The sequence below is a fragment of the Choloepus didactylus genome, chromosome 5 (assembly GCF_015220235.1).
Source record: "Choloepus didactylus isolate mChoDid1 chromosome 5, mChoDid1.pri, whole genome shotgun sequence".
Lineage (NCBI taxonomy): Eukaryota > Metazoa > Chordata > Mammalia > Pilosa > Megalonychidae > Choloepus > Choloepus didactylus.
In genome coordinates, this window is record NC_051311.1 from 25,465,899 (window position 1) to 25,537,987 (window position 72,089).

Here is a 72,089-nt window from a genome sequence, read left to right on the forward strand (position 1 = left end):
CTCCTCAGGAAATGAACCAGTAACTTCGACAAACTCCTCAGGAAACGCTTCACTGGGCAGCCAAAGAAGTAAAGGTCCTCTGTCTGTCTCGCTTATAAGTCTTCAACTGATTAACTGGATTAAATCCAGCCAATTGCATTCTCTCATTGTGGAAGACATGCCCTTTGGTGAGTCATCAGTCACAGCTGCAGTCAATTGACTGATGATTTAATAAACCAGCCTGTTGGTTTATTAACCAGCCTCAAACGTCCTCACAGCAATTGTTAGGCCAGTGTTTGCTTGACCAGACAGCTGGGTACTATCACCTGGCCAAGTTGACACATGAACCTAACCATCACATATCCTTTGGTTTTTATTTGTCAGATATATTTTTTCCCTCTCTATATATATTTCCTTTAATATACCCTTACTACAACCCTTTAGTTCTAAGCCTTTCTTATACCTCTCTCTCCTTTCTTCTTTTCTCTGCCAGTAGGGCTCCCTTTAGTATCTCTTGTAGGACAGGTCTCTTGTTAGCAAATTCTCTCAGCATTTGCTTGTCTGTGAAGATTTTAAACTCTCCCTCAAATTTGAAGGAGAGCTTTGCTGGATTAAAGAATTCTTTGTTGGCAATTTTTCCCTTTCAGCATTTTAAATATGTCAAAACACTGCCTTCTCGCCTCCATGGTGGCTGCTGAGTATCACTACTTAGTCTTATGTTGTTTCCTTTGTATGTGGTGAATTGCTTCTCTCTTGCTGCTTTCAGAACTTGCTCATTCTCTTCAGTATTTGACAATCTGATCAGAATATGTCTCAGACTGGGTTTATTTGGATTTATTCTGTTTGGAGTTCACTGGGCATCTATGATTTGTGTATTCACGTCATTCAGAAGGGTTGGGAAGTTTTCCCCAACAATTTCTTTGAATATTCTTTCTAGACCTTTACCCTTCTCTTCCCCTTCTGGAACACCAATGATTCTTATATTTGCGTGCTTCATGTTGTCCATCATATCCCTGAGATCCATTTAAAATTTTCCAATTTTTTTCTCCATTCGTTCTTTTGTACATTCACTCTCCAGAACATTTTCTTTCATTTCCTATACTCGTTCTTTGAGTTCATCTAATCTGCTGCTATGTGTTTCCAGGATCTTCTTAATTTGATCAACAGTTTCTTTTATTTACATAACCTCATCTATTTTTTTATTTACTCTTGAAAATTCTTCTTTATGCTCTTCTAGGGTCTTCTTGATGTCCTTTATATCCTGAACCATGATCTTGTTGTTTGTGATTACTTCTTTGATTAACTGCTCCAAGTTCTGTGTCTCCTCTGGTTTTTTGATTTGGGCGTTTTGGTTATCCATATCTTCTGGTTTCTTCATATACTTTAAAAGTTTCTGTTGTTTTCAGCCTCTTGGGATTTACTTATCTTGATAGGGTTCTTTTAGGATGGGCAGACTTATTTGAACAATTATCTATAATTTGACAGAGCTACAGCTTGGTGGAGTGTACTTTCCCTGATCTACCAGCAGATGGCGCCCCCTGGCCACCTATTACCCTCAAGCCAGTTCTCCCCAACTTCATCTGTGCAGCCAGTGGTGGTCCAAACCTTTTGGAGTTCCAATCAGTGCACTGATTTTCCGTGTGCTGTTGGAACCATCGGCCCTGAGGGTGGGGGGTGGGGGGTGTACCCTGTGCACTTGAACAGGAAAGATGGCTTTAAAACCCAGAACTCCTAGCTGTTCCCAGGGCTGCAACTGTAATACCCTAGGGCTGTTTCACAAGTCCAACCCTTCAGCTCAGATTCCCCACAGTCCCTCTCTGCCGTGGGCCAAGTCTCTGGGATTGGTGTAGGGCTCTTTGCACTTCCAGACAGGACCCCACCTCTCAGCTGTGCACTCTGTGGGCCTCCACAGAAGTAGACTGTGCAATGTTACTGGCAAGTAGAATCCCGAAGGGGAGCTCTTGGCTGCGGCCCTGTGAAAGGGTGTCTTCCAGCTCACTGAAAAGATGGCTGTGCAGGGCATGGTAACTTCCTACTTCTGCGGTCCTCCACCTGCTGCAGCATCCCATTCCTGTCTCTGGGACAATTAGCTGTGGGTGTGCAAAAGGCTATCACCCATGCCAGATACTGAGGTAGGCACCTGGGGCATGGAAGGCACTATCCACCGTGCTTGACTGCACAGCTCTCACTATTGGATCCACAGCCACTTTCCAAGTTTTTAAACTAACTCACCTCCAAATGCCTACCCCAGGTTTCTCCCCACCATGGCCACCAAGCGCCGTTTCCCCAGCAGCTCAAACACTCACTCAATTCTGAATGCAGTTTCTCAGTTTTACCAAGAGCACAGTCACTGTGGGTGTAGTGGATCTGTGCTGCCAACAGAACCCTGGAACTGCTCTTCTAGAGCACTTTCTGTCATTTATTTGGTGTTTTTCATGGAGTACAATTTTGCTGTCTCTCTTAATCCGCCATCTTGGATCCTTGTGCCTGTGGTTTTAACCTTCAGGGGGTCATAGGAGATTAAGAGCAATGGGGTATTCAAACACTTCAAGTTGGCTTGAGTCAGGTTCCCCTCTCCCCTCCTCACTGCAGCTCACTTCTGGGTAGGCTACCAAATTGAAAAGTGCTCTGCACATTCAGGAATAGAAGGCGTGAGAGAATAAAGAGCTGATATTTCTTCTCTTTCTTCAATTCAGCATTTGCAGGGTCTTTCTCCAGTCTATATCCTCCTCCAGAGTTTCAAACCATTCAGAATTATCCTTTTTTTTCCATTGAATCTCTGGAGAGAAGATTTCAGTAGCTGTTTAGGTCACCATGTTGATGATATTCCTATACCACCTGCATAGGAATAGTAATTTTCTTTGTTATATGGTAGTATTTAAAAGATTCCCAGTGTTTTAGGATGCACCCCAATGGGCTCTCCTCCAGTGTCGAGGTTGATTTCTGGAAAGTAGGAGTTCTTTATCTAAGACCAACTACCAAGTGGCAGTTTATGGGGAACACAAACTCTGCAGGACTTGCCTAGTTGGACCCACAACCAGGCCTCTATAGGATGGATTAGATGGTCATCTCCTAGTGGGTTCTGAGGTACCAGATCTCCGAGGAAGGTCTCAAATGCCTCCGCCCTCCTTCCAGGGAGAGATAATCCTTCCTTTCCCAAAGAATCCTCCAACACCAAAGAAGGGAAAAGGCCTGGGTTATTTTCTTTTAACCACAGGAGCTCCTGAACAGTAAGGCTGGATACCCCTCTAAGGAGTTGGAGAAGTGAGGAGATGGGCTGGCTTTCCCTGTGAGGTTTCCCAGGATGTTGGGGAGTCCGGACAAACCCCCCACAGTAGAGATCGTAAATGATAAGGGGCTCCCAGGGAATACACACAATTTCCTTTGACACTCAGCCGGCACTGGTAAGAGGGTTTCAAGAGTGTCAATGGGAGCGGGTGGGCCCCAGAAGTATCAGGGTCAGGCAAACCCAAGCTGTGGCTTGTGTTTATCAGAACACTAAAAGACCAGAGTGGCAGAGGGTAAGAGGGAAAGAAGACACTGATAGGACATAAGGAAAAAGAGAGACAGAAAAACGACCATCAGCAGTAACAACAGCAGATACAGCAGACAGGAGGGGGGAGTTAGACTTACCCCCATCCTTTCCAGGGGGTCAGCCGTCCCTGCAACTAGTCCACACCCGAGCACTCTCAGGTGCCCTTGCCTTAGAGGTCTGTGATTCCAAATCAGACTTTGCTAAACTGAAATTAATCAGGTGCTCCTTTCCTGTCTGCCTGTGTCCGCAAAGTGGCTGACACTCAGAAAGACTGAGTGTGGCCACTATCCGTTTGCAGCTGCAATAGTCAGGAAGGGACACTCTAGTGGCTGGACAGCACATAGAACAGTCTTGGTACCTCCTCTGTCTTCTGGGGAGAGAGTTGATAATGTCCCAGCGGAGTCGCCAAAATTTGTTAACCACGCTCTTTGGGTCGGACCCCCAAAACAGGTTTCCTGTCCGGTGTTGCTCACACCAAGATACAGTAAAACAAAGCAGCACTTCATTCTTCTGCCAAAGAATGGAGAAGGGTGGACTCATGTCCTTAAGGTACTTTCTCCAGGAAGGGAGGTGAGGGAGATTCTTTATGGGAGATAAACGGGTATAACTTGTGTGTGTGTAAGCGGTCTCAGCACTTTGGCACTTTCCATCTGCAGTCAGCATTTCTGCACTTTTCATCTGCACACGATGTTCAGTGGAGGTCTGAGCTGTTCTTGTGATTACAGGCTTCCTGAGCTTAGTTCCTGAAAGCAGTTTCTGAGAGCAAGCACGGTTCAGACAAAGGCTGGATAGAAATTTTTATAAGTGCTAATCTAAGGGAGACAATCCTGGTAACATTTTGGCTTTACCTCATACCACAAGTAAACCCGTCTACCCTCTATAATTTTCCTAACTGACCAGCAGTCACCACCTCATACTTCCTGGCTTCCTGCCGTATTTCTAATGTGTAACAAGGTACAATCAAATTCAGGAAGCCAGCTATGACGGTTCCCTAAGGCGTCTATCTAGAGACGTCCTGACGTCAGCACGCACCCTCCGCAGAGCTTCAGACCCGCCCTGAGACCCTGCCTCTAAAGGATTGGCTAAGGCCCACCAGGCAGAGAGGGCAATTGGCTGGCCGTTAGGTTGGCCGCTAGCTCCACCTATCCAGTCTCTTCTGTTTCCCTTCCCTTCCTCAGTCTTCTCCCAGCTAAAGGACTTCACTTCACCCGAGTAGGAAGGGCCTCTCTCTCGCGAATGTGAGGACCCCGGCGCAGGCGCCTGAGGCTAGCACCGTTAACCCCCCCGCCGCCCCCTCGGGCTCCAGAGTGGTCTGAGGCAAGTCGGTGCAGCCGAGCACAAGCAGTGGCGGAGAAGAAGAAGCCCCGCCCGCGTCAGGCGTGGAGCCATCGGGCGATCTGACGACGTCAGGCGCGGGCAGGCAGACGATTGGCCACAGGCAAGATGTGGTGCTTGTGCCGGGTGGCGCTGCTTCGGACGGTTGGCCGTGTGGCTGGCGGCGCCTCCTGGGGGCGGGGCCTGCAGACGCCTGAAGGGGCCCAAAGGAGGCGCGCGGCGCATCCCGCAGCGCTTGGCGTTCTCGTCGCCCGGCTCAGCGACCCGGCTGCCTCCTGTGGCAGAACCGCGAGGTAAGACGCGGTCGTTGGCGTCCGGTAGTCGGCTCTTTTCCCGGGAGAAGGGGGATGGCGGGACTGCCGGGGCGCTGCGAGACGACCCCGAGGTATGTGACCTTGCGTCGGGAAGTGGGGCAGCTGCACGCCGGGGCCGGGACAGCTGGGGCGCGGTGCTCACCACCGCCTCCTGGGCTGAGCGCCGAGGCTGCGGAGAAGCATCGAATCCGGGAGGAGTCTGCATTCTGCGCGGAAGCCTGTGGAGTTTCTGCGTCTCTGCCGCTCAGTGTCTCGGTTGCAAATTGAGGGATATGGGATGATCCCAAAGGATCCCGTCAGTCCTAGTAATACAAGATGCTTAGTGGAAATGCAGGCCTTTTTTTTTTTTTTTTTTTTTTTAAGTCATCAATGCCGTGTATACAGGATTAAACGCATTTGGAAAAAACATATCTATTTAACTTTTTGGGGGGGAAATCCTGAAACTTATGTTTCAGAAAATCTCCCTTGTTACTTAGGTAAAAACAGTCTTTGTTTAAACATTATATGCAGTTATAAATATATGCAAGGCCGAAAAGGGCGTTAGAGTTAGAAATTAGCAGAGTTAAGCCAAGCACTAGTTAAACCAAATTTTGCGATAATGACGTTCCCAGATGAGGAACAGTGGGTGTTTGGGGGTTTCTAGACGTTGGAAAGCGGTTGTGTTTGCTGTGAACTAGGAACACTGCTTAAAGGAGAGTGAACGATTGGTAGCACTTGAAATTAATCATCAGAAGTTTTTATTTCATTTGGACTTTACAGTCCACTCAGGTTTTCTAATGAATGAAGGAGTTTTATCGGAAAAATGCTTGATGATTGTTAATATTTGGGGGGTTTCCCTTTTAGGAAGGGAAGGGAACGGACTTGAAAGTCTGGTTTCCCCTTTATTGTGGGAGGCAATTTACTTATCTTCCTTTGGTAATCAGTTTCTCAACTATGCTTTCAGCTAGGGTAAGAGATGAATTGCAAGTTTTCTGGTTTATACATGTCTGCATGTCTTTTAAAAAGGTTTTTTAATGTATCTGTAGAAATTATGAAATCAGTTCTTTTTGCATAAGGCATTTTAAATCTTGTAATTCGTCAACAGTATATTATTTAGACATACATGTATATGTGGTAAAAGCTCTCCCTTTTTTCTCTTTCTGTCTACACACACGCGTACATACAAGGGAATAATGAAACAATTCAGAAGAGATGGGGAACATCATGGGAATAGATGGAGCAATCTATTTCTTGGATTGGGCGATGTGCTCCTGTATTTTCTACATATTATCTTTAAATTAATAAATACGTAAAAGTAATCATTTTATCTTCTGATTGTTTATGAAGTTCAGTCTTATCTAAATTCTGAAAATGCTGAAAGAGCAGTGTGACTTAAAGCATTGTCATTTCGAAGTCAGCATTCTGTGGTAATAAAATGTACTTACAAAAGTTGTAAATACATCTTTTTAAGAGTGTAGATAACTTTGCGGTAGACTTTTAGTATTTATCTTCCTTTCCACAGTATTTTCCTCTTGATTTCTGGTTTTTTAATCACTAGACTTCTTTCCACGTTTTGGTATAAATATTATTTTCATTCTCCTGCGGACATAGACTCCCAACACCCTGCCGCCAGCACCGTATAACCCACCCCAGACCCTATAGGGTAAGAACTTAAAATGGCGCATACGAAGTAGAGCACATAGAATCCTCAAGGAACTACTATGGATAAGCTGCTCTGAATGATCCAAAAATCAGAGAGCTTAGAAACTACTTGATATAGATGAGCAAAAAGTATGAGGCAGGCTCTAGAAAATGCTTTTAGTGCTATAAATTTAAGTCACATAGAAGGGGATTAATCAAGGTTCAGAGAGAGATTCAAGCCTCAAGGCACTAAGGTAGTGATAGGCTAACCGTGGCCTGTGGGCCAAATCTAGTCCCGCCACCTGCTTATACATGTTTTGCAAGCTAAGAATTTTTTTATTTTTGAGTGGAAAAATATCAAAAGAAGAAAGTATTTTGTGATGTGAAAATTATATGAAATTCGCAGTTCAATGTCCATAAGTAAAGTTTTATTGGAACATAGCCATGCTGAGTTTATTCCTTGCCTGTGGCTGCTTTCCTGCTAAAAAGGCCGAGTTGACACCATTCGTCCCTTTATAGAAAGTTGTCAAGTGCTAATATATAAGGCATCCCCACTGACTATAATGAATGAAGTTCTCTCCTGTGCTTGTAGAATGGTATTAGCTATGTGTTTACTGCTCTTGAGAGAACTGAGAAAAAACAGGCACCCAAATCGTTTTCAGGATTAGGAACCCTAGTTGAGAAAGGCTGGATTAAATTTTATTGGGATATCGGAGAAAGGGTTGTTGAATGTGTGGCACATGAACTGGACCTGGAAGAATGAATTCAACAGAGATTGGTGTGGCATTTTTGAGCAACAATACAGAGGCAGGGAATGGCAACACGTATTTGGAGTAACTAAGGGAATACATAAGAGACCATAGAAGCTGCTGTGGAAAAACAGAATGTTGGTTGGGGCTAGATCATAGACTACTAAGGAAGAAAATTGTACAAAAGGAGAGCAATTGACCATATCAAATTCTTTAGAATGTCATAAAGGACAATATTGGCTTTAGTAATAAAGACAGCAACTACAGTAAAAGGCTAGCTGTGGTTGCCTGTGAGAAGAGATGGCCAAGATGGGGCTGCATGATGGGCCAGTAGCATTTTTGGGGACCCACTCATGGGAATAAAAAGCAATGATAGTACAAATAGACACAACAGGGATAATTCATACCCTTTGAAATGACTGAATTGCTTACTAGGTTCAGAAATATATACTTGGTTCCCTACCATGTTTATGTGGCAATCAGAGAAATGTGGCATAATGGCATTTCTTTCTCTTTCCTCTTCTTAATAGTATTTTAGGACAGATCAGACATATTGTAACAATGCCTGAAATAAACACTGACAATCTCGATGAGCAACAGGTTCAACTTCTGGCAGAGATGTGTATTATTATTGATGAAAATGACAATAAAATTGGAGCTGAGACCAAAAAGAATTGTCACTTGAATGAAAACATTGACAAAGGTACTATTTTAAACTATCTTTCTTTTTTTTTTTTTTTAAATTCAGTTTTATTGAAATACATTCACACACCATACAATCATCCATGATATACAATCCACTGTCCACAGTATAACATAGTTATGCGTTCATCACCACAGTCTATCTCTGAACATTTGCCTTACATCAGAAAGAACCAGAACAAGAATAAAAAATAAAAGTGAAAAAAAACACCCACATCATACCCCCATCCCACCCCATTTGTCCTTTAGTTTTTATCCCCATTCCTCCACTCATCCATACACTAGATAAAGGGGGTGTGATCCACAAGGTCTTCACAATCACACTGTCACTCCTTGTAATCTACATTATTATATAATTGTCTTCAGGAGTCCAAACTGCTGGGTTGGAGTTTGGTAGTTTCAGGTATTTACTTCTAGCTATTCCAATACATTAAAGCCTAAGAGGTGTTATCTATATAGTGCATAAGAATGTCCACCAGAGTGACCTCTTGACTCCATTTGGAATCTCTCAGCCACTGAAACCATTTCGTCTCATTTTGCATCCCCCTTTTGGTCAAGAAGTTACTCTCAGTCCCACGATGCCAGGTTCACATTCATCCCCGGGAGTCATACTCTGCGTTGCCAGGGAGATTTACAACCCTGGGAGTTGGGTCCCACCTAGGGGGGAGGGCAGCGAGTTCACCTGTCGAGATGGCTCAGTTAGAGAGAGAGAGGGCCACATCTGAGCAACAAAGAGGTACTCGGGGAGACTCTTAGGCACCATTACATACAACTTTAGACTTTCCTTTGTGGTAATGAGCTTCATAAGGGCAAGTCCCATGCTTGAGGGCTCAGCACATCAAACTGCCAGTCCCAATGTTTGTGACAACATACGCTAGGGGATCAGCATCTTAAAGTTTAGAGATAGGCCTTACAATTCAGGGATAGAGTTAACTGCTGTAAGAGCTTACAATCTAGGGACTATTACAATTATTGTGTCCACGTTAGGCTATGTTCTAAGATTCAATTCTGAGTTTACACATTGTAGTTAATCCATATTAGTGAGGCATCATCCCTCTCACCATGTTTTCTCCAACACTTTTACTCCTATATATATATTTTCCTACAATTTTATAGAGTTATATTCACATACCATACATTTATCCACAGTGTACAATCAGTTGTTCATGGTATCATCATAAAGTTGTACATTTATCACCACAATCAGCATTTGAACATACTGATTACTACAAGAAAAATTGTGTTTGTTTTTTTTTTTTTTAGCAATAAGAAAAAATGATAAAAAGAAAAATAACATGTCATACAATACAATATACTACTAAGGACAGCAAATAACACCACTACCAAGAATCCCATATTCCTCCCCTATATCCGCCTACTATCTTATAAAGTGATTTGCCTGGGCATTTCAGGTTAGCAGAGAAAAGTACTCCGGTAAAAGAGATGATTCTTATCCTATGGTTCTAGTTTGGTACGTGGTGTAATAGTAAAATCTACCTTGTTATTTTCCTGGTTTAACAGATATTCCTCTCTACTTTGTCTGCCTTTACTTTGTTTAAAAAAGGAATAGACTAATACTAACATTAACATAATAGCAGTTGTCAAGCTTATAGTTCCCTTCTTTCTAATGAATAGAGAGAGGCAGGCATCTTAAAGGGAAGCATGTGTTTTCACAGCTTTTGCGGGAGTAGAGACTGCCTGGGTATAAGCTAAATACCCTGATAGGGAATTTGGCCAGGAGCAGAGCTGGCCTGCGGATTACCGTTTCTGCCTTTTGGTGGCAGACTTTTCTGGTACGCCAGAGCTCATCTCTTGCAGTCATGCAGAGGCTCAGCCAAGTAGAAGGCTATGGGAAAAAGCAAAAATTGGCAGTAAGTTACACTAATATTATTCTGAACCTCAAGTGGAGAATCAGGCAAATAACTGGCATTTTAAAACTAGATTAATAGGTTTTGTTTGTTTGTTTGTGTTTTGCTTTCAGGATTGTTGCATCGAGCTTTTAGTGTCTTCTTATTCAACACTGAAAATAAGCTCCTACTACAGCAGAGATCAGATGCTAAAATTACCTTTCCAGGTTAGTATAGTAAATGGACAATATTGTGGTAGAAACTGTATTTAATATATGACTTTGTTGTTAGGGAAAGGGAGTGAGATTGGTAACTAATCCCTGGGAATGGGAAAGGGCTCCTAAGAATGCTACTTAGAGGTAAGCTTTCTTAGTCAGCTAAGAACCTGGTACTTGTTATTTCCTATAGAGGAGTTTTCATAACAGTTGTCTTCCTTGGCCAAAAGGAATTATGTTTTAGGTGCCAAGGCAGAGTAGAAATATAAAAGCAAAGTTTGGCAAATAGATGAGAAAACATTTAAAGGAAAGGGGGTAAAAGTGTGCCAGGAACCTGCTAAGCAATAGTGTCATTGAGCACAGACTCACTCTGAACTTCCTGGTAGCCAGGGTCAGAAAGAGAAATTGTATGAATGGCGTAAATTCATGTTCTACACGTAAGAAGCTTATGTAATAAGTGCAACCTAATTAAACAGCAGGAAAGGATAAGAATTACTAAGGGATGGGAGAAGGGGTTGTGTATATGTATATGTAAAATTTTTTTATACATGTATATGTATCATCTACACATTTTGATCTTTTGATTTTGATCTTTTGGTTAAGTTGGCATTTGTAGATAAGAGCTTATCTACAAATCTACAAATGTCTGCTTTACAAAATAATTAGTGATAGCCCAATATAACTTATTTAAAATCCTAAAGAATCATTTTATTTACTTTTCCGTTACTTTTAAAACTTTTTAGGTTTCTTGATCTTTCAGACCTACCTTGGAAAATTAATCTGCATCTATATTAACATTTTTAGGTTGTTTTACCAATACTTGTTGCAGTCATCCATTAAGTAATCCAGGAGAACTTGAAGAAAATGATGCAATTGGAGTAAGACGAGCAGCACAGAGGCGTTTAAAAGCTGAATTAGGAATTCCCATGGAAGAGGTAACCAGTTTTATTGCAAAGTAAATCCATACTAGTGGAAATAAAAACATACCTTAAAAATTTTTTATATAAAATTTTCAAATTTAATTGTAGGTCTCTGCTTGTAACTTCTTGAATTAGCCCCAGAAAGTACTTGACTAAAGAAGATTATTGAAATTTTGATTTCTTAACATTATTGTCAGAATTTAGCTCAGTAATGAGAAGGATTGATCTGTTAACCAGTATATAAAGTTAAATATTTGTATAATTGATCAGCTCAAAGATGAGTATTTTCTTGTGGAAATCCTTAGGAATAAAATCTGATTGGGTAAATTGACATAATCTTTTTTTTTTTCCTGGTATTATCCCCTTTAAATAAGACCTGGGTAAATAAATTATCTCTCATCTAGTTAAATTGTAAATTGCTTTTCTCCAAAAAGTAATCTTAAAATTTGAAGGTGAATACTATAGTTTCTATAGTTTGAGTGACTCCTTTTTCTTTTTTTTAATAATTTTTTTTTAAATCAACTTACGTGTTTGCTATGTTTGGACCAATGGAAAAAGAATTAGACACTTAAAACCTAACAGTGTAATAATAAGTCTTTATATTATCAACATCAATAGGAGATTAATATTTTTAAAATTCTAATTCTAAAACTATACTGCTCTTGTTGAGGATGTTACTGAACAGCGGTGAGTTACTTTTAAACTACTTTTGTTGTTGATGCTTTTATTATTAAATATTTTTGTCATAGGTTCCTCCAGAAGAAATTAATTATGTAACACGAATTCACTACAAGGCTCAATCTGATGGTATTTGGGGTGAACATGAAATTGATTATATTTTGTTTGTGAGGAAGAATGTAACTTTGGATCCAGATCCTAATGAGATTAAGAGCTATTGTTATGTGTCAAAGGAAGAACTAGAAGAACTTCTGAAAAAAGCAGCCAATGGTAAAATTAAGATAACCCCATGGTTTAAAATTATTGCAGAGACTTTCCTCTTTAAATGGTGGGATAATTTAAATCATTTGAATCAGTTTGTTGAACATGAGAAAATATATAGAATGTGAAAGTGGGGATGAATAATTAGTAAAGTACTGAAAATTTCTATACAGTAAACTTGGAATGATTTTTTTTTTGGTTCTCTATTCTGAAAACTCATTGGATACTGATACTTTTACAACTAGAATTTGGGTGGAAAAGGCTACTGACCTTGATTTTATTTCATATGTCCCAGATATCTATATACACTGTTATTTGTAAAAGAGGACATTTATGAGACATTACTATAAAATAGGGTACTAATAAATTTAACCTGTTAAAACATGCTCATGACAAATTTGAACAAATAAGTGAAGCTCTTCATTTTAAATATTTTTGTGGCAGGCATTTTCAGAACACTTATAGAGCACTTTGCTATTTGTCAGATGCTTTATATATCGCTGATTTCTTTTTTAAAATCATAGTCCAGGAAAATGTGCAAAAAAAGCTAATTGTATGGCTACCTCAAATTAGTGCTAATTAACTTTCATTATTAACAGATTAAACTAGTAGAGCAGATTCAAGGGATAGTAAATGGTATATATCCTAATCTCTCTCATTGTAAGTTGACATTATGGTTTAATCATTCTGGAATATCATTTAAAATTTAAAATTAATCATTGCTTTTGGCAGTGAGCAGGCATTTATTTTGATTAGGTTAAATCTCTTAGTAGTCTTGGCAGTTACCAAAGTATATGTTTTCAAAAATCACAGCGGACAGAGGAACTATTCATAAAATGGAAACTGGTTATACTCTATAGCAGGGTTTCTTAACCTTGGCACTGTTGACATTTGGAGCCAGATAATTCTTTGTTTGGAAGACCTCTGCTCTTCAAAGTCAGGCCATATAATAGGAGAAAAACAAAAACAACAGAGAAAAGGCTAATGTTCAAGTTAATAAATAGATTCAAGTTATAGAATATGTGTATATTAATATTTAAAAGTGTACCTTAACTAATGCAGTTTTTAAAATTCTTATCATAGATTTCTTAGATTTGAAATCTTAAAGACATCTTTATAAATGTTATATAATAATAATAAAGTTGTTTCTTACAAAGCTAAATGATACATACCTTCAGTAGAAAAATTCATTCTTTAACCCTATACAGTGTATTTATAATTTCAGGCAAGGAATGCTTTATGTAGCAAGTATTTATTTAATGATAAGTAAAACAATAAAAATTTACCACATTTTTGTACCATTGTCCAGTTTGTTAAAATTTTAATAAAATAATAGATTAACCTGCCTATAGTAGCTTAAACATGATAAATGCCATATAGTTTCAAATGAATTTATAATATTATTCTTTAGTGGCATTTTCTAGGAAGTTTTAGGCTGAGAGTCACATATAATTTAGTCTCTTAAGACCCACATGTGGCTAGTGGCTACCATATTGGATAATGCAGCCTGAGAATCCTTGATCTTTTGTAAAAATTAAGATCTCTCTCCTGGAATATATCTGCTTCTGATCCCAAACACAAGAATTCAGATGTGCCTAGTGTGTTGGTTTAAATTTTAAAGCTAATTGAGACTAAAAAATTTTTCTTACTGTATAAAATGCATAGTGCCCCCAAAATATATATATATAACTATACTTATGTTCAAAACATGCCCTTCCCCAACCTGTTACCCCCGGAGTCTTCCTCATCTCAGCTAATGGCAACTCTGTTCTGGTTGCTCAGGCTAAAAACTTTGAAGTCACTCTTAATTCTCTTTCCTCTCTCATATGCTATATCCAATTAGTCAAATAAGTCCAAAATCTTAACATTGGCTCACCACCTCATTTGAACTAAGCTGCCATCATCTCTGAATTATTCCACTTGCCTCCTGACTGGTTTATCTGTTTCCACATTTGCCCTACAAGGTCAATTATCAACACAACAGCCAGAGTGATCCTATCATTACACTCCTATGCTCAATATACAACAGGAAAAACATCCTTAGAGTAGCCCACAAAACCCTCTGTTGTGTTCCCATTCCATCTTTGATCTCATTTGCTACTCCCCTCATCACCTGCTCTGCTCCAGCCCCACTGGCCTCCTTGCTGTTGCTCAAGCTTACTGGGCGTGCTTCTGCCTGGGGTCTTCAAATCATTCCTTCTCCCTAGAAGATTCTTCCCCAATATATGTATGACTCACTCTCACCTAGGCCCCACCTCCTGAGTTGGGCAAATTTGACAATTTTATTTAAATTGCAATCCATCTCTCCCATTTGCTATCTTGGTTTATTTTTCTTCTTATCACTTAACACTTTCTACTATAAGCATATAGTTTACTTGGTCTGTTCCAACCAGGATATGAGTGAGCTCCGAAATGGCAGAGATTTGTTTTTCTTCCAACCTTTTATTTTGAAAAATTTCACACAGAAAAATTGCAAGGTTAGTAACAGTGAACACCCATATACCCTTGGCATAGATTTATCAGTTATGAACAGTTTGCCATACTTGTATTTGCTGAAATATTTTCAAGCTATTTGCAAACTTAATGTTCTAAGAACAAGAGCATTCTCCTACATAACTACAACACGATTAGCACAAAATGAAATTTAACTCTAATACAATATTATCTAAAATATAATTCATAGTCAAATTTCCCAATTTTCTCAAAAATATCCTTAATAACTTCTCTTTTCCTTCCCTCCTACCCTATCTAATCCAGGAGCCGTCCCGTAATTCTGTACTCAACAAAAATATTCAAATATTAAATTTTTCAAACATACACAGTTTATCAACAAATCCCACTAGATGAAGTTCTGTATTTCAGGGGGGGATATAAACCAAATGAAAAGACAGTAATACAGAAAGGAATTAAGTATACATATAAAGAAAGTGGTACATAAGATGCTAATCCTAAATGAATACTGGCCAAATAAATGATATCTTCAACAAAAATAGCATAGCATATGTGCCAAGACAGGGTGAATAGTTTTAAAGTAGTCTAACATCCCTTGTTGCTTGGTAAGAGGCAAAACTTAGCAATAATGTAAAACTTTTCAAATTAGGGGACTAATGTAGAATAGAATAAAATCAGATTCAAAAGAAGGCAAGACAGAAAAAGAAATATATACAAGGACAAATTACAAAGTGGGCAGGAGCTGCAGCTCTAGTGGCAAGAGGGGCTCACGTGGCGGGTTCCAATGCTGCAGCACCATGGCAGACCAGCTTTATCTGGAAAATACAAAGATCAGAACAAAATTGTGACATACAGATGACTGACACTAGGCGTTCATGTTGACCAGGCCAAGCAGTCTAGGAGTCTGAATTTGGCTGCAATGTTTACTCCTTTGAGACCTGAAACTTTGACCCAGGGATGAATTTGGACCGGTTTTGACTATGTGACTGCTGTTGCTAAGAACAATCCTGGGTCAAACCCAAGAGATACAGGATGCTATATGCTTTTGTTGAAAGGAACGTTCAAGAGCCCAACTGCACATCACCTGTTTGGTGTCTGGCAGTCTCATTTAGAATGAACACACCTGCCATGATTACAGTAGTGAGAGAAGATAAATTAGAAGCATTGAAGTCCATGCTGGCTCTGACTGTTGGCATTCATGTGTACAGCATCTAGAAAACCACTCTAAAGGACAGTGGGCCTCTGTTCAATATCAATTATGTCATCCTTAAAAGCAACTAGCAGAACTACAGCATGTTCAATACTATACAAAATGTGCAGTTGCAGTCCTGGAGCTGCTGAATTCGCATCTGAAAAATTTAAGCAATCAAATTATCAGGTATCAAGTGAGAGAGAAGTCAATAATGGGTTGACAGCCTATGGTCACGGCTCACTTGCCTCCAAACAGGTTTCCCAGCAGTCCAAAGGAATTATGGGAATGTTTGCCTCCAAAACTGCTTCTAAAGCCCAAGATGGTAACAAGGAAATTTGAAACAGGCTAAAGAGGCAACAAACACAACTTTAGCAGGCAGCAAGCCACCGGAGAAAGGGAATGTGATGAGCAATTTTTTTTGGAAAAGCTACCATGAATAAACCTTAAGCCAATATGGATTCAGAACAAGCAGTGAAAGAAGAAAAAATAGTGAATAGTAAAACAACCTCCAGTGTCTCACTGAACCAAAGCTGGCAACCCCTCCAGGCCTGAAGAAATCCAGCAGAAAAGCAGCCTGTTAAAATGCAACACATGGGTAAAAAAAGGGTGTGTGTGTGAGTGGAGTTATCCGATGATGAGACCAAAGAAACTGAAAACATGAAGAAAAAGGAATCAAGCCTCCTGAGTCCGAAAACAGTGAAGAGGAAGTTATACCAGACTCTCCTGGGCTCATGAACCTGAGTCACCAACTCCACCTCCTGTTTTGCCACCACCTGAACCAGTGCCAAAGACTGAGCTAGAGCTTCCTTCCATCAAACACTCAAGTGAAGAAAATAAAAGAAAATGAAAGCCTATGTTGAAATCTAACACCTTTGTGGATGAGGAAGGCTGCATAGTTACTGAAAATGTCTACGAGAGTGAATCCTACGCAGCGAAGAGGAGTTGAAGATGAAGATGTCCTCAGTACACAGACCCCAGCCAAGACTGAAAAAAGACCCAAAGAGGAACAAAAGGCCCCAAGAAAGGGACTGCAGCTCTGGGCAAAGCCAACAGACAAGTGTCCATTCCTGGCTTCTTCCAGAGGAAATAAACTGCCATCTCTGTTCATTCAGAAACTTGGAAGGATCAAGGGAGAAGACCAAGAGATAAAGACTCGTCACTTCCTGTGTAAGTTCATCTAGCTCTTTCCCTCACCTATATCAAAAGATTGCTCTCCCAGCCACGTAAGGTTTCTGCTTCTGGATTCTAACCAAAAGAAAATCACCTAGAAGCAAGAAGCAAATGAAAATTTAAAAAGCTGTTACCTTCTAATGATATTTTCTTTAAGCACAATCTTTGATCTGTCCAGGAGAAGAAGTCACTCCAAAAATAAATTGCAATGGATTTCAGAATCATCATGGAAGCCTTATAATGGCTAATCTGTGTCCCACCCACCCTATTCCCTGACCCATTTATGGCTCAAAAATATTCCTTCTTATTCCTTTGTATTCTGTGAGCTTGTGGTGATGTTTTTTATCCTTTGAAATTTTTAAAATTATTTTTATTGTGGTAGCATATGTATAACCCAGAATTTCCCATTTTAACCACTTGTATCAGGGATATCAGTTATATTCACAATACTGTGCCACTGTCACCACCATCCATTACCAAAACTTTTTCATCACCCCAAACAGAAACTCTTTACCCATTAAGCAATAACTCTCCCTTGGCTTCCCACCCCCTTCTCCAGCTCCTGGGAACCTGTAATCTACCTTATGTCTCTATGCATTTGCTTATTCCAAGTATTTCATGTAAATGAAATCAGATAGTATTTGTCCTTTTTGTCTTGCTTCTTTCACTTCACATAATGTATTCGAGGTTCATCCATGCTGTCATACATATGAGAACTTCATTCCATTTTGTGGCTGAATAATATTCCATTTATGTGTATAACACATTTTGTTTATCCATTCATTTATTGGTGGACATGCTATGAAAAGAATAATAGGGCTGTTTTTGTTTTATTTTTAATATTCCATTACTTTCCATAATAAGATTGAGGATATAAGCAGTTGAATTCACAGAGAAATGAAGGCTATAAAGGGGAGTCGATGGTAAGAGTATAAAGTGATAGAACGTACAGATCTTAAGGTTAACGCCTTGTGGTCAAATAAGTAGGAGACCCTAGGATCTTGGTAGGAGAAAGAAGAATAGGAAAGGGGAATTCCACACCCTGGAAAGTATAGAGTCCTCACCAGTTGTTAAATAGAAGGAAAGAGAAGGGAGGACACAAGCATTTTGTTTATTCTAGTGTGGAAGCACTCACATTTTAGTATCTCTGAAATTGAGATCTGCCCTCCTATCTATAACAATAATATAATGGCCAGCATTTTTTTCTTTCTTGGTGGTAACTAGAATAATGGTACATCTTGGATTCAATGAAATTTGATATTTACCAGATATCAACCAGGTGCTTTATGTGTAGCATCTTGCTGAATACTTAAAACCTGATGCAATAAATATCATTTCCATTTTAGTAATTATGACAGCTAACAGTTTTCAGCATTTAATATATGCAGGGTAGAAGAACTTTACATATTCTAACATTAATACTTACAACAGCCCTGAATTAGATTATGATTACTATCCCCATTTTGTAATGAAATTGAGGCTAAAGGAAGTTAAGTACTTCGCTCTCAATCACAATTCCTCATCTTGAACCAAAATTAGAACTGAGGTCTTTTTAAAATCTTGGCTCTTTTCACCACACGTGGGGTCTCAGCCCTAACAATCAATGCCTGTTTTTTCACCCCAAATATTTCTTAGCACTCTTATTATCCTGAGAAGTCAGATAACTTTAAACATATATATATACATTATTTAAAATTATATATATCCCCAACTATAATATGAAGAAAGTGATTCATAATCACATCATATTTCATTAGATAAATGTACAGGGGTGGCTGCACAAGAAGATAAAGTAGCCAGATCCTGGCATCTAGAATACCACAGCTACAATTCCAGACCCACCTGCTAAATAAAATAGAACAGGTCCTGATAGCTGGGTTGGCTAAGTGAGAAGATACAAAACATTGGATAGCTTCCCATGGCACAAGTCAGTATCAGTGACTTAGAAACAAATAGGTATCTCTCAGTTCTCCACAATGAGGTGTCAGGCCACCATTCAGGAGGACTGTCCATGAGTAGCAGAGCCTCAGTCTCCAGGGAGGGGATCCAGCAAAAGCAGAAGTCCAGTCTGGATGTAGAGTGGACAATTGTGGTTTTCTGTGTGTGGAGAAGACAATTTCTGTAAATAAGCCAAAAGAAGGGATGCTTATGGTGAGGTCTGGGAGGATCTCACGCGCAAGCTTCTGTGTCTTCGCCTCGTGGTGTCAGCCGTGTCAACCTCCTGACCCAGCAGTCATGTGTTTTCTCATTAATGGAAGGTCACTGAAGCCTCAAATATTCTGAGTTTATGTGGGGTCCCATTACATAGGCATGAGTGATAGAATCAATGTCCATGTAGTTGAACTCAGTCTGCTGTCCCCCTTCCCTCCCAGGGGTTGGGGAGGTAGGTTGATAATATCCCTTGAATTTTACTGGATGTGTTTACCACTCCCCCTTCACCCCCTCACTACCACTACTCTTCTGTCCCCTAACAAAAGAAGCTGTTTTCTTTAAGTCTTTTAAATTTTGGTTGGACTGAAGACTAAATCAAAAATTTCCTTGTAATCCTCTTTTCCTCCATTGTGAAGTACGCTGACACCTGACTACAGACCAGGATATTACTTGTGCTCTTTGCCCCTTTCACAAAAGCTCTCTAGACCTTCACTTGCAATTAGTGGTTAGGGAAAAGCCTCAGGCAGAGCATGAATAGAAATTTAATGAGGTATTCAACTCCATAAGGAGTTTAACTTGGAGTCAGCATTGATGATATTGGAGGAGTCGTCACGTTGCTGACACAGTGTGTCCTTGATACTTCCCTTTGTGGTCTCTGGCTCTCCTGCTTTCCCTCCTTTTCCCATTCTCAATACCTAGAGAGTGAAGCCTATACAAAGAAATGATGCCTAAAATGAGATGTCCCTTCCTACATACAGTGAACAACAGTTACATGAAACTTCTCAAGGAAACTGAACACTCAGAAACAGCAGTTTTCCAGGAAGTTAGTGAGAAGAGACAAGGCACACGTTTATATACAGATGTAGTGCCTCTAACTCCCCCATTTTCCTAAAAGTGCAGACTCCCCAACAAGGAGAGTGAGAGACTGACTCGGTAGTAGATATAGACAGCAAATAACACATTTTCATTTGTTACTTATGGAAAATCATCTATCCCAGTGATAACTTGTAAATGACTTTGTGTGGCTGAGTGGGCAGTGGGCTCAGTGGGTTGAGGTGGTGTGGCATGGATCTTGCCCAGTGAGCTCTGATGAGAGGAGCACAGGCCCAGCTGCTGCTGTGACTCATGGGTAGCAGCAGATGAAGGATGTCTTGTTTGCTCTTCCCATCTTAGCCTGATGTATGTAATGATTTATGCAATCAACCATCTACTGTTTAAGGTTAGGATTATGACTGGCCTTGGGATTCATAGGAGATTCTTTAACAACTGTCACTCAGGGCCCTCCAGCCTGACACCCATAGGGTCTTAAGACCAGAGGTTTAAGAGATGAATCTTGGTATTTTATGTGTAGGACTTGAGAAAGCAGAGGCTTTGTGTAGGAAGCTGAGTAAAGGTTGACATATTCCAAACCTTTTCTTTTTAAAATGAAAAAAGATGGAGAGAAGGTGGGAAGCCTGGATTTAAACCTTGTTTTTGTCATTGCCTCAAGTCATTTTTCTAAATAGGAATGAGAAATTAAAAGAAAAAGCAAGAATAGTCTTTTTTTATTATTATTACACTGGGATCTCTAATAAATATGAGTTTTGATTAGAAAAAACTGGTGCTGGTTGGGCTCCATCTTTCAAGGGATAATGCAAATCCTATGATCTCTGCCCAATATGCTGTCTAAATACAGAGCTGTCTGCAACGCTTAGTAAGTATTGAGTGGTGGCTGTGTTTTTCTTTTTATGCAATACTCTACCATGTTATCCACATGAGTTATGTAAATTTGACAAGTTGTTTTAAAATAGCACTTCAAAAGAAAAAGGACAAAGAAAAGCAGTGTTTTTAAATTCAAGTAAATCAGTCATCTGTAAATGGATTAAATGTTCCCATTCAAAGATAGATTTTTCAGATTGGATTAAACACACACAAATATACACACATAGAATACACTCTGGAACCGGCCCTGGGATGCAGTGAAGAGGACTTTGGGTCTGATGATCAGATTCCTGGGGACTCAATGAAGGCTCTTAAACAAAGTTACTCCTCCAGGAAAGTAGGTAAAAAGCCAGGAACTGCGTGGACTGGACACCACAGAGCAATCTGTCTTTGGGCATACTTCATACAACACTCATGAAAACGTGGAACTGCTGAGATCAGCGAAATCTGTAAGTTTTTGCGGCCAGGGGACCCGCGCCCCTCCCTGCCAGGCTCAGTCCCGGGGGAGGAGGGGCTGTCAGCTCCAGGAAGGAGAAGGGAGAATTGCAGTGGCTGCTCTCATCGGAAACTCATTCTACTGATTCAAACTCCAACCATAGATAGACTGAGGCCAGACACCAGAGACTCTGAGAGCAGCCAGCCCAGCAGAGAGGAGACGGGCATAGAAGGAAAACAACACGAGAAGCTCCAAAGTAAAAGCAGAGGATTTTTGGAGTTCTGGTGAACACAGAAAGGGGAAGGGCGGAGATCAGGCCTTGAGGCGCATATGCAAATCCCGAACCAAGGCTGATCTCTCTGCCCAGGGCACCTTTCCTTAATGGCCCTGGTTGCTTTGTCTATTAGCATTTCAATAACCCATTAGATCTCTGAGGAGGGCCGTTTTTTTTTTTTTTTTTTTTTTTTTTTTTTTTTTTTTAAATCCTTTTTGCTTTTTCTAAAACAATTACTCTAAGAAGCTCAATACAGAAAGCTTCAAAGAATTGAAATTTGGGCACGTCAAGTCAAGAGCAGAAATAAGAGAGCTCTGAGACAAAAGGCAATAATCCAGTGGCTGAGAAAATTCACTAAACAACACAACTTCCCAAGAAAAGGGGGGTGTCCGCTCACAGCCACCATCCTGGTGGACAGGAAACACTCCTGCCCATCGCCAGCCCCATAGCCCAGAGCTGCCCCAGACAACCCAGTGTGACGGAAGTGCTTCAAATAACAGGCACACACCACAAAACTGGGCGTGGACATTAGCCTTCCCTGCAACCTCAGCTGAATGTCCCAGAGCTGGGAAGGGGGAGCAGTGTGAATTAACAGAGCCCCATTCAGCCATCATTTGAGCAGACTGGGAGCCTCCCAACACAGCCCAGCAGCCCAGAACTGCCCTGGGGGGACGGCACTCACCTGTGACATAGCACAGTCATCCCTCAACAGAGGACCCGGGGTGCACAGCCTGGAAGAGGGGCCCACTTGCAAGTCTCAGGAGCCATACGCCAATACCAAAGACTTGTGGGTCAGTGGCAGAGACAAACTGTGGCAGGACTGAACTGAAGGATTAGACTATTGCAGTAGCTTTAAAACTCTAGGATCATCAGGGAGATTTGATTGTTAGGGCCACCCCCCCTCCCCGACTGCCCAGAAACACGCCCCACATACAGGGCAGGCAACACCAACTACACACGCAAGCTTGGGACACCAATTGGGCCCCACAAGACTCACTCCCCCACTCACCAAAAAGGCTAAGCAGGGGAGATCTGGCTTGTGGAGAACAGGTGGCTCGTGGACGCCACCTGCTGGTTAGTTAGAGAAAGTGTACTCCACGAAGCTGTAGATCTGATAAATTAGAGATAAGGACTTCAACTGGTCTACAAACCCTAAAAGAACCCTATCAAGGACAGCAAATGCCACGAGGCCAAAAACAACAGAAAATTATAAAGCATATGAAAAAACCAGACGATATGGATAACCCAAGCCCAAGCACCCAAATCAAAAGACCAGAAGAGACACACCTAGAGCAGCTACTCAAAGAACTAAAGATGAACAATGAGACCCTAGTACGGGATATGAAGGAAATCAAGAAGACCCTAGAAGAGCATAAAGAAGACATTGCAAGACTAAATAAAAAAATGGATGATCTTATGGAAATTAAAGAAACTGTTGACCAAATTAAAAAGATTCTGGACACTCATAGTACAAGACTAGAGGAAGTTGAACAACGAATCAGTGACCTGGAAGATGACAGAATGGAAAATGAAAGCATAAAAGAAAGAATGGGGAAAAAAATTGAAAAACTCGAAATGGACCTCAGGGATATGATAGATAATATGAAGCGTCCGAATATAAGACTCATTGGTGTCCCAGAAGGGGAAGAAAAGGGTAAAGGTCTAGGAAGAGTATTCAAAGAAATTGTTGGGGAAAACTTCCCAAATCTTCTAAACAACATAAATACACAAATCATAAATGCTCAGCGAACTCCAAATAGAATAAATCCAAAAAAACCCACTCCGAGACATATACTGATCACACTGTCAAACATAGAAGAGAAGGAGCAAGTTCTGAAAGCAGCAAGAGAAAAGCAATTCACCACATACAAAGGAAACAGCATAAGACTAAGTAGTGACTACTCAGCAGCCACCATGGAGGCGAGAAGGCAATGGCACGATATATTTAAAATTCTGAGAGAGAGGAATTTCCAGCCAAGAATACTTTATCCAGCAAAGCTCTCCTTCAAATTTGAGGGAGAGCTTAAATTTTTCACAGACAAAGAAATGCTGAGAGAATTTGCTAACAAGAGACCTGCCCTACTGGAGATACTAAAGGGAGCCCTACAGACAGAGAAACAAAGACAGGACAGAGAGACTTGGAGAAAGGTTCAGTACTAAAGAGATTCGGTATGGGTACAATAAAGGATATTAATAGAGAGAGGGAAAAATATGGCAAACATAATCCAAAGGATAAGATGGCCGATTCAAGAAATGCCTTCACGGTTTTAACGTTGAATGTAAATGGATTAAACTCCCCAATTAAAAGATATAGATTCGCAGAATGGATCAAAAAAAATGAACCATCAATATGTTGCATACAAGAGACTCATCTTAGACACAGGGACACAAAGAAATTGAAAGTGAAAGGATGGAAAAAAATATTTCATGCAAGCTACAGCCAAAAGAAAGCAGGTGTAGCAATATTAATCTCAGATAAAATAGACTTCAAATGCAGGGATGTTTTGAGAGACAAAGAAGGCCACTACATACTAATAAAAGGGGCAATTCAGCAAGAAGAAATAACAATCGTAAATGTCTATGCACCCAATCAAGGTGCCACAAAATACATGAGAGAAACATTGGCAAAACTAAAGGAAGCAATTGATGTTTCCACAATAATTGTGGGAGACTTCAACACATCACTCTCTCCTATAGATAGATCAACCAGACAGAAGACCAATAAGGAAATTGAAAACCTAAACAATCTGATAAATGAATTAGATTTAACAGACATCTACAGGACATTACATCCCAAATCACCAGGATACACATACTTTTCTAGTGCTCACGGAACTTTCTCCAGAATAGATCATATGCTGGGACATAAAACAAGCCTCAATAAATTTAAAAAGATTGAAATTATTCAAAGCACATTCTCTGACCACAATGGAATACAATTAGAAGTCAATAACCATCAGAGACTTAGAAAATTCACAAATACCTGGAGGTTAAACAACACACTCCTAAACAATCAGTGGGTTAAAGAAGAAATAGCAAGAGAAATTGCTAAATATATAGAGACGAATGAAAATGAGAACACAACATACCAAAACCTATGGGATGCAGCAAAAGCAGTGCTAAGGGGGAAATTTATAGCACTAAACGCATATATTAAAAAGGAAGAAAGAGCCAAAATCAAAGAACTAATGGATCAACTGAAGAAGCTAGAAAATGAACAGCAAATCAATCCTAAACCAAGTACAAGAAAAGAAATAACAAGGATTAAAGCAGAAATAAATGACATAGAGAACAAAAAAACAATAGAAAGGATAAATATCACCAAAAGTTGGTTCTTTGAGAAGATCAACAAGATTGACAAGCCCCTAGCTAGACTGACAAAATCAAAAAGAGAGAAGACCCATATAAACAAAATAATGAATGAAAAAGGTGACATAACTGCAGATCCTGAAGAAATTAAAAAAATTATAAGAGGATATTATGAACAACTGTATGGCAACAAACTGGATAATGTAGAAGAAATGGACAATTTCCTGGAAACATATGAACAACCTAGACTGACCAGAGAAGAAATAAAAGACCTCAACCAACCCATCACAAGCAAAGAGATCCAATCAGTCATCAAAAATCTTCCCACAAATAAATGCCCAGGGCCAGATGGCTTCACAGGGGAATTCTACCAAACTTTCCAGAAAGAACTGACACCAATCTTACTCAAACTCTTTCAAAACATTGAAAAAAATGGAACACTACCTAACTCATTTTATGAAGCTAACATCAATCTAATACCAAAACCAGGCAAAGATGCTACAAAAAAGGAAAACTACCGGCCAATCTCCCTAATGAATATAGATGCAAAAATCCTCAACAAAATACTTGCAAATCGAATCCAAAGACACATTAAAAAAATCATACACCATGACCAAGTGGGGTTCATTCCAGGCATGCAAGGATGGTTCAACATCAGAAAAACAATCAATGTATTACAACACATTAAAAACTCGAAAGGGAAAAATCAATTGATCATCTCAATAGATGCTGAAAAAGCATTTGACAAAATCCAACATCCCTTTTTGATAAAAACACTTCAAAAGGTAGGAATTGAAGGAAACTTCCTCAACATGATAAAGAGCATATATGAAAAACCCACAGCCAGCATAGTACTCAATGGTGAGAGACTGAAAGCCTTCCCTCTAAGATCAGGAACAAGACAAGGATGCCCGCTGTCACCACTGTTATTCAACATTGTGCTGGAAGTGCTAGCCAGGGCAATCCGGCAAGACAAAGAAATAAAAGGCATCCAAATTGGAAAAGAAGAAGTAAAACTGTCATTGTTTGCAGATGATATGATCTTATATCTAGAAAACCCTGAGAAATCAACGATACACCTACTAGAGCTAATAAACAAATTTAGCAAAGTAGCGGGATACAAGATTAATGCACATAAGTCAGTAATGTTTCTATATGCTAGAAATGAACAAACTGAAGAGACACTCAAGAAAAAGATACCATTTTCAATAGCAACTAAAAAAATCAAGTACCTAGGAATCAACTTAACCAAAGATGTAAAAGACCTATACAAAGAAAACTACATAACTCTACTAAAAGAAATAGAAGGGGACCTTAAAAGATGGAAAAATATTCCATGTTCATGGATAGGAAGGCTAAATGTCATTAAGATGTCAATTCTACCCAAACTCATCTACAGATTCAATGCAATCCCAATCAAAATTCCAACAACCTACTTTGCAGACTTGGAAAAGCTAGTTATCAAATTTATTTGGAAAGGGAAGATGCCTCGAATTGCTAAAGACACTCTAAAAAAGAAAAACGAAGTGGGAGGACTTACACTCCCTGACTTTGAAGCTTATTATAAAGCCACAGTTGCCAAGACAGCATGGTACTGGCACAAAGATAGACATATAGATCAATGGAATCGAATTGAGAATTCAGAGATAGACCCTCAGATCTATGGCCGACTGATCTTTGATAAGGCCCCCAAAGTCACCGAACTGAGCCATAATGGTCTTTTCAACAAATGGGGCTGGGAGAGTTGGATATCCATATCCAAAAGAATGAAAGAGGACCCCTACCTCACCCCCTACACAAAAATTAACTCAAAATGGACCAAAGATCTCAATATAAAAGAAAGTACCATAAAACTCCTAGAAGATAATGTAGGAAAACATCTTCAAGACCTTGTATTAGGAGGCCACTTCCTAGACTTTACACCCAAAGCACAAGCAACAAAAGAGAAAATAGATAAATGGGAACTCCTCAAGCTTAGAAGTTTCTGCACCTCAAAGGAATTTCTCAAAAAGGTAAAGAGGCAGCCAACTCAATGGGAAAAAATTTTTGGAAACCATGTATCTGACAAAAGACTGATATCTTGCATATACAAAGAAATCCTACAACTCAATGACAATAGTACAGACAGCCCAATTATAAAATGGGCAAAAGATATGAAAAGACAGTTCTCTGAAGAGGAAATACAAATGACCAAGAAACACATGAAAAAATGTTCAGCTTCACTAGCTATTAGAGAGATGCAAATTAAGACCACAATGAGATACCATCTAACACCGGTTAGAATGGCTGCCATTAAACAAACAGGAAACTACAAATGCTGGAGGGGATGTGGAGAAATTGGAACTCTTATTCATTGTTGGTGGGACTGTATAATGGTTCAGCCACTCTGGAAGTCAGTCTGGCAGTTCCTTAGAAAACTAGATATAGAGCTACCATTCGATCCAGCGATTGCACTCCTCGGTATATACCCGGAAGATCGGAAAGCAGTGACACGAACAGATATCTGCACGCCAATGTTCATAGCAGCATTATTCACAATTGCCAAGAGATGGAAACAACCCAAATGTCCTTCAACAGATGAGTGGATAAATAAAATGTGGTATATACACACGATGGAATACTACGCGGCAGTAAGAAGGAACGATCTGGTGAAACATATGACAACATGGATGAACCTTGAAGACATAATGCTGAGCGAAATAAGCCAGGCACAAAAAGAGAAATATTATATGCTACCACTAATGTGAACTTTGAAAAATGTAAAACAAATGGTTTATAATGTAGAATGTAGGGGAACTAGCAGTAGAGAGCAATTAAGGAAGGGGGAACAATAATCCAGGAAGAACAGATAAGCTATTTAACGTTCTGGGGATGCCCAGAAATGACTATGGTCTGTTAATTTCTGATGGTTGTAGTAGGAACAAGTTCACTGAAATGTTGCTATATTATGTAACTTTCTTGGGGTAAAGTAGGAACATGTTGGAAGTTAAGCAGTTATCTTAGGTTAGTTGTCTTTTTCTTACTCCCTTGCTATGGTCTCTTTGAAATGCTCTTTTATTGTATGTTTGTTTTCTTTTTAACTTTTTTTTTCATTCAGGTGATTTGAAAAAAGAAGGGAAAGTTAAAAAAAAAAAAAAAGAAAAAAAAAAGAAAAAAGACAAACAAGGGAAAAAAAAAAAAAAAAAAAAAAGATGTAGTGCCCCCTTGAGGAGCCTGTGGAGAATGCAGGGGTATTCGCCGACCCCACCTCGATGGTTGCTAACATGACCACAGACATAGGGGACTGGTGGTTTGATGGGTTGAGCCCTCTACCATAGGTTTTACCCTTGGGAAGACGGTTGCTGCAAAGGAGAGGCTAGGCCTCCCTATGGTTGTGCCTAAGAGCCTCCTCCTGAATGCCTCTTTGTTGCTCAGATGTGGCCCTCTCTCTCTGGCTAAGCCAACTTGAAAGGTGAAATCACTGCCCTCCCCCCTACGTGGGATCAGACACCCAGGGAAGTGAATCTCCCTGGCAACGTGGAATATGACTCCCAGGGAGGAATGTAGACCTGGCACCGTGGGACGGAGAACATCTTCTTGACCAAAAGGGGGATGTGAAAGGAAATGAAATAAGCTTCAGTGGCAGAGAGATTCCAAAAGGAGCCGAGAGGTCACTCTGGTGGGCACTCTTATGCACACTTTAGACAACCCTTTTTAGGTTCTAAAGAATTGGGGTAGCTGGTGGTGGATACCTGAAACTATCAAACTACAACCCAGAACCCATGAATCTCGAAGACAGTTGTATAAAAATGTAGCTTATGAGGGGTGACAATGGGATTGGGAAAGCCATAAGGACCAAACACCACTTTGTCTAGTTTATGGATGGATGTGTAGAAAAGTAGGGGAAGGAAACAAACAGACAAAGGTACCCAGTGTTCTTTTTTACTTCAATTGCTCTTTTTCACTCTAATTATTATTCTTGTTATTTTTGTGTGTGTGCTAATGAAGGTGTCAGGGATTGATTTAGGTGATGAATGTACAACTATGTAATGGTACTGTAAACAATCGAAAGTACAATTTGTTTTGTATGACTGCGTGGTATGTGAATATATCTCAATAAAATGATGATTAAAAAAAAAAAAAAAAAAAAAAGAATACACTCTGTTTAAAAGAATTCAAATGTGAAAGGACGAAAAAGCTCCATGCAACCATTAATAAAAGAAATCTGGTATAGCTACATTAGTACCAAGCAAAATAGATATTAAGGCTAAAGTAGCTTTCCCAGAGATAAAGCCATCACTTTATAAGGATAAAAGGCTCACTTCATGAAGGAAATGTAATCATTCTAAAAATTTGAATGCCCTTAATAAAGCAGGCTCAGAGATACAAGGAAAAGTAGCCAAATCCATAGTCACAGTAAGTTTTAAAAATGACTCAATAGCTGATAAACTCAGAAAATAAAATATCATTTAGATGATTTGTACAACATGATTAATGAAATTTAACCTAATGGAAATACATTGAACACTGTATCCAACAACTGCAGAACCCTTTTTTGAGCCCACATGGAAAATAAAGAGGGAATAGTGAACCTATTTGCTTCCATGGATATTTTCAGGGTTTCATATTGATCCTCCTCAAATCCTTACATCATATTTATCTGCTTTCCTGCTCTACCAAGATAGATGGGCCCAATCATTCTAAATAATGCTGCTTTTGGTAGTCTGCTTCTGTTTTGTAATCTGTTGATCACACTGGAAAATCTTATTCAAATTCTTAAAAACAATAATAAATACATTTTTTAAAAGTCAAAATCTTATTTTCTGTTTTAAATATACCTAATATATTAACTTGATCTCAAGTTTTATTCAGATTAATTCTTTAGACTCCTCTGTAAGATTTAGGAAGTACATTGATAACAACTTTATTCTTTCCCTTAACTTCACAAAGAGTAGTGTAAAGAAAACAGAGTTTTGGGGAACACTCAACCCAGAGAATCTGCCTCTGTTAAAGAGACTCAAAATATTGATAAAATAAGTCAAACTCCTTGACAAATAAGATAACATGTCCTAACTTTTCACTGTGATGAATGTCCCTTCCACACCAATACTGCCTTCCCTGAAGTCTGAGAGGTGGGCTGTCTTACCAGTCTTGGGAAAAAAAGCACTTTCATACCCTGGGGATAGCCGTGCAGGAAGATAATTTGACTGTCAGCATCTTCTCATTTCAAGCAAATGAAACCTTCAGTCATTCAGACCCTCATCTATAATTTGAAATTTAAAGATAAAATTTCAGACTACCTAATTAGCAATCTGCTATGTAAAGCTTCCACACAAATTCATTTATTCTTGGTCAAAATTATATTTGTATTATCAATTCTCTGACTTTCCTACAGGACATGTTATAATTACTAAGATTAGGGTTCATTTGGAAGATAATTTGTCTCAGACGTTACTTGGGAGACTTCTAGTCCCATTGATGCAATTTAGAGGCACCTTGATCTTAATAGCAAAAATATTAAAAATCAACAAAACTAAAAACTTTCCCAATCAACCAACCAACCAAAAAGGCCTCTCAGGATGGGTTATTTCTGCAGATAGCTGATTATCTATTACATTTCAATTCTGAGTAGCTCCATTTTGTAAGATGGTTTGTTTTGCTTTGTCACCATCTCGAGGTACACCATACATACAGCCTTCAGCTCCCTACAACTAACTGATTGCTCTGCCTGCTTGTGGCACTAGAAGAGTCTTTATGAAGTCTAGGTCATAGAGTTTGATTCACTTGTATTCCCATGGGTTTTCAATAGCAAAATTAAGAAACTGAAATCTTTATTCTTTACACAAGGGCATGTTTGTTAGTTTGAACTAAAAATACACTTGCAGCCTCAGGAATTCTAATTGCATCAGTGCTGCTTTTGGTGGTGTGGTAGGATGAATTATGTACCCCAGAAGTAAACATGTTCTTAATCTTAGTACATTCCTGTGGGTGTGGACCCATTGTAAATAGGGCTTTTTTGCAGATGTTATTTTCAGCTAAGATGTGGCCAACTGCATCAGGATGGGTTTAGTCCTATTACTGAAGGCTTTATAGAGAAAGCCATGGGGAGGGGTCAGAAGCCGGAAGTCAACAATACCAGGAAGAGAAAGGAGAGCATCACCATGTGCCAGAAAAGCCAAGGAAGCCAAAGAATGCCAGCCAGCCAGAATGCTACTGACCTCAGGAGGAAGCAAGCCTAGCCTTTGAAACCCTGTGCCAATGAATTCCTGTTGTTTAAACCAGCCCAACTGTATGGTATTTGTCATAGCACTGGGAAACTAAGGTGGTATCGGCAAATTCTTAAGTGTTTTGCCATTGAAGTGGGCTGAATAGTGATCCCCCCTCCAAAAAAAAATAATGTCCATATCCTAATCCCCAGAACCTGTGATTGTTACCTTATTAGGAAAAAGGATCTTTGCAGATGTAATTAAGTCAAGGATCCTGAGATGAAGAAATCATCCAGGATTATTCAGATGCATGTCCACAGCCATCAGAAACTAGAAGAGGCAAAGAACAGATTCTCTCCGAGATTCCCTGTAGAGAAAGCAGCACAGCCAGATTTCAGATTTCCAGTCTCTAGACCCACGAAAGAATAAATTTTCACTGTTTAAACCACCAAGATTGTGGTAATTTGTTACAGCAGTCCATTTCCTATTTTATAAGAAAATAGTACATGTTCAGCCCTATTTTTCCTTGGTGATACACGGGTCATGAGATAATTCCTTCTTGTTTAGGTTGGTTTTGTATTTCTGCGGAACTGGAAATTGTCTCACAAACTATCACCTGGCCAGTTAGTCAACATTTTAGTGTAGCATGCAATAAATCTGTTTCTCCAACTACCAACGATTAAGGAGTGGTGGAAAAGTCAGGTAGACTGCTGGCTAGATTTTAAAAACAGGGAATGTTATATGATGGTGCTGTAAACAGTTGATTGTACACCATGGATGATTGTATGGTCTGTGAATGTATCTCAATAAAACTGAATTTAAAAAAATAATAAAACAGGGAATGCCTGAGATTTTTTGTTGCCAGTCTGACACTGATTGGCATCAATGTTCGTTATAGGAAAAAACAGGGAATTTTGATTTAAAAAAATCAAATTTTAAAAAAGTTTTAAATATATTCAATATTTTAAAATAAAATTGATTAAAAATATTTTTACATATAATCATTTTTTTCAATCAATTTAAAATTTCTTTTGATGAATCAGTTTCCCAGTATCTTTTTGGACCAAGAATCAAGGCCAGTTCACTGGGTTATGAAGACAAGAAGGACAGGCCATCTTAAGCCCTTCTTTGTGTGAGTCAATTTTTGAACTGACTTACCATTTCAAATGCATAATTAAGAGAAAGTTACAATGGAACTCTCTGTCAGCTTCCAATGCGACTTTATAAAGCAAAGAAAAAATAATAGGAAGTACCTCCATATTCCAAAGCAAAGTGCTCAACCACCTATGAAGAATTTGTAAAGGATATGGTTAGAACCAATTACGCCAACTCCCCTCAAAAGATTGCATCTAAAACTAAGGTTGAGGAAGGCTGAGGGAGATGCTTTCTTTTAAGAAATTTATAGGATTACTGTGGCATGTTCCCACCCTCCATGCAGAAGGGGAGAGGGCTTCAGCCTCACCTGAAGACAGGAGGAAAACACCATTCAGCTTGATATTTATCACTGATTGAGGAAGCAAAGGAAATAGTCTTTGGCCCACACCTGAGAAGATTATAGGCAAAGTCCTATGACTGGAGCTGTGTGCTTGGCATTGGAGAGGAGAGTAATCTCCCAAAATGTATAAGGATCAAGCTCATGCGTTAAGTCGCCAATGAAGACAGAGCAGAGGTTCGTGAATTCCATGGACAAGATGTGGGTCACATCGTGTTCCAGTTTGCTAAAGTTGCTGTTATGCAAAATACTAGAAATGGATTGGCCTTTATAAAGGGGATTTATTAGGTTACAAATTTGCAGTTCTAAGGCCATAAAAGTGTCTAATAAACTAAGGCATCAACAGAGGATACCTTCACTGAAGGAAGGCTAGTGGCATCCAGGACACCTCTGTCATCTGGGAAGGCATGTGGCTGGCATCTGCTGGTCCTCTAATCCCAGGTTTCAAAATGGTTTTCTCCAAAATGTCTTGGGGCTTCCATCTCTCTTAGCTTCTCTCAGCTCTCTGCTTGGTTCTCCTGGGCCATTTCTTTCTAAGCATCTGGGAGTCCTCTCTTAGCTTCTCTGGGACAAGCTCTGGGTTTCATCTCTTAGCTTAGCATCTCCAAACATCCTTCTATCCGCATCTCCCAGCGTCTCCAAGTATCTGTATGTGTGTGGGCTCCCAGCTTCTCTCGGGCAAACTGGATATACATATCTTAGCTGCCCTCCAAAATGTCTCTCTCAGCTTCTCTCTTCATGAGCTCTCTTAAAGAACTCCAGTGATCTAATAAAGACCCACCCTGAATGGGTGGGGTCCACACCTCCATGGAAATGATCTAATCAAAAGTTTCCACCATAATCAAAAGACTAATGAGTCTGCCCCCACAAGATGGCATTAAAGAACATGGCTTTAATGGGGGACATAATAAATTAAAATCAGCAAAAACAGGATTTAAAATGTCATATTAAAAGGAATCTAACCCAACAGTTCTAACAAAGTGCAAAGAAAATTCAGCAGAACAGTACTTAAAGCATACCATCAGAGGCAGAAGCTGAGGGGTTGATGTAAGCCACTATCCAGAGGAGGGTCACTGTCCATTTTGAGTCCAGTGAAGGAAATGATTATAAGGAATGCATGAAAGCACTCCATGGGAGAAAGAGACAAGTTCAGAGCACCAGCTCCAGATCGTGAGTGCCAGATAGGTGCCACTTTTCTCTCCCTTGCCACTCCTGTTGTCCACCCTGGCTCCAGTGACTCTAATACCCCAGCCTTGCCACCAACCCTGTAAGTTTTAGAGGCAGTCTAGTAAGGGCAAAGGGACTTTAGGGGAGGAGCAGGGAAAGTGCTAGGTGGGACAAAAGGGATGAAGATGATTGTGGCAGATTGTATTTTGTGAAGATACTGCAACAATATCTCCAGTCAAACCCACTCTTATGATGCCACTCCATCAAGAAATGGTGGAGTCCAATTCCTTTCATTTGAATTAGGGGAGAAAGTGATAGACTTATGTGGTGGAAGTTAGACTGCATGACTTCTGAAGCTAGATCATGAAAGCTCATGCAACTTCTGCTTTGATCACTAGAACACTAAGTCACCAAGTAAGAAGTTTGACAGCTGTCATGTTGTAAGGAAGCAAAGCTCATGGAAAAGCCACATGTATATACTCAGCTTGGAAGTTTTAGTCCTTAAGTCCTCCCACCTCAGATTATTCCAGCCCAATGTCCATTGAGTCTTGATTCATCTCTGCTTCCCCACTTTCCCCTCCCCTTAGCCTTTGGATCATCCCATCTGAGATCCTAGACATTATGGAACAGAAACAAGCTATCCCTACTCTATCCTTTCCAAATTCATCACCCACAGAATTCTGAGCAAAATAAAATGGAAGTTTTAAGCTACTAAGTGTTGGGACTGAAGTTGTGCAATTCTGCCTGAAATCATATTCAAGGGGTGGGAAGAATAAGTCCATAGACTGTGTTTATGAGGAAGAAATCCACAGGGACCCCAGATATTAAAGTTAGCAAAGCATGAGCTTAAAAATCACTAGGATTGTTACTTACAAAAAGTAGATGAGAAGATGGAGAATTCCACCAGAGAGTTGGAATCTCTAAGATATGGAAATTCTCCAACTGAAGAATATAATAACCAAATTTAAAAACCAATGGTTGTTTTAACAGCAGATTTGATACAGTTGAAGAGAGGATAAATGAAATGGAAATAGCAGACTAATAACATGTAGGATGGAAAATATGGAAAAGAGCATAAGAGGTCTATGAAATCTCATTTAAAAACAGGTCTAGGATGGGCATAAATTTCTAGAAAGGAATGAGAAAGGAGAAATAAAGAGAATGATTTTAAACTGATGAAAGACATCAAGCCACAGATTAAAGAAGCTCTTAGGATAAATACAAAGAAAAATATACCTAGAAATAGATAACTGTTAAAAGAAAGACAGGTTTTCTTCAAAGAAGAAAAAAAAAATAAGACTGACAATTCTTATCTCAAAAGAAGTGACAGAAGCCAGAAGAAAATGAAATGACATAGTTGAAGTGCTGAAAGAAAATAATTTGCAACCTAGGGTACTGTGTCTACCAAAAAGATACTTCAAAGATTAAGGTATAATAAACACATTTCTGGGCATCAAAATTTGAGAATTTATCACCAGCAGACCTGCACTAAGAGAAATACTAAGGTATTTCTTTATTCAGAAAGAAAATTATCACAGAGGAAAATAAACAAAGGGCAGGAAGACATAGTAATGGAAAAATATAAATATGTAAGTAATTTAAAATAAATACAAAACAAGAATTTAATAATTACTTTTTGGATTTAAAATACAGTATATAGAGAATTAAAATGCCTAAACAAAACACAAAAAGTAAGTGGGTGGTAAACAGAATTACAGTCTTTTAACTTCTAAGCATTGACTTTGATGTGGTAAAAAAACTAACTTATTTTGTAATTTCTAGGTTAACTGCTAAAGAAGAGTGAAATATTTACTAACAGAGGTAGAACTAGAATAATACAAATAGTTGATTAATATTAAGAAGGTATAAAAGGAGATCAAAAAGATTATAAATCATTTGGGACAAATAATACACAAATATATCATTAAATAAAATGAATTATATACTATAACTAAACAAAATTATTAAACCAGGTGAGAGAGAAAAATCTGTTTATATGTTCTTTATAATAGATATACCTGAAATGAAAGAATTTACAAAAAGAAAGAGATCAGCTATGTTAGTCCTAATCAAAAGAAATCTTGTGTGACTATACTAAGTAGGCTTTAACATAATATATATATATATGATTTCAGAAAGCTAAAAGGGCCAAGGTACCAGGTACCAATGTACCAAAATTAAAATTCTGTATTTGTACGCATCTAAATAATATAGCTTCAAAATAAAGCAAAAATGACAGAACTAGAAAATAGGCAATTCCACAATAAGAGTAAGAGACTTTAATGTACTTCTTCCTTTAGCAGATGAAACAAGCAGGAAAAACTAAAAATTTAAAAATATGTGAACAAAATTGACCTCATTGACATGTGTGAAACACTGCATCCAAGAACTGTAGAAAACACATCCTTTTCAGGTGTACACATTACGTTAATAACAATTGGCCAGATACTTGACCATCAAAAAAGTCCAATGAAATTTCAAAAGCTAAAAATCATTGAGTTTATATTTCCTGACCACAGTGGGACTAAGCTAGAAATCAACAACAAAGGATAACAAGAAAATACCAAATTTTAGAAACTAAACAGTATGTTTCTAAAGCAGCCCATGGGTTAAGGAAGAAATCACAGAAGTTAGAAACTATTTTGAACTGAATGATAATAAAAAATAAGTTAAAAAAAAAAAAAAGACATCACTACTTGCAGAATCATTCAACATGATGTCTTCAAGTTTCATCCTTGTGGTCACATGTGTCAGAAAGAAGCCAAATGCAAAATGACAAATATTGGATGATCTCACTGACATAAAATAATTAGAATAAACAAATTCATAAAGTCAGACTGTAGAATAGAGGTTACATATATAGAATATAGACTGTAGAATATAGGGGATGGGCTGGGGTTAGAAAATAGGGAGTTAAGTCTTAAAATGTAGCATTTCTATTTGGGATGATAGAAAAGTTTTGATAATGGATGATAGTGATGGTAGCAAAAAATTGTAAATGTAACTAACAGCATTGAATTATATATTTGAATATGGTTAAAAGTGAATTTTTAGGTCATATATAAGTTACTAAAATAAAAATTTTAAAAAAATCCATGAAACTGCACAACACAAATAGTGAACCCTAAGTTAAGCCATAGACTGCAGTTAATAGTACAATTTTTTGTAATGTGCATTTATCTGTTATAAAGAATGTACCACACCAATGCAAGATGTTAATAGGGTGGTGTTTCAGTTTGCTAAAGCTGCCAGAATGCAATACACCAGAAATGGGTTGACTTTCAACAATGAGGATTTATTAAGTTAAAATTTACAATTACAAGGCTGTGAAAATGTCCAAATTAAGGCATCAACAAGAGGATACCTTCTCTGAAGAAAGGCTGCTGGCATCTGGGGTTCCTCTGTCAGATAGCAAGGCACATAGCCAATGTCTGCTTGCCCTTTACTCCCAGGTTTCATTGCTTTCAGCTTCTGATCCCAGTAGCTTTCTCTCTGAGCATCTGTGGGTTCTCTTTTAGCATCTCTGGGGCGATTCTCTCTGTGTGTCTCTCCAAATGCCTTTTATCCTCTCATAAAGGACTCCAGAAAAGGACTAAGACCCACCTTGAATGGCTGAGTCACATCTCAATTGAAACAAACTAATCAAAAAGTCCCATCCACAATAGGTCTGCCCCCACAGGGATGGATTAAAAGCACATGGTGTTTTCTGGGGTACAAACCAGCACAAGTGGTATATGGAAATCCTGTATTTTACATATTTAAAGCCACAGTTAAAAAAAAAAAAAGAACCTTGTAAGAAACACGTTTCATTTCAGCCATGTTGAAGTAAATATTACAGAACATACCTTTCTGCCACAAACAACTATATAATCTGAACAAAATATATAAAACAAACTGCTTCTAGGTATGAGAAGAAACCAAAAAATGATTCACACAAGGACAACCAGGGAAACTAAAAACATTTGGTAAAAGGTTATTGGGAAAGGATTGCTCCAATTTGCTAATGCTGACGTTATGCGAACTACCAGAAATGGATTGGCTTTTATAAAGGGGGTTTATTTGGTTACAAATTTACAGTCTGAAGTCCATGAAAATGTCCAAATTTAAGGTATCAATATGAGTATACCTTCATCAAAGAAGGCCAATGGTGTCCAGAAAACCTCTGTTAGCTGGGAAGGCATGTGGCTGGCATCTGCTGCCTGGGTTGTGTTCCAGCTCCTCTCTCAGCTCCTGTGCATTCTTCAAAATGTTGGTTTTGGGATGTTTTGCCCTCTCTTAGCTTCTCCAGAGCAAACTCTGGGCTATCATCTCCCAAGTGTCAGCAAAAGTCTGCTTTCAGCGGCCATCTCCAAAATGTCTCTTTAAGCTGCATCCCCGAGCTCCTTCTGTCTGAGCTCTTACAGGGCTCCAGTGATTTAATTAAGACCCATGCTGAATGGGTGGGGCCACACCTCCATGGAAATAATCCAAATAACCTACAGTTGGGTGGGTTACATCTCCATGGAAACAACCCAGTCCAAAGTTTCCAACCTAATCAAGACTAAATACGTCTGCCCCCACAAGTTTGAATCAAAGAACATGGTGTTTGAGGGGACATAATACATCCAAACCAACACAAGGATACATACACACTTTCAAAGTGTCACTACATGGGTAAGTAATCAGTTAATAAAGGTATAAGGTACCTTTGCAATGGAAAAATCTGCTAAGATACCATCTTAAGCAAATCACCAAATGTAGCCTCACTAATCTTGGGACAGATTGTCATTATGTGCCTCTTGAAATCATGGAATGAGAAATACACAGCATTGCCTATTTAACCTGAATTTAATCATGAGGAAATGATCAAAGGAATTCAGATGTAGGACATTCTGCATGACATCTGGCCTGGACTTTTCAAAAATGTCAAAGTCAAAAAACAAAAAAGTGGAAACATTATTCTAGATTAAAGAAAGTAAGCAGACATGTCAGCCAAATGCAGTGATTATCTTGATTAAACAAGATTGGAAAAAATATATAAATGACATTTGGGAAAACATATTTGAAACATGCACTATATAATATTATAGATTATTGTACCAATATTAAATTTTGGGGATGAGAAAATAGCATAATGTCCTTGTTCTTGGGAGATACATGCTGAAGTATTAAGGAGAGAAGTGTCATGACTGCAATTTAGTTTCAACTGGTTCAGTGAAATGTATGTGGGTAAAGAGAGAATGAGAGTTAAATTCGATAAGGCAAAAAGTTGATAAATTTATCATGGATAATTGGACTTCAATAAACTTAAGAGCTTTCACTCATAAAAAGATGCAATTAAGAAGTTGAAAAGTCACATCTCAGACTAGAAGATATTTACTTTATTTACATATCCAACCAAGGCCTCATATCCAAAATATAAAAAGAACTCTTTCATGCTAATAAGAAAAATACAAGCCAATTAAAAGGGAGCAAAAGGTCTGAGCAGGCACTATGGTAAATAGAATAATGGCACACACACACTCTCAAATGCCCATGTCTTAATACCCAAAACTTGTGAATATGTTGTGATACACAGCAAGGGGAAGTTAGTGTCGTAGACAGTTTAAGGTTGCTGATCAGCTGACCTTAAAGAGATTATACTGGTTTATCTGGGTGAGCCCAATGTAATCACAAGGGTCGTTTAAAGTGGAAGAGGGAGGCAGAAGAGGAGGTCAGAGTCAAAGAGAGATTTGAAGATGCTACAATGTTGGTTTTGAAGAAGGAAGTCTTGGCCATGAGCCAAGAAATGCAGCCCCCACGAACTGGAAAAGGCAAGAAAATGGATTCTCCCCTAGAGCTCCAGAAGCAGCCAGCCCTGCTGACACCTTGGTTTTAGTCCAGTGAGACGCATTTCAGACTTCTGACCTCCAGCACTATAAGGTAATAAATGTGTTGTTTTATGTCACATTTGTGGTGATTTGTTACAGCAGTGACAGAAAATTAATAGAGGCACTTAAAAGAAAAAAATTAATGTGGCCATTAAACATGAGAAAGGAATCTTAGCCTTAGTAATCATTGCGTAAATACAAATTAAAACAACATGAGGGCAGAGCACTAACTTTCGTCTTTCCCAGCCCACCTCCACCACGTAACAAATCATCTCCTAGGTTTTGTCAGCTATGACTAGTGTGCTATTGGTGTATATACTTATGGGATTCCTCTTATATGAAGCTGTGCAAAGAATTATCCATATGGACTATGAAATAAATGGAGGTATAATGCTCATTACAGCAGCTGTTGGAGTTGCAGTTAACATCATAATGGGGTGTCTGTTTAGCCAGTCTGGTTAACAGCACTCCCATTCCCACTCCCCGACTTCAAATTCTCCTACCACAGGTTCTGAACATGGACACAGCCATGAGCAGGGTAGCCTGGCAGTGAGAGCTGCATTCGTACATGCCTTGGGGGATTTGGTACAGAGTGTTGGCATACTAATAACTCATATATCATACAATTCAAGCCAGAATACAAGATTGCCGATCCCATCTGTACATACGTTTTTTCATTGCTTGTGGCTTTTACAACATTTTGAATCATATGGGACACAGTAGTTATAATACTGGAAGGTGTACCAAGCCATCTGAATGTAGACTGTATCAAAGAAGCCTTGATGAAAATAGATGTTTATGCAGTGGAAGATTTAAATATCTGGTCTTTCACTTCAGGAAAATCTACTGCCATAGTTCACATACAGCTAATACCTGGAAGTTCATCTAAATGGGAAGAAGTACAGTCCAAAGCAAAGCATTTATTATTGAACACATTTGGCATATATAAATGTACTATTCAGCTGCAGAGATACAGACAAGAAGTGGACAGAACTTGTGAAAATTGTCAGCGTTTCGGTCCCTAATTTCATGTTTGGAGGACCACTGCCTTATTTATCCTGCAGACAGACTTGAGGGCAGTAATTGCAAACCTACATGAGAAATGGACTCCCCAACAGCTGTATCTATATCAAGCACCAGATTCTAAAAACAGTCCCTCCAGCCTGACAGTGCTGGTCTCTTTTTAATGGTAAAATGGGACTTCACCATGATTTTCAGATGAAGATGTTTCCAAAACACTGTTCACAGAGTGAGATGTAACTCTACAGATACCTCATAGAAGACAATCCAAGACCATACTTCATTAATTATGGCAAAAAACATGTCTTAAAGAAAGCATCAAGAATTCAGTATTTGCAGTTAAAAATACTTTTTAAAGCCCATTTTATATCAAGACAGTGCTGGAAAACTGAGTTTCTTTTTTTTTTTTTTTTTAATTATGTAACCTTAACACCCAGCTTCTGGAATTTGCTGCTCTCTTTTTACAGAAATTTTTCCTCTAGTATTTCATAAATACTAGTAATTATCCAGAGAGGGATAAGCTTGCATTCCCACGTGTTTCAGGTATGTTTTATTTCACAAGTAAGTCTTAATGTCATTGTTACACTTTATAAACAACTTTTTCCAGATGTTACAGGGTTTTGAATCTCAAAGTTAATGTTTTTGATTATCTGTAATCTTCTCAGAACCAAATCCTTACATATTGTGGTTACTTTCATTAAATTAATTTAGGAAATATTTTCAATATTTTTCTGAATGGCAGAAGTTAGTCTTAAACTTAAATTACTATATGATTATTAAAAACAAAATAAAAGAGGGAGGATGGAGTATGAAATCACTTTTATTGCTCATAGAATTGTCTTTACTTAAGAACAGCATGAGCCTGCAAAATGTAAAATGATCCTCTGTCCCTTTAAGAACTGCCTTACATTTTGTACCTCACATTTGCTTAGCACCTTGGTCCCTGTCTCCATACTAGTTAATCTTTGAGTACCCTTTCAGGATGAAACTCTAGAGGGCTAAGGTTCAGTTTGTAATACCTACTTCTAACATACAGATTAACCATATTTCCCCAGAGAGAATTTCTGCTTTATGATGTGGGTTAGGGATTCTCCATGGAATCCAGAAACCCTAAAAGATAATTTTGAGTTTCTCCAATAATACCATAGCAGAAATAGGTGAGGCAGAGATATTACTTTGAGAAAACAAAAGTCTCAAAGGTTTTTGATCTTGTGTGTGTGTGCTTTAAAGAACTGGTATAGGGATGGACATTAAATCTGTGTTATGGAGGGGCTAAGTATAAACATTTCCAAATTGGAGACAACCTAATTGGTAACAATTATGTTAGAGAGGCAGTCATGAATATTCGTATTTCGTTTTATAACATTGGTTTTGAGATTGTCTTGATGCACATTAAAAGACCATTTTAAAGAGGGGCAGTTTCTTATGCTAAGAATGGATATGGTTCTTGGGTTCCTCAAAGAATCAGAGTAGAATAACCACATACCAGGGAAGTTGTGGGTTCAAGTCCTAGATAGGCATGCAGATGGATTAGGAAACAGATTTTCTTTTTCTACCAAATACCTCACTAGAAGTAAACCTAAGATAAGAAAACCTAGATTTACCTAAAAGATTGCTAAGGGTTAATGGTATCCAATAAAAGGATTGACAGGAGTTGATGGTGCCTAATAAAACCCAGAAAGTATTTGTTGAATTGAATTGAAAATTTACTTTATGGGGTTCTTAGTGTGAATTCATTTAAAATAATGCCTTGAATTTTTCCAAAATTTCAGGAATATATAAACTGTTTATATCAAAATACACTTTAACATAAGAAAGCAAGTGAGAATAAATGAGAGGCATTTCAGTAAACATCTGGGCATTTATGGACTTTGGGTACCTAGCAAGGGAAAGGAAAAGAATGTGTATTATATGCTAATGGATTTTCCCATATCTATTTGCAGTTTCTATTTGGAAACAAATATGCAGTTTTTTCCCATGTCTACTGATCTTGTTTCTTACGAACTTTGTCTTCTTACCTAGGTAGACCTGACTTTTCAAATAGACCTGTTCCTAAAAAGTTATGTGATAAAACAATCAAAAATCCATTTGAGGATTGAAAAGGATCCTTTAGTAAAATGCACAAACACTGAAAACTATTGTAAATCCTATTTATTGTTTCTGCTTAAAATGAGATAAACATGAAATTTCCTGTGCTTTGTTTTTCTAGCAAGAACTACAAATTTTATACTTGAACTTGTACTTTACTGGGTCTGTGAGACTTCAGAGGTGATAGATTAAACCCACGGAGAAGTATGTCAACTTAGCAGTTAGGACCAGAGGCTATAAAGCTTCTCACAGTGCCTGGCCCATCTTTCACCTGTTAAGCTACAACCACATGTTACACTTCTCATCTGAGGGCTCAAAGAAAGAACTATTGCCCTGTGAAAAGCAGTAGCAGAGTTGTTTTATAACAATGCAAAATAGCACGGTTAATTTTGCACTGGGAAAACAGATCATAATGGGACAAACAGATCACAGTATCAAAAACTTGGCAGTTCTTCAGTGTGATGTATTTCAATGGATTTTTGCAAATAATCAAAATAACTTGTGTACTTAAACCTTTTCACAACCCTGGCCAGATGGAGTATTTCGTTTATTTTAGTAAAAGAACTATGATTTCATTAGCGATTATGCTGCCTTTGAAGTATAATGAGTGGGGTGTAATTGAATTAGGCTAATTTCATAGGGCTTTGAAATGCAGAACTTGAAGCTATTATTCCTACATATATTTTCCATTGGTTAGGCCTTTATGATGTGAGCACAGATTTTCAGAACTACAGCTCCTATCAGTGTTATTTGCCACATCACTGGATTTCTTGTCTTTCTGTTCTCTTTTCAACTTTGGGAGTTCTATTTTCCAAAAGTAAGTGTTCTGTTCTTAACACATTTCACTGATCTATGTCTTGAACCCAGGTGTCCCAGCCAACAGTGTTTGTCTTTAGTAGAATTTTCCCAGAATAGACACCAACAAGAGCAGATACATGAGGTTCCCTTTAATGTTTTTTTTTCTTTCAGTTTTGTTTTGTTGTTTTTCATTTTAATATGAGGAATATCACCTTTTAGAGAAAAGGCATCACTCAAAAATGTGTAAATGTGTTTCCAGGTGGGGAAGACCCTTTCCAAAATGATTGTTCCTGATCCAGATTTCTGTACACACTGAAATTTATGGAGTGTGATGGACAGAAATAGACTCTACACTGTGCAACCACAAGTGTAGCATTGCTCAGACAACTCTGGATCAAGTTTCTACACTTGGCTACAACCACTCTCACAACTTTTAGAAGGGATAATCTTTTGGATCTGAAACAAGCACAATTAGATACATTTATTTTCTTTATATTGATTGGCTTACCATAATGAACAAGGTGTTCTTACGGAATTTGAGCCCCTTTGAAATAAGGATTTAGGTGATTTTGCTGTTGACTCTACCTTGTATATAGTAAATTTGAAGTTACAGAATATGTTCCTAGAGATGAGATTAGTTCATTTGGTTAAGATTATCTTTTAACAAAGTGTAGCTCATGAGCCGGTTGGGTATTAGTCACAAATGAGTAGTGTCACCTCACTATATGCTCTGTTGAGAGAGGCAAGTCTGATCTCTAAATAATGGTATTAAGCTTAATATCTCTTTAATCAAAGCACCATTTGAAAACCCTAACTCCAGATCTGTCATGTGAATGCTGCTGGCCTGGGCTTCAGATTTGTTTCAGATTGCAAATCAAGGATATTGTTTGTGATATTGGTAGAAGCACAGAAATTGGAGAGAAGAAATTACCATGGAAGTTCCTCAGTACTAAACTATGGGTTTCTCACTTCTAGAGGATTTAGTCTGCTCTTCCAATCGTATTGTAAGTACCAATAAACATTTTCTGATTTTTGCTAAGATTGAAAAACATTTATGAAGACTTTCCCAGTTAAATCTACAATGGTGTCAAGGTAAACAGTGTAATTAAGTGCATTTTTAAATAACTGCAACACAAAATCAAAATATGCCAGTGTATCAGCTTTGCACCTGAGAGATATTCTGTATTTGGAAAGCTTATACTTCTTGAAATATGCTTTTAAATAAGCCATATCACAGTTTAAGAAAGTGTGTATACTTTTCCATATGCCCCTTTAGAAAACAGGTATTTTGCATACGACTGATTTTGGAAAGATTTTGAACCTGGGGTATGTCCATGTAATTTAAGATTAAAGTATAGTATATGTACATGTACCATATTTGCACTTTTCAAATTGTGACTTCCTATACATTTATTAAATAAAGTGTTGTTTTGTCAATTAGTTTCTTAAAAAAAATAGCCACATGAGATAAAAAAATTAAAAGAACGGATTATTACCAACTGTTGACATAGAATAGCATGGAATAAGGACGGATTCTTTCTGATCCAATATACAAATAATCTTTAAAGGGGTAAATTAATTTTACTTACATTTATTACATATGCTAGATATGTTTGGTCTTTGTTCTCATTATGTTCTGCCATGTATAAACATAGTCTAATTATATGGACTAAGTTCATTTTTGTTTAGTTTTTTTACTATTTATGAAAATTTATATTTTTATTTTAATGGTTACCTATATGCCTAAACTTTATAGAATACCATAGTCTTCCTGCTCATTAGACAGTCCCTATCGCTCCCTCCTATAAACAATAATCAATGTTTATTTCTTCCTTTGCCTGCTTCTCTTTCTTTCACCACTTAATTTTAGTCAAAAATATAATCTTTTATAGTTTCACTATTGTTATTTTAAAATATCCTTAAATATCCACTTCTTGATTTATCAATCTTACATGATATTTTTTATGACTCATAATTGCAGGTGAGGCAATCAGCAAATTTACTGTATTTTACAACTTCCCTCCCATTCTCCCTCTACAGTTTGTTAGTTACAACATTTCTATGCTTAAAAAATTTACTTATAAAATTTTATTTTTCATCCTGAGCCATGCCCAATTTTTGTCTTATGACTGCAAACAAATATATTCAATTCTCTCTAAGGTTCTTTAAGTTAAGCCATAGCTTGTTTGGTTGAAGACCACTCTCTAGTAGCTTTCTCAAGAAGGTCTCATATGAATTATTGTCACAGTTACAGTATTGAGAATGTATTGACTGTGTCCTTTTAATGTGAAGCATAGTTTGACTAGATTTATTTATGCAATCATTTATTCACATCAATATAGACTCATGGATATTTATTTTATACTTTGGGTTATAATTCAATACTACTTTACTATTTTGCTCAAATTGTTCCAGATTTTGCCATTGAGAGCTCTTTCCATTGGCTCCTATGTCCCTTTGATGTAACTCCATCATTGTGGTGTTTTTTGAGCACATCCTTACTATCTGGTTCTACAGTATGCTACAGGATCATCTTCTATATTTCTTGTCCCAGCCCTAGAATCAGCCATCTCTCCAAGGAACCCTGTCCCTTTTATTGGAGAATGGTATTGGCAATCAAGATCTGGGAGCTTGCTGTGCTCATTGCTGCTAGGATGTCAATGCTTCTAGGCCCTCTCGGCTGAAAGAGTAAAGAAACGTGTGTATAAGCACATGTATACACATATATCTATAAATATTTCTCTGTGTAACCATCTGCATCTGTAGTAAGCTAAACATGAATTCATACTGATGATTCCAACTCTAATCCACCATCACATGGATCATTTTAGCCTTCAACCCATACTTCTCTATAACGTCTCACTCCAGCACTGAGAAAACTGACCCTGACAGTCTGCCATCCATTTACTTAATTGTTCCATTTCATTATATACGTATAGTGATTTCAGACTTGTTAACTGATACCCCCATGGGAAACAACTTTATCAACTAAAGTACAGGACTTATGTAAAATTCCGTTTACCTTTAATCTTAAAGACTCTACTCATTTCCAAAGTTACTTAGGTCTGTAACTTTTCTACCACACACTCTTCTGTAAGGTTGTTTCATGCGGGTTTTTTCCATTTTTTTCTTTTTTTTTTTTTTTTTTTTTTGGTGAAACATAACATATATACAGAAAAATGATAACTTTCAAAGTACGATTTAACAACTAGTGAGAAGATTCCAAAGAATACCATGGGCTGCAGTTCCACAATTTCAGATATTTCCTTATTGTGAAATACAACTTATATACAGAAATGTGACAACTCTCAAAGTATGATCCAACAAGTTGCCGTAGAGTAAATTTCAAAGAATGTTATAAGTTACAGTTTCACCATATCAGTTATTTCCTTCTAGCTATTCTAGCACCCTAGAAACTAAAAAATTCATATATTTATATAAAGATTCAGTATTCGTAATCCTTTGTCAAACCCTATTTTGTCAGTTTCTACCCCTCTCTCGTGTTTGATCACTTTCTCAATTTTCAGGGATATCTGGGCAGTGACCACCCTAAATTGTTCATATCCATCTGGGACTTACATAAGAGTAACTTCCAGGATTAACTCCCAACTTGATTTGAGATCTGTTAGCCACTGAGACCTTATTTTGTCACCTTTCTCTTCCCACTTTGGTAAAAAAGGCATTCTCTATCCTTCTATGCCAGGGCTAGGCTCATTCCTGGGAATTGGGTCCCACGTCACCAGGGACTCATTTACTTGGGAGTCCTGTCTCACAGGAGGGGGTGGGGGAGTGTAATGGATTTATTTGCAGAATTGGGCTTAGAGAGAGAAAGGCCACATCTGAGCAGCAAAAGAGGTTCTCTGGGGGTGCCTCTTAGGCATAATTATAGGTAGGCTTAGCCTCCCCTTCACAGCCATAAGCTTCACTACAGCAAGCCTTAAGATCAAGGGCTTAAGTCATTAAGTAAAGAGTTCATAATATAACATAACATATATTCAGTTCAAGATAAACAATCAATAGCTCATGTTATCTTCACTTAATTGTACAATCGTCACTCTCAATTTTTAAAAAATTGTCATACTCCCAAACACCCCAAAGCTCTTATCAGCCCCCAATTATTTATCCCTAGTATTAGTGTGGTAATTATAAGGTATCCCTATTAAATAAAGTCTATAATAGGCAATAGGTAGTTTTTCCCACATACCATTCTCTTGTTAACTCTTTGTACCAGCAATATACCTTGGAAGCATATCATGCAAGCACTTATTTATATTTGCAGCACTAATCTCTGGGATGCATACCTCTAAACCCCTTTCAATCATGTTCACCTTCAGTGTGGCACTGATTTTTATAATCCCTCTGTCCATTCCCATACATTTAGGTTCATCCTCATTATCATGTCTGTATGTATTAGATTATCAATCCCCTTTCATTGGCTTCTTTCCATCTCTAGTTCCCCTATATTCTACATTATAAGACACTGAGTTTACATTATTCAGGGAGTTCATATTAGTGATAACATACAATATCTCCCCTTTTGTGTTTGACTTATTTCACTCAGCATTATGTCCTCAAGGTTCATCCATGTTGCCATATGTTTCAGAGCCTCATTCCTTCTTACTGCTGCATAGTATTCCATCATATGTATATGCCACATTGTGTTTATCCAATCCTCTGTTGAAGGATGCTTGTGTTGTTTCCATCTGTTGGAAATTGTGAACACTGCTGCTATGAACATCAGTTTGCAAATGTCTGTTCATGTCACTGCTTTCTGATCTTCTGGGTATATACTCAGGAGTGAAATTGCTGAATTGTAAGGTAACTCAATATCTACTTTTCTGAGGAACTGCCAGACTGTCTTCCACATTGGCTGTACCATTATACATTCCCACCAGCGATGAATAAGGGTTCCAATATCTCCACATCCTCTCCAGCATTTGTTGTTTCCTGTTTGTTTAATGGTAGCCATTCTTATTGGAGTGGGATGATATCACATTGTGGTTCTAATTTGCATTTCCCTAATAGCTAGTGAAGATGAACATTTTTGCATGTGTTTTTTAGCCATTAGTATTTCCTCTTTGGAAAAATGTCTTTTCATATTTTTTGCCCATTTTATATTTGGGCTATTTGTACTCTTGTTGAGTTGTAGGATTTCTTTATATATGCTGGATATCAGTCTCTTATCAGATATATGGTTTCCAAATATTTTCTCCCATTGAGTTGGCTGCCTCTTCACCTTTTGACAAAGTTCTTTGAGATATTGAAGCTTTTGATTTTGAGGAATTCCCATTTATCTATTTTTCTCTTTATCTATTCTTTGCATTTTGGTTGTAAGGTCTAAGATGCTATCTCATATTACCAGGTCTTGAAGATGTTGCCCTACAATATCTACTAGGAGTTTTACGGTACTGCCTCTTGATCCACTTGGAGTTAATTTTTGTATAGGGTGTGAGGTAGGGGTCTTCTTTCATTCTTTGAATATGGACATCCTGTTCTCCCAGCCCCATTTGTTGAAGAAACTGTTCTGTCCCAGATCAGTGGATTTGGAGGCTTATCAAAAATCAATCAACCATAGACCTGAGGGTCTTTTTCCAAACTCTTGATTCAATTCCATTGATCAATATGTGTATCTTTGTGCCAGTACCATGTTGTTTTGACCACTGTGACTTTATAGTAGGATTTAAATAAGTGTAAGTCCTCCCACTTATTCTTCTTTTATAGAACATTTTTGGCAATGAGGCCCCTTTCCCCTACAAATAAATTTGATAACTAGCTTTTCAAAGTCTGCAGAGTAGATTGTTAGAATTTTGATTGGAATTGTGTTGAATGTCTAGATCAGTTTGGGTAGAATTGACATCTTAACATTTAAACTTCCTATCCATCATGACCACAGAATATCATTCCACCTGTTTAGGTCCTCTTTAATTTCTTTTAATAAAGTTTTGTAATTTTCTGTGTAGAGGTCTTTTACGCCCTTGATTTTTTATTCCTAGGTACTTGAGTATTTTAATTGCTATTGTGAGTGGAATTCTTCCTTGTGTGTCTCTTCAGTTAGATCATTTCTAGCGTATAGGAACATTACTGAATTTTGCGCATCCATCTTCTATTCTGCCACTTTGCTGAATCTGTTTGTTAGCTCATGTAGCTTGGTCATTGATTTTGCAGGATTTTCTAAAAATCGTCTTCTGCAAATAATGAGAGTTTTACTTCTTCCTTTCCAATTTTGATGCCTTTTATTTCTCTGTCTTGCTGGGTTGCTCTGACTAGAACTTCTAGCACAATGTTGATTAATAGTGATGACTGTGGACATCCATGTCTCATTCCCTATCTTAGGGGAAAGGCTTTCAGTCTCTCACCATTGTGAGTTTTATGCTGGGTGTGGGTTTTTTATATATGCCCTTTATTGTATTGAGCAAGTTTCTTTTATTTCCTGCCTTTTGAAGTGATTTTATCAAACAAGGATGGTGAATTTTGTCAAACTTTTTTCAGCATCTATTGAGATGATCAATTGATTTTTCCCTTTCAATTTGTTAATGTTTTGTATTATGTTGATTGATTGATTTTCTTATGTTGAACCACTCTTGCATGCCTGGAATGAACCCCACTTGGTTGTGGTGTATGATTCTTTTAATGTGACTCTGCTTTCGATTTGCAAGTATTTTGTTGAGAATTTTTGCATCCATATTCATTAGGGAGATTGGCCTATAGTTTTCCTTTCTTGTAGTATCTTTATCTAGTTTTGGTATTCGAGTAATGTTAGCTTCATAAAATGTGTTACTTAGTGCTCCTTTTTCTTCAATTTTTTGAAAAACTTTGAACAGAAATGGTATCATTTCTTTTTGGAATGTTTGGTAAAATTCCCTGTGAAGCCATCTGGACCTGGACTTTTATTTTAGGAAGCCTTTTGAGGACAGATTGGATCTCTTTACTTGTGATTTGTTTGTTGAGGTTTTCTATTTCTTCTCAGGTCAGTCTGGGTTGTTAATGTGTTTCCAGGGAATTATCCATTTCCTCTAAATTGTCTAGTTTGTTGGCATACAGTTCTTTATAGTATCCTCTTATAATTTTTAAAATTTCTTCAGGAACCACAGTAATGTCCCCCTCTCATTTCTCCTTTTGTTTGTTTGGGTCTTCTCTCTTTTTGGCTTTGTCAGTCTAGTTAAGGGTCTGCCAGTCTTTTGTTTTATGTAATTTTATTGAAATATATTCACATACCATACAATCATATAAAGTGTACAACTGTTCACAGTTTCATCATATAGTTGTGCATTCAACACTGCAATCAATTTTTGAACATTTTCATTACTCAAAAAAATAAAAATGAAAATAAGAATAAAAATAAAAGTAATAGAGAACACTCAAAACATCTCATACCCCTCTTCCCCACCTCATTTACTTAAAAAAATTTTTTTCACTGAAATATATTCAACATATCATATCATCATCCAAAGTGTAAAACAATTGTTCATAGTATCATCATATAGTTGTGCATTCATCACCACAATCAATTTTTGAACATTCTCATTACTCCAAAAAGTATAAATGAGAAGAAAAAGAAAAAGAAAAAGAGCACCCAGAATGTCCCATACCCTCCTCCTCCATATCATTCATTTACTTTTTGTCCCCATTATTCTACTCATTTGTCCATACACTGGATACAGGGAGTGTAAGCCATAAGGTTTTCACATTCACGTGGTCACACCATATAAGCTATAAAGTTACACGATCTCCTCCAAGAATCAAGGACACTGGATTGCAGTTCAACAGTTTCAGATATTTCCTTCTAACTATTCTAATAAACTGAAAACTAAAAAGGGATATCTATATAACGCATGAGTTACCTCCAGAATGACCTCTCAACTCCATTGGAAATCTCTCAGCCGCTGAAACTTTGTTTCTATCTCCTCCCCCTTTTTGTCCAGAAGGCTTTCTCAATCACATGATGCAGGTTCCAGGCTTATCCCTGGGAGTCATGTTCCACATTGCCAGGGAGATTTATACCCCTGGGAGTTATGTCCCACATAGGGGGGAGGGCTGAGTTTACACGCCAAGTTGGCTTAGAGAGAGGGTCCACATCTGAGCAACAAAAGAGGCCTTCTGGGGGTGACTCTTAGGCACAACTATGAGTAGGCTTAGCCTCTCCTTTGCAATAACAAGCTTCATAAGGGCAAGCCCCAAGATTGAGAGCCCAACCTACTAAGCTGGTGGTCCCCAATGCTTACGAGAATATCAGGAATTCCTCAGCTGGGGAAGTTTAATATTTCCACATTTTTCCACAGTCCCTCAAGCGGGCTTTGCAAATACTTTTTATTCTCTGCACAAATTACTCTGGGTTTTATTGGGGCTTCATGCTAACCTGTACAAACCAACAAGGTCTCACTCCCTAGCCAAGGTTCCGTGTTATTATGGTATTTGAGTAAACTGACCATGCAAGTTAAATTATATAGTGTGATACAGAAAATACACATTTTGCACCATGTAATCATCTCTTCCTTTAGTCCCACACTGAAGCCAGAGTTTTAAAATATGGTTAATATCATCCTCTACCCTTTAGTTTGATCTACCCCAATCTCAACAAGTCCTTTTCATTGATATCTCCAATCGAAGTCTGATCTCTTTATCATCCTCTTTACAGTTGATTCATGGGGTGATGCTGCCACCCACAGCTGCTGAACTCTGGCTCTGAGTCCCAGGTGCCACACAGACTCCTGACACTCCAGGGACAGATCACATCACACACAAACAGCTCAGAATCTCAAAATTTAGAAATCACTGTTACAACTCATGAATAAATGTGACTGCTATAAGGTGTTACAATCTAGGAACCTTTACATAAGCCTTCCACTTATAAACCATGCTCCCAGCTTCAATTCTCTGAGTCTACACATAATTAATAGTCCATAGTAATTAGGCATTATAATGTTTGTCTTTTTATTTCTAGCTTATTTCACTCAATCTATTGTCCCCATAGTCCATTCACTTCATTGCATACCTCACAACTTCATTCCTTCTTGCTGCCCCCTCATGCAAAAACATTCTTATGTTTATACATTTAATCATACTCATTGACCGCTCTAGTTTTCACTAAGTTATACAGTCCCAGTCTTTATCTTCTATCTTTCCTTCTGGTGTCATACAGACCCCTAACATTCCTCTTTCAACCATATTCACAGTCATCTTTTTTCAGTGTACTTACAAAATTTTGCTACCATCACACAGTTTTGTGTTATCCATTTCTAGATCTACACAATCAATCCTCTTGAACCTTCTTTACTCCTTCAACATCAAATGCCCCATCTCTACCCTCTTTCTGTCTCCTGATATCTTCAATTCTACACTCTTCTCCAAACCTGTCTCTCCTGTCTTTTCCTTTCTTCCTGTAGCACTCCCTTTAGTATTTCCTGTAGGGGAGGTCTCCTGTTCATGAACTCTCTCAGTGTCTGTTTATCTGTAAATATGTTAACTCTCCCTCATTTTTGAAGGATAGTTTTGCCAGATATAGAATTCTTGGTTGGCAGTTTTTCTCTTTCAGTATCTTGAATATGTCTTACCACTGCCTTCTTAACTCCATGGTCTCTGCTGAGAGATCCACACTTAGTCTTATCAAGCTTCCCTTGTTTGTGATGAATTGCATTTCTCTTGCTGCTTTCAGAATTCTCTGTCATTGACATTTGAGAATCTGATTAGTAAGTGTCTTGGAGTAGGGCTATTTGGATTAATTCTGTCAGAGTATGCTGTGCTTTCTTGGACCTGTAATGTTATGTCTTTCATAAAGGTTGGGAAATTTTCATTGGTTATTTCTTCTATTATTCCTTCTGCTGCTTTTCCCTTCTCTTCTCCTTCTGGGACACCTATAACACATATATTTGTGCACTTCATGTTGTTATTCAGTTCCCTGAGACCCTGCTCATATTTTTCCATTCTTTTCCCTATCTCTTCCTTTGTGTGCAGGATTTCAGATGTCCTGTCCTCCATCTCACTGATCCTTTCTTCTGCCTAAGTCTGCTGTTTTATGTCTCCATCGTGTTTTTCATCTCTTCTGTTGTGCTTTTCATTCCCTTAAGTTCTGCCATTTATTTTTTTAAGCTTATGAATTCTTTCTTATGACCACCCAGTGTCTTCTTTATATCCTTCATCTCTTTGTCACATTGTCTCTCACCTCATTGATTTGATTTAAAAGATTTGTTTGAACATCTATAATTAATTGTTTCAACTCCTAAATCTCAGTTGAAATGTTAGTTTCTTTCTTTGATTGGGACATATCTTCCTGTTTCCTAATGCGGTCATGATTTTTTGCTGGTGTCTTGGCATCTGACTTTCTTGACTGGTTTATTCTGTAGGGTGTTTTCTCTCTTTTGCCTAAGGTTTTCTTGTTGGTTGACTTTGATCTCTATCTTTTCTTTTTTCTCTCCCTGGCCAGTTGTCAGATTTGCTCTGCCCCCAAACTTCCCCCAAAATCAGGGGTCCACCATGGCCTGCCACAGGGATGGGAGGTAGGCACTGGGTACCCCAGCAAGTTCACTATGTGTAGTAATAAAAATCTGCTGGCTTCCAGTGGTGCTCTATTTTCCACTGGCTAGCAAAACCTGGGTTTGTTTTGGCACCCTGCTTTAACAGTTGGGTCTTCCCTATTTCTTAGCCAAACTGGGCGGGGTTTCTATACAGGGCATGTGGACTGTCCAGTAGATGGTGGTGTTCAGTAACTTACTCATCCTTACAGTCTGTTTTGCCTCTGAGCACAGGCTTTGTCTGACCCAGCCAAGTGAAACTGCAGGATTCCTATACCCTAACTTTTTTCCCACAGGCCTTGGGGTCTGAGTTCTTTGAGGGAGGACTGCTACTTGAACTGGGTCCTGCCTCCATTTTCTTAGGGAAGATACACCCCACCCAGGGACTTATCTTCTACACTTGAATTCCTCCTTTGTCTGACTCTCTTATCTCCACCCTTGCCTGGGTCAGCACTGACAATTGAAGATGCCTTAGGCTTTCTCTAATGGGCTGCTTAGAATGAGAGAAAAAAAGAAAAAGAAAAAAGAGCAAAAGCCCCTTTTCAGAGCCAGTCCCCAGCCCCTCAGTTTTGCTGGTCCACCGGTGTTTGTACCCAGCTCTCTGTGTGCCCTTTTTCTTGGAATACAGCCATTTTCTGGTATTCTGAGGCCAACCATCTCCAAAAGCCTCTGTTTTTATTTAGTTATGTATTTTTTTCCTTCAGCCCTGCCTCCTCTCTGCTGGGAGGAACCTTGGGTTCCTGCTTGCTCAGGGCTTATCTGTGCTTGTAGCTTGTATCCAATAGTCCAAAAATTTTTAAATTAAAACCTCATTTGGAGTTTGGTTGAGCTACTTTCCCTTGCTTCTGGCAGGGACTGCTTCTTTCTCCCCCAGTGAAGTTTTGCAACTCAGCCTGCTGTGCTGGGGGGGGGGGCAGGTCACTGGCTCCACAGTTTTACTTACAGTTTTCAGGCTGTGATCTCAGCCATTCCACCCATTCCTGACTGGTGTATGATGTGTGAACAGAGTTGTCCTCCAACAGTTGTTCCAGACTATTTACTAGTTGTTCCTGGCTATTTACTTCTTGCTCTAGAGGACTAATTAAATTCCACACCTCTCTATGCCACCATCTTGCCATAGGTGGCTCTTGCCAATCTTTTTGATCTTCTCAAAGAACCAACTTTTATTTTTATTTATTCTCTATTGTTTTTTTGTTCTCCATATCATTTATTTCTGCTTTAATCCTTGTTATTTATTTTCTTCTACTTGATTGAAGGTTAGTTTGCTGATCATTCTCTAGCCTCCTCTGTTGTTCACTTAGGTCTTTGCTTTTAGCTCTTTCTTCCTTTTGGATACATGCATTTAGAGCTATAAATCCCACCCACCCACCCCCAGCATTTCTTCACTACATCTCACAGGTTTTGATATGTTGTGTTCTAATGTTCATTTTCTCTAGATATTTACCTATTTCTCTTGCAATTTCTTTTTTGACTCACTGGTTGTTTAGGAGTATGTGGTTTAACCTCCACATATTTGTGAATGTTCTGGTTCCTTGGTAATTATTGATTTCTACTTGTATTCCACTATGGTCACAGAATGTGCTTTGAAAATTTCAATGTTTTTAAATTTATTGAGGCTTATTTTTTGCCTCAGCATATGATCCATCCTGAAGAATGTTCCAAGAGTGCTAGAGATGAATGTATGTCCTTGTAATTTGGGATGTAATGCTCTGTATTATGTCTGTTAAGTACAATTCATTTATTACATTGTTTAGGTTCTCAATTTCCTTATGGGTACTCTGGTTGTTCCATCTATAGAAGAGAGTAGTGTAATGAAGTCTCCACTATTATTGTAGCAGAATCTATTGCACACTTCCATTTTGCCAATGTTTGTCTCATGTACTTTTGAGTTCCTTGATTGGGTGCATAAACATTTATGATTGTTATTTCTTCTTGGTGAATTGTTCCTTTTATTAATATATAGGTTCCTTCTCTGTCTCTTATGAGATTTTTGCATTTAAAGTCTACTTTTTCTGATATTAGCATTGCTATCCCTGCTTTCTTTTGTGTGCTGCTTGCATGGAAATTTTTTTTCCATCTTTTATTTTGTTTCATTTTGTCACAGGGTCATGATGAGTATCTTATAAACAGCATATCAATGAATTATATTTTTTAACCCATTCTGCCAATCTCTATATTTTAATTGGGGTGTTTTATCCATTCACATTCAAAGTTATTACTGTGAGGGAAGTTCTTGAGCCAACCATCTTATCCTTTGGTTTTTATTTACTAGTTCTACTCCCCCTCCCTCTTTTTATTTCCCTAAAGTTACCCTTACTAATACTCTTCAGTTCTGTGCCCTTCACCAGACCTCTCTCCTTCCTTTTTCAGTCAGCTGATAGAACGTCCTTTAATATTTCTTTCAGGGTATGTCTCTTGTTAACAGATTCTCTTAGCATTTGCTTTTCTGTGAAAATTTTAACCTCTCTCTCAATTTTGAAAGAGAGCTTTGCTGGATAAATTGTACTTGGCTGGCAATTTTTCTCTTTCAGAAGCTTAAATATGTCATACCACTGCCTTCTCACTTCCATGGTGCCCACTGAGTAGTCAGTACTTAGTCTTATGTGGTTCCCCTTGTCTGTGATGAATACCTTTTTTCTTGCTGCTTTCAGGACTTTCTCCTTCTCTTCAGCATTTTATAGTCTGATTAGTATATGTCTCAGATTGCATCTATTTGGATTTATTGTATTTTGAGTTCATTGGACATCTTTGATTTTCATATTTATGTTGTTTAGAAGGGTTAGGAAGTTTTCTCCAACTGTGTCTTCAAATACTTTTCCTAGCCCTTTACTCTTCTCTTCTTATCTTTGTGCACTTCATGTTGTTCTTCATTTCCCTGAGGACCATTTCAAATTTTTCAGTTTTTTTGCCATTAGTTCTTTTCTGCATTTGTATTCAATTGCTCTCTCCTGTAGTTCACTTATTCATTCTTCTTCCTCTTCAAACCTGCTGTTGTGTGTCTCTAGTATATTTCTGATTTGATTAGCAGTATCTCTTATTTCCATAAGATCTGCTATTTTTTATTTACTCTCTCATCTTCTCTATGCTCTTCCAGAATCTTCTTGATGTCTTTTGTGTCTTTAGCCAACTCATTGAAGTTGTCTTGGATATTTGTGGATAATTCTTTGTTTAATTGCACTAAGTTCTGTGTCTCCTTCAGCTTTTTAATTTGGTCATTTGGCTTGTCCATATCTTCTTGGGTCTCCAAGTGCTTTGTGATTTTCTGTTGGCTTCTGGAAATTTGCTTATCTTGATAAGGTTATTTTGGGAAATGCAGGATTATTTGTGTGTGTGTGTGTGTATACAGCTTGCTTGAGAGCACTTTTCCTGTCTTCCTTGAAGATGGCACACTTGAGCCACTTCTTACCCTCAAGACAGCTTTCCCCCAACTTTGCCTGTGCTCAGGGTGGGGTCCAAACCAGAAGGATATCCAATCAGTGCACCAGTTCTCCATGTGTGCTGTGGACTGCCATCCCTAGGGGTGTGGTGTGGGCCCTGTGCAGTTTGGCAGGGAATCCAATTAAGGATACTGTGGGTCTAGTGATTCCAGGGCCTCTGCGTGGATCAGTTTTGGGTTGTGGGGCTGTGGGTCTCACCCTCCAGCTCAAATGTACTCTTCTCCCTGCCTGACCTGCACCTGCAAGCTCTGAGGTGTGGGAGGGGCACCTGGTGTTTCTGTGTGGCTCGCTGTCCCATCCCTGCCTCTCGCTTGTGCACACCACAGACTTCCATGGAGAGAGAATGACTACAGTAAATATTGGTTTGCTGTTTCCTGGGTTCACTCATGGGAACTCCCAGCCATGTGGCTGGGGAGGATTATCTCCCAGTTAATTGAAGAGTTGTTATACAGGAGTGGAGAGCTGTTCCCTCCCCTGCTCAGCAGCCAGCTCACCACTGCCAACCATCAGCAGCAGTCCCAGCTGAATAAACTCAACCTGTCCTTTGAGATACAGTTTCTCTGCTTTTTCATCCAAGTCCCCACCACATATTTTAGAAGTCCCTCTCTGGCCATCTGTACCCAGAAACTGCTGTCCTGGGTATTCTCTGCCTTTTCTTTAATTTTTTTTCATGGAGGAGAAGTTTATTCTGCCTCAGCTATTCCACCATCTTCCTGGAAGTCCCCCTCATGCAGTTTAATAAAGTTAAATTGTTTTGTCACATTCTGCCTTCCATCTTTTGACCCCCAAATCTTCTAAATGTATTTTTTTGTTTGCAGAAATGTTGAAGTGCACTCTGTGTAAGTTCTAAGGGTTTTGAAAAATGCAGTGTCATGTAGGACCATTTATGGTATCATAGAGAATAAGTTCACCATCCTAAACATCCCGTTTTTCATGTATTTAACATTTTCCTCAACACCCCAAACCTCTGACAGCCATTTCTATAGTTTTGCCTTTTCCAGAATGTCTTATAAATGGAATCCTAGAGTACATAACATTTTCCCACTTTTTTTTTTATTTAGCAATGTGCATTTAAGATTTATCCGTGTCATTGTGTGGCTCAATAGCTCATTCTTTCATAGTACTGAATAGTATTCCATTGCACAGATTGACCTCAGTTTGTTTAGCCATTCACCTGTTGAAGGACATCTGGATTGCTTCCAGTTTTTAGTTATTGTAACTAAAGCTGCTATAAACACTTTTGTACTGTTTTAGGTTGGGTATATGTTTTCAAATCAGTTGAATAAATTCCTAGAATACAATTGCTAGTTCCTGTGGATCTATGGTTTGGCTTTGCAAGAAACTGCCAAAATATCTTCTAAGGTGACTGTATCATTTTGCATTCCCACTTGCAATGGATGAGAGTAACTATTGCTCTTCATCCTCAACAGCAACTGGTATCATCTTTTTGGAGGGAATTGGGGGGAATTTTAACTATACTAATATCTATTTAGTATCTCATCATTGTTTTAATTTACATTTCTCTAATGGAAAATGATGCTGAGCATCTTTTCATCTGTTTATTTTTCATCTGTATATCTTCATGGGTAAGGTGTTTGTTCAGATCTTTTGGCCATTGTTGTTGGGTTGTTTATATTCTTACTGAGGTTTTTTCATTTCCTTATTGTGGAATATAATAAAATTATTATATATAAAAGTGCAATTTAACTTTCAAAGTGCAATTTAACAAGTAGTTAGAGAGCAAATTTCAAAGAATATTATGTGTTACAATTCCACAGTTTCCTTATTGTGAAATATATATACAGAAAGGTTATAAATTTCAATGTACAATTTAATGAGTAGCTATGGAGCAAATTTCAAAGAATGTTATGGGTTATAGTTCTACTATTTCAGTTCTTTTCTTCTAGCTAGTCTAATATCATAGCAACTAAGAAACAAAAGTTGTATAAAGATTCAGTACTCATAATCCTTTGTTACATTCTATCTTGCCTGTTGCTACTCTTTTTTCTAGTATAATCACTTTCTCAATCTTCAAGGATATCTTCAAGGATGACATTCTTAAGGCCCTGGAATCACTAGATCCATGGTATCCTTAAGCAGATTCCCTGACAAACTGCACTAACTTGTTCATGTTGAAAGGGGTGTCAACATTATGGTAAAGGGGGACACATCTGGTTGATGTTCTTGAAAAGGCTGTTGCCTCTGGGTTTGGGGACTTATTTGGCATAGGAACCCTCTGGAGGACTAAGGGTGCAGTGAGTCTGGTAATTCTTGTGCCTCTGAGTGGAATGCTCTTGAGCTGTGGGGCTGTGTGTCTCACCCCCTAGCTTAAATGCTCTGCAGATACTGTCTGCCATGCACCCATGAGCCTCTAGGATTGGGGAAGGGCTCCTGGTGCTTCTTTGCCTTGCCCTCACCTCTCCTTGCCTCCTGCCCATGCACGCTGCAGGCTTCCATGGAGGAAGAATAAATGCATTCACCACAAGTCCACAGAATTTTGAGTTCCCTCATGGGAGTTCCCAGTCACAGGTCTGGGAAGGGTTATCTCCCCAGCCAACTGCTGAAATGTGTGCATGGAGTGTGGAAAGCTGATCCTTCCCATGCTTGGCATCTGGCTGCAGCCACCAGTCCTGGTGGCAGTCCTGCTCGAACACACTCACCCTGTCCTTTTAGACACAGTCTCTCTGCCTCTCCATCCAGGTTCCCTCTGTGCATTGTAGAGTTCCCTATCCACCTGGTCTCACCCTGGAACTGCTATTCTGGACACCGTTTGCTCCTTCTCTAGTCCCTTTCATGGAGGAGAAGTTTGCTCTGCCTCTCCTATTCCACCATCTCCCCAGAAGTCTCTATAGTTGAATTTTAAGTATTCTTTTTATATTTTTGATACAAGTCTTTTATCAGACATGTGTTTGCAAAATATTTTCTCTGTCTATGGCTTGTCTTTGCATTCTTCTAATAGTATCTTTCATAGAGCAAAAGCTTTTGATTTTAATAAATTACAACTTATCAATTTTTCTTTCATAGATTGTGCTTTTGGTGTTTCTCCTAAAAACTCATCACTAAACCCAAAGTCACAAAGATTTTCTCCTATGCATTATTCTAGAAGTTTTTACTTTTGCATTTTATATTTAGGTATGTGATCCATTTTGAGTCAAATTTCTTGTGAAAGGGGTAGGGTTTTTGTCTAGGCTCATTTGTTTACATATGGGTGTCCAATTATTCCAGCATCATCTCTTGAAAAAACTACTCTTTTTCCATTGATTTGCCTTTGTGCCTTTGTCAAGATCATTTGATTATATTTATACGGGTTCTATTCCTAGGCTGTCTATTCTGTTCCATTGGTCTATGTGTCTAATTTTTTTCCCATCTTGTCTTGATTACTATGGCTTTATAATAAGTCTTGAAACCTAACAGTGCAAATCTGTCCATGTTGTCCTTCTTCAGTATTATATTGGTTATTCTCTGCCTTTTGCCTTTCCATACAAACTTTAGGATCAGTTTTTTGCCATGTACAAACTAGCTTGCTGGTATTTTGATTGGGATTATGTTCAATCTACTAATCAAGTTGTCAAGATATGGTATTTAATAATATGGGGTTTTCCTGTTCATGAACATGGATTGTTGCTTCATTTATTTAGATCTTCTTTAACTTCTTTCATTAGTGTTTTATAGTTTTATGCATATATATCTTGTACATACTTTGTTACTGATACCTAAGTATATCATTTTTTTTCCCTTGCAATTTTATTGAGATACAGTCACATACCATACAATCATCCAAAGTGTACAATCAACTGTTCACAATATCATCATATAGTTGTGCATTCATCACCAGAGTCAATTTTTGAACATTTTCATTACTTCAAAACAATAAAAATAAAAATAAGGATAAAAATAAAAAGGAACACCCAAAACAACCCAACCCCCTCCCCCTCTATTATTCATTTACTTTTTATTCCCCGTTTCTCTACTCATCTGTCCATACACTGGATAAAGGGAGTGTAAGCCACAAGGATTTGTACAATCACATGGTCACACCACATAAGCTATATAGCTATACGCTGATCTTCAAAATCAAGGCTACTGGTTTTCAGTACAACAGTTTCAGGGATTTCCTTTTAGCTATTCTAATACACTAAAAACTAAAAAAAGGCAGGGAGTAGGGAAACATGGTGGAGTGGTGAGGTTTGAATTTGGTTACTCCTCTAGGGCAGCTGGTAAACAGCCAGGAACTGTATGAAACAGCATTCTGGGGGTCTTCAGTGACCACTCACACATCATACACTAGTTTGGAATGGGTAGAATGGCTGAGATCACAGAAAACCAGTAAGTTTCCCCAGCCAGGGGGCTTGTGCCCCACCCTAGACACAGCAGACTGTCTTGGAGCTGGCTCCCATGAGGGAAAAAGAAACAGTCTGTGCTGGGGGCAAGAAAGGGGCTCAACCCAGCCTCAATTGCAGAATTAATTAACAAATTAATCAACTTTTGGAGTTGGGGGTGTTTGGGATGCTCTGGAAGGGCTAGGCTCTGGGAAGGGAGGGCACATAGAAGCAGGCACCCAATCAGGCTCTCATTTGGTGGCTCCAAAAAGACTTGATTCTTTTTCTACTTTTTTTCCCTTTTCTTTTCCTGATCTCTGACTCCTTATCTTTTTACAATTCAATAGCCCCCTGGCAAGGGTGGAATAAAAGTTGTTGGAGAGTAACTATCCAGGTGAAAGAGATAATAACCTAAAGTGCATATCCTTAAATACTCTATACGAGACTGACAAAACTTGGGGGATAGGGAAAGGCTTTAAAAAGGGATTTCTTATTTTTTTTTCTTTTTACAATAACTATTCGAAGTAGCGCTTTACAGAAAACCTCAGATATTTGCAACTGACCTCTGGACCTGGGCAATGGAGAGCTGAGAAAAGTCTGACAGACACAGCAATGAACCTAATGGAGGAGACAACTCCCTAAAGAGTATAACTTCCCCAAGAAAAAGGGAGTGTGGTCCAGCTCAAGAGGCAGCCCCCTTCAAAGAACTCAGACCTCAGGGGCTGGAAAACAGAAACCAGCTTCAGTGAGCCACACCCCCAATAGGGACAGAGTCTGTGGAGAACTAAAGGCACCACACATCTTTACACTGGAGGGGAGCTGTGGACTGACAAATGCCACCTGCTGGACAGGATAGGAAAAGCACAGAGTCTAGAGGCCTCACAGGAGGGACTCATTCTCAGGAAAACTCCATATTCTACTCCTGAGACCTGGGCCTCCCCAAACTGGGAAAAATCTGAGTGATGTCTCCCATATCTGAGGAGATCCTCTCACAAAAAGGCTACATAGAGGCAGGGCAAGAAACAGAAAGCAAGAGGTGAAAAATTCTGATCAACTAAATAGAAGCTAAGTTAGATATCTAGAATGAGTTGAACTGAACACTAAAGGATAGAGAACAAGGCCAACCAACAAGAAAACCCTAGGTAAAAGAGTGAAAATGGGCTCCAGAATAAACTAATCAGGAAAATTAGATGTCTAGACAGCTTAAGATAATGAGCCATACTAGGAAACACAAAAATATGGACCAGCCAAAGGAACAAATTAACAGTTCAACTGAGATACAGAAGGTGAGACAACTAATTAAAGATGTTCAAACAAATCTCCTAAATCAATTAAAAAATCAATTCAATGAACTGAGGGAAGATATGGCAAAAGAGATGAAGGATATAAAAAAGACATTGGATGACCATAAAGAAGAATTCCTAAGCTTGAAAAAACAATTGGCAGAACGTATGGAAATGAAAGACACAATAGAAGAGATTAAAAGCACAATGGAGGGTTACAACAATAGATTTAAACAGGCAGAGGAAAGGACCAATGAACTGGAAGATAAGACATTTGAATTCATCCACACAAAAGAACAGATAGGGAAAAGAATAGCAAAACATAAGCAGGGTCATAAGAAGCTGAATGACAACATGAAGTGCATGAATATACATGTTATGGGTATCCCAGAAGGAGAAGAGAAGGGAAAGGGGGCAAAAAGAATCACAGAAGAAATATTCACTAAAAATTTCTCAACTCTTATGAAAGACAGAAAATTACAAATTCAAGGAGTACAATGCACCCCAAACAGAATCACAATTGACCTACTCCAAGACACTTACTAATCAGATTGTCCAACGTCAAAGGCAAAGACAGAATTCTGAAAGCAGCAAGAGAAAAGCAACCCATCACATACAAGGTAAGCTTGATAAGACTATGTGCAGATTTCTCCACAGAAACCATGGAGGCAAGAAGGCAGTGGTATGCAAGAGTAAAACCACCAACCAAGAATCCTATATCTTGCAAAACTGTCCTTTCAATATGAGGGAGCATTTAAAATATTCTCTGAAAAGCAGACAGTGACAGCATTTGTGAACAAGATATCTGCTCTATAGGAAATACTAAAAGAAGCATTACAGACAGATAGGAAAAGACAGGAGTGAGAGGTTTGGAACACAATTTTGGGTGATGGTAACACAGCAATGTAAGTACAATGAACAAAGATGACTGTGAGTATGGTTGAAAGAGTAATGTTAGGAACATGTGGGACACCAGAAGGAAAGAGGAAAGATAAAGACTGGGACTGTATAACTCAGTGAAACCTAGAGTGCTCAACAATTGTGATAAAATGTACAAATATGTTTTTTCATGAGGGAGAACAAATGATTGTCAGCCTTGCAAGGTGTTAAAAATAGGGAGGTATTGGGGGAAAAATACAATCATGCAAGCTAGAGACTACAATTAACAGAAAAAAAGTTACCTCTAAGCATTTACCATCAAGATAAAATAGAAAGATGTTCACACATCTAAATAATAAAAATGGTAAAGGAGGAAAAAATTAGGGAGAGTTTAAAATATTTTCAGAAAGACACTGAGAGAGTTTGTGAGTAAGAGACTGGCTACAACAAAAAATACTAAATGGAGTGCTACAGGCTGATAGGAAAAGACAGGAGAGGGATGTTTGGAGAGGGATGTAGAATTGAAGACTATCAGAAATGGTAAAAGGAGAGAGAGAGAAAAAATAAGATATGACATATAAAATCCCAAAGACAAAATGGTAGAAGAAAGTACTGCCCTTACAGTAATAACAATAAATGTTAATGGATTAAACTTCCCAATAAAAAGACACAGACTGGCAGAATGGATTAAAAAACAGGACCCATCTATATGCTGTCTACAAGAAACTCACTTTAGACACAAGGACAAAAATAGGCTGAAAGTGAAAAATTGGAAAAAGATCTTTCATGCAAACAACAACCAGAAAAAAAGTGGGAGTAGCTATATTAATATCAGACAAATTAGACTTCAAAAGTAAAACAATTAAAAGAGACAAAAAAGGACACTATATATTAATAAAAGGGTCAGTTCATCAAGAAAACATAACAATCATAAATATTTATGCACCAAGCCAGAGTGCACCAAAATACATGAGGCAAACACTGAGAACACTGAAAGGAGAAGTAGATAACTCTACAATAATAATTGGAGACTTCGTTACACCACTCTCATCAATGGATAGAACATTCAGACAGAGGATCAATAAGGAAACAGAGATGTTGAATTGCACAACAAAAAAACTAGACTTGACAGACATTTATAGAACACTACACCCCACAACAGCAGGACACACATTTTTCTCAAGTGGTCAAGGAGCATTCTCTAGGACAGACCACATGTTGGGTCACAAAGCAAGTCTCAACAAATTTAAAAATATTGATATATACAAAACACTTTCTCAGATCATAATGGAATGAAACTGGAAATAAATAACAGGCAGAAGTTCATAAAATTCACAAATACATGGAAGCTAAACAACACACTCTTAGAAAACCAGTGGGTAAAGGAGGAAATTACAAGAGAAATTAGTAAATACTTCGAGGCAAATGACAAAACACAACATATCAAAACTTATGGTATGTAGCAAAGGTGGTGCTAAGAGGGAATTTTTTTTTTGCCCTAAACACCTATATTAAAAGAGAAGAGAGAGCAAAAATCAAGGAATTATCTGTTCATTTTGAGGAACTAGAGAAAGAACAGCAAATTAACCCCAAATCAAATAGAAGGAAAGAAATAACAAAGATTAGAGCAGAAATAAATTAAATTGAGAACAGGAAAACAACAGAGGGAATCAACAAAACCAGAAGTTGGTTCTTTGAGAAAATCAATAAAATTGATGGACCCTTAGCTAGGCTAACAACAACACAACAACAACAACAACAACAACAACAACAAAAAGCGAGAGAAAGAGAGCAGATGCAAATAAATACAATCAGAAATGGGAAAGGAGACATAACTACTTACCCTGCAAAAATAAAGGAGACAATGAGAAGATACTATGAGCAACTACATGCTAATAAACTAGACAACTTAGACAAAATGGACAATGTCCTAAGAAGCATAAACCACCAACATTGACTCAAGAAGAAATAGATGACCTCAACAAACCAATCACAAGAGATTGAGTCAGTCATTCAAAAGCTCCCAAAAAAGAAAAACCGAGGCTGAGATGACTTCATGTGAATTCTACCAAGTATTCAAGAAAGAATTAGTACCAATCCTTCTCAAACTCTTAAAAAAAATTGAAGGGGAGGGATAGCTACCTAATTCATTCAATGAAGCCAACATCACCCTAATACCAAAGTCAGACAAAGAGATTACAAAAAAAGAAAATTATAGACCAATCTCTTTAATGAATATAGATGCAAAAATCCTCAACAAAATACTTTGAAATCAAATCCTGAAGCACATTAAAAGAATTATACACCACAACCAGGTGGGATTTATTGCACATATGCAAGGCTAGTTCAACACAATAAAATGAATTAATGTAATACACCACATCAATAAATCAAAGTGGAAGAACCACATGATCATCTCAATTGATGCAGAAAAGGCAATTTAAAAAATTCAACACTCCTTCTTGATGAAAACACTTCAAAGGATAGGAATAGAAGAGAACTTTCTCAATATGATAAAGGCAATATATGAAAAACCCACAGCTAACATCATACTCAATGGGGAAAGACTGAAAGCTTTTCCTCTAAGATCAGGAACAAGGCAAGGATGGCCACTGTCACCATTGTTATTCAACATTGTGCTGGAAGTTCTAGCTAGAGCAATTAGGCAAGAAAAATAAATAAAAGGCATCCAAATTGGAAAGGAAGAAGTAAAACTTTCACTGTTTGCAGATGACATGATTCTATGTATAGAAAATCCAGAAAAATCACAGCAAAGCTACTAGAATTAATCAATGAATACAGCAAGTGGCAGCCTACAAGATCAACATGCAAAAATCTGTAGTGTTCCTATAAACAAATAATGTGCAAAAAAAGGGAGGAAATCAAGACAAAAAATTCCATTTACAATAGCAACTGAAAGAATCAAGTATTTAGGGATAAACTTAACCAAGGCCATAAAAGACCTATACAGAGAAAACTACAAGAAACTGCTAAAAGAAATCAAACAGGACCTTAAAAAAATGGAAGAACATACCATGTTCATGGATTGGAAGAGTAAATATAGTCAGATGTCAATTCTACCTAAACTGATTTACAGATTCAATGCAATAGCAATTAACATCCCAACAACTTACTTTGCAGAAATAGAATAACCAATAACCAAATTTATTTGGAAGGGCAAGTTACCCTGAATAGCCAAAAATATCTTGAGAAAGAGGAATGAAGTAGGAGGTCTCACACTACCTGACTTTGAAACATATTACAAAGCTACAGCAGTCAAAACAGCATGGTACTGGCACAAGGATAGATATACTGACCAATGGAATTGAATTGAGTATTCAGAAAATAGACCCTCGCATCTACAGAAAATTGATCGTTGATATGGCAGTCAAGCCAAAGCAACTGGGACAGAGTAGCCTCTTCAATAAATGTCATTTGGAGAACTGGATATCCACTTCCAAAAGAATGAAAGAGGACTCCTATCTCATATCTTATACAAAAATTAACCTGAAATGGATCAAAGACCTAAACATTAGCACTAAGACCATAAGACTTTTAGAAGAAAACATAGGGCAATATCTTAAAGATCTTGTGATATGAGGTTGTTTCCTAGACCTTACACCAAAAGCATGAGAAACCAAAGAAGAAATAGATAAATGGGATCTCCTCAAAATTAAACATTTTTGTATATCAAAGGACTTTGTCAGAAAAGTAAAAAGGCAGCCTACACAATGGGAGACAATATTTGGAAACCACATATCAGATAAGAGTTTAATATCCAGAATATATAAAGAGATCCTACAACTCAACAACAGAAAGACAAACCACCCAATTCAAACAGGACAAAAGACATAGACAGACACTTTTCTGAAAAGGAAATACAAATGGCTCAAAAGCATATGAAAACTGCTCAACTTCATTGGCTATTACGGAAATGCAAATCAAAACCACAATGAGATATCATCTCACACCTACCAGAATTGCCATTATCCAAAAAACAGAAAATTACAAATGCTGGAGAGGATGTGGAGAAAGGGGCATGCTTATTCATTGTTGGTGGGAATGTAGAATGGTGTAACCACTCTGGAAGGCAGAGTGGTGGTTCCTCAGGCAGCTAAGTATAGATTTTCCATATGACCCAGCTATTCCATTATAGATATATACTCAGAGGAACTGAATGTTAAGACACAAACGAACATTTGTAAACTGATGTTTATAGCAGCATTATTCACAATTGCCAAGAGATGGAAACAGCCCAAATGTCCATCAACAGACAAATGGATGAACAAACTGTGGTATATACACACAATGGAATATTATTCAACTATAAGACAGAGCAAAGTCATGGAACATATAATAACATGGATGAACTTTGAGAATGTTATTTTGAGTGAAGTTAGCCAGAAACAAAAGGATAAATACAGTATGAGCTCACTAATATGAACTAACATTAATGAGCAAACTTTAAGACTTAAAAGCTGATAACACAGGCTACCAGGAGACAGAAAGTGGGTAGAGATCGGGCATTTGATGCTGAAGGACCACAGAATGTTCAGCAGGATTGATTGTATAGATCCAGAAATAGATAGCATAATACTGTGTAATGGTAGCACAATATTGTAAGTAAACTGAACAAAGATGTCTGTGGATAAAGCTGAAAGAAAAGGGCTAGGGGCATGTATGACACGAGAGGTAAAGATAGACAATAAAGACTGGGACTGTATAACTTAGCAAAAACTAGAGTGGCCAATGATCGTGACTAAGTGTACAAATATAAAACTGTTTTTACATGTGGGAGAACAAATGAATGTCAACCATGACAAGTATTGAAAAAGGGATGGTATTTGGGAAAAATATAATCAAAGCAAACTGGAGTCGATGGTAAACAGTAACATTATAATATGCTTCCATTAAATGTAACAAAGGCAATATACCAAAGCTAAATGTGCATGAGAGGGGGATATAAGGGAGGGATATGGGATTCTTGGTAGTGGTGGTATTGTCTGACCTTCCTATTATATTGCATCATATAATATTTTATTTTTCTTTTTATTATCTTTTTATTATTCTTTAAAAAATTTTGTTCTAAGTAATCAATAAGTTCAAGTGCTGATTGCAGTGATAAATGCACAAGTACATGATACCATGAACAACTGATTGTACACTGTGGATAAGTGTATGGTATATGAATATAGCTCTATAAAATTATAGGAAAAAATATAAATATGGATAAAAATGCTGGAGAAAACATGGAGAGAGGGATGTAAGTATTTACTGTCGATGGGGACGTAGAATGGTGTAGCCTATCTGGAGGACAGTGTAGTGGTTCCACAAAAAACTAAGTATGTGGGTCCCATAATGTCCTGCAACCCCATTATGGGGTATATACTTGGAAGAACTGAGAGTAGGGACATGAATGGACATTTGCACACTGATGTTTATGGAGGCAGTATCCATGATTTGCAATAGGTGGAGGTGGCCTGAGGGTACATACACTGAGGAACAGAATGGTGAACTGTGGTGTATGCATATAATGGAATATTGAGCAACTGTGAGGTTGAATGGATCCTATAGCCAACATTTTGAGTGAAGTATGCCAAAAACGAAAAGATAAACATTGTATTACCTCACCAATATTGACTAACTACAATGTGTAAACTCAAAATTCAGTCTTAAATCACAGCTGATCAGGGGAACGCTTATTGTAATGGTCCCTAGATTGTAAGCTCTTACAGCAGGCCCATCTCTTCCTGAATTGTAATGGCTATCTCCAGATTCCAAGATGCTGATCCCTTTGTGTATGACCTGATCGATCCCTGGAACTTTGGGTATCTGTGTGACACCTGAAACTCAGAGCTAGAACTCGGCAGATATGAATGTCAGTTTTAGCGCATACAGTAACTGTTAAAAAAAGCTGAAAAAGAGCCCAGACTTCAATTAGAGATATGAATGAAGAAGATCTGGCAAATCAGGCCAAAGGGTAAAGGACAACACGGACTGTGTTTTAAAACTTCAACTTCCATGTGAGAACAAGGGAAGAGATATTTATTTGGTGCAGGATCTATATTTTCCGTAGTACACTAAATAATTTAACTTGTATGGTCAGTTTATTCAAACACCATAATTACATGGAACTTTGAATTGGTAGTGAGATCTGGTAGGTTTGTACAGGTTACTGTGAAACAGTGATACATCCCAAAGTAATTTGGGCAGAGAATAAAAATATATATGCAGGGGCCCCCTGAGGAGCTGCGGGGAAATGCAGAAATGTTGGACTTCCCCACCTGGGTTGTTGCTGATAGTCTCACAAACACTGAGGACTGACGGTTTGGTATGCCAAGCCCTCTATCTTGGGGCTTGCTCTTATGAAGCTTGTTACTGCAGAGAAGAGGCTAAGCCTGCTTGTGATTGCACCTAAGAGTCTCCCCCTGAGTCCCTCTTTGTTGCTCAGATGTGGCCCTCTCTCTCTACCTAAGCCAACTCGGCAGGTGAACTCACTGCCCTCCCCTCTACATGGGACCTGACTCCTAGGGGTATAAATCTCCCTGGCAACGCAGGATATGACTCCTGGGGATGAGCCTGGACCCAGCATCATGGGATTGAGAACATCTTCTTGACCAAAAGGGGGAAGCGAAATGAAACAAAGTTTCAGTGGCTGAGAGATTTCAAATGGAGTCGAGAGGCCACTCTGGTGGGCATTCTTGTGCACTATATAGATATCTTGTTTTTTGGTTTTAGTGTATTGGAATAGCTAGAAGTGAATACCTGAAACCATCAAACTGCAATGACTGTATTAACTATGTAGCTTACATGGGGTGACAGTGTGATTGTGAAAACTTGTGGATCACACTAACTTTATCCAGTGTATGGATGGATGAGTAGAAAAATGGGGACAAAAGCTAAATGAAAAACAGGATGGGATGGTGAGGGGTGATTTGGGTGTTCTTTTTTTACTTTTATTTTTTATTCTTATTCTTTCTGGTATAAGGAAAATGTTCAAAAATAGATTGAGGTGATGAATGCATAACTATATGATGGTACTATGAACAGATGATTGTACAACATGAATGATTGTATGGTATGTGAATATATCACAATAAAACTAAATTTAATTTAAAAAACGAAAAAAAAAACATCCTTACTGTGCTGGTTTGTATATTTACGTCCCCCAGAAAAAGCCATAATCTTTGATGCAGTCTTGTGGGGGCAGACATATTAGTGGGGATTAAGTTGGAACATTTGGATTAGGTTGTTTCCATGGAAATGCATCTCACCCAACCGTGGGTGATAACTCTGATTGGATCATTTCCATGGAGATGTGGCCCCGCCTATTCAGCATGGGCCTTGTTTAGTTTGCTGGAGCACTGTATAAGCTCAGACAGGAGTTCACAGTGAGCTGGAGCTGAGACAGACATTCTGAAGATGGCCAGTGGAAGCTGATGCAGACATGTTGGAGAACACCATTTTGAAACACAACCTAGGAGCAAGCAGTCGCCAGCCACGTGCCTTCCCAGCTAACAGAGGTTTTTCAGATGCTAATGGCCGTTCTCCAGTGAAGGTACCCATTGCTGATGGATACTTTATGGCCTTAAGACTGTAACTGTGTAACCAAATAAACCCCCTTTTATAAAAGCCAATCCATCTCTGGTGTTTTGCATACCAGCAGCATTAGCAAACTAGAACACATACTTAGGTATTTACAGGTAGAAATGACAAGATGTCTGGAAGTTGCTCTAAAATAGATCAAGATGAAACAAGACTGTTTTTATTAACTGTTAAAGCTTCGAGATGGATACAAAAGACATCATTATAATATTCTCTCTACTTACATTTGAAATTTTCCTCAATAAAAAAAATTAATTTCTTGAATTAAAGTGTTAGAAAAAAATAGATTGGGTTGATGAATGCACAACTATAGGATGGTACTGTGAACAGCTGATTGTACACCATGGATGATTGCATGGTATGTGAACATATCTCACTAAAACTGAATTTAAAGAAAAAAAAACTAAACAGGGTTATCTATCTAATGCATAAGAATAACCTCAAGAATCACCTCTTGACTCTAAGTATTTCATTTTTTATGCTATTGTTGTAAGTGGTATTGTTTTTTTAAATTTCAAATTCTGATTGCACATTGCTGGTATACAGGAAAGTAATTGACTTATATATTGATCTTGTGTACTGTGACCTTGCTATACTAATTTATTAGTCCCCAGAGGTAT

At 38.2% G+C, this 72,089-nt stretch overlaps 1 protein-coding gene, 1 long non-coding RNA gene and 2 pseudogenes across 3 annotated transcripts; 3 read left to right on the forward strand and 1 right to left on the reverse strand.

The window, feature by feature from the left end:
- Positions 1 to 4,669: 4,669 nt before the first annotated feature.
- Positions 4,670 to 12,347, forward strand: LOC119533837 (isopentenyl-diphosphate Delta-isomerase 1). 2 transcript variants are annotated; one of them, XM_037835679.1, is made up of 6 exons: positions 5,108 to 5,142; positions 6,748 to 6,805; positions 8,063 to 8,235; positions 10,216 to 10,308; positions 11,101 to 11,231; positions 11,966 to 12,347. In XM_037835679.1, exons 3-6 carry the CDS (start codon positions 8,094 to 8,096, stop codon positions 12,281 to 12,283), a joined length of 684 nt encoding a protein of 227 aa, XP_037691607.1. In that variant the 5' UTR covers positions 5,108 to 5,142; positions 6,748 to 6,805; positions 8,063 to 8,093; the 3' UTR covers positions 12,284 to 12,347. The 2 variants fall into 2 exon arrangements, with proteins under 2 accessions (XP_037691606.1, XP_037691607.1); XM_037835678.1 differs by lacking the exon at positions 6,748 to 6,805 and having other exon boundaries at positions 4,670 to 5,142.
- Positions 12,348 to 15,403: 3,056 nt separating this feature from the next.
- On the forward strand, positions 15,404 to 17,782 carry LOC119533838 (annotated as a pseudogene).
- Positions 17,783 to 18,743: 961 nt separating this feature from the next.
- On the reverse strand, positions 18,744 to 32,373 carry LOC119533839. The gene is made up of 3 exons (XR_005216903.1): positions 32,278 to 32,373; positions 31,253 to 31,391; positions 18,744 to 19,087 (listed from the first exon to the last, which is right to left on the reverse strand). It is a non-coding gene; the product is annotated as an uncharacterized LOC119533839 (long non-coding RNA).
- Positions 32,374 to 33,629: 1,256 nt separating this feature from the next.
- Positions 33,630 to 40,557, forward strand: LOC119535209 (annotated as a pseudogene).
- Positions 40,558 to 72,089: the final 31,532 nt, after the last annotated feature.

Bases quoted from the DNA above. Each gene is read 5' to 3' on its own strand.
- LOC119533837 (XM_037835678.1), top strand. From the start codon at position 4,958: ATGTGGTGCTTGTGCCGGGTGGCGCTGCTTCGGACGGTTGGCCGTGTG. The intron at 5,143-8,062 runs GTAAGACGCGGT...TCTTCTTAATAG, and splicing joins TCCTGTGGCAGAACCGCGAG to TATTTTAGGACAGATCAGAC. The intron at 11,232-11,965 runs GTAACCAGTTTT...TTTTTGTCATAG, and splicing joins TAGGAATTCCCATGGAAGAG to GTTCCTCCAGAAGAAATTAA.